This window comes from Macrotis lagotis, chromosome 1 (assembly GCF_037893015.1).
Source record: "Macrotis lagotis isolate mMagLag1 chromosome 1, bilby.v1.9.chrom.fasta, whole genome shotgun sequence".
In the NCBI taxonomy this organism is placed as follows: domain Eukaryota; kingdom Metazoa; phylum Chordata; class Mammalia; order Peramelemorphia; family Peramelidae; genus Macrotis; species Macrotis lagotis.
Window position 1 is genome coordinate 122,590,779 of NC_133658.1, and position 72,089 is coordinate 122,662,867.

A 72,089-nucleotide genomic window follows, 5' to 3' on the forward strand; every position below is an offset into this window, starting at 1 on the left:
CAGGGGAATAGCCAAAGAGAAAGTTGCCCGGCTTATGAGTAAATAAAGAAATTCTACTCTGAGGGTGGTGTTTTCTAGATTCAGTAAATCAAAAGGCAAGACCTAGGGAAATGGGGAACTTTAAAACTTATCTGATAAAGAGACTAGTATTAAACAAAAAATTTGATCTTCAAATACAGGATTTAAGAGACACATAAAAAGGTATACAAAAATAAAAAGAAAGGTTAGTCAATAAGAGTAAACTGTTTACTTCATGGGAAAATGATACTTGTAACTCTTGAGAACTGCATTTCTATTAAGACAGTTGAAAGGAGTAAATTTTCCCAGGGTATGGGTATAAATTCACTATGTGATGATACGTGTAACTCTTAAGAATTATATATCTATCAGAAGAGTTGAAAGGAGTATGCTTAGAGGGTATGAAAATAAGTTGATAATAATGTGATATTAAAAAATAATTAAGACATTAAAAAAGGATTATACTGAGAGAAGGGGAGGTAGAAGAAGGTAAATCACCACAAAGGAAATTTTATAGTAAAGGGAGAAAAAAGGGAAGATGTGAGCACTGATTGAATCTTACTCTCAACAGATTAGACTCAAGGAGGGAATAACACACATTCCCAAAGGGGGTTAGAAATTTATCTTATCCTAAAATAGGAGGGGAAAGGGAAAAGAAAGGGGAAGGAGGGGCTGATAGAAGGGAAGGCAGATTAAGAGAGCTAGGGTAAAAAGCAACATACTGGTGAAGAGAGAGTGAAAGAAGAGGAAAAAGTATAAATGGGGAAAACTAAGATAACAGGGAAATATAGATTTAATAATCATAATGGTGAATGTGAATGGGATGAACTCTCCCATAAAATAGAAGTGGATAGCAGAGTGGATTAAAAACCAGAATCTTTTAATTTGTTGTTTATAAGAAGCACATTTGATTTAGAAAGATACAGAGTAAAGGTAAAAGGTTGGAGCAGAATATAAGCAAAAATAGATCTAATCTAAAGAGATAAGGAAGAAAACTACAACTTGCTAAAAGGTATCTTAGATAATGAAGTAATATTAATACTAAGTATAAATGCAGCAAGTGGTAAAACATCCATATTTCTTAAAGGAGAAGCTAAATGAATTATAGGAAGAAATGTAATAATAATAATAATAATAATAATAATAATAATAATAATAATAATAATAATAATTGTCCTTCATTTTTGAAGACCAAGACATCAGGGAGGTGATGCCATGAATAGCACATGAATTGGATTTGAGTGAGGGGGTACTGTGCTAAGTCACCAGACTCACTTTCCCCTACAGAGTCATCTGGGTCCAGTGACCAGATATGATTCAGGACGACTGGAGATGGCCCTGGATGCAAGGCAATCAGGGTTAAGTGACTTGCCCAGGGTCACACAGCTAGTAAGTGTCAGAGGCTGGATTCAAACTCCCATTCTCCTGATTCCAAAGCCAGTGCTCACTCTATCCTCTGTGCCATCTAGCAGCCATAGAAAGAATTAGATAATAAACTATACTAGTAGGGAAACTCAATCTCCCTTTCTCAGAATTAGATAAATCTAACCACAAAATAAAGAAGAAAGAAGTAAAGGAGGTGAATAAAATCTTAGAAAAATTTGACATGCTAGACTTCTAGAGAAAATTGAATAGAGTTAGAAAGGAATGTACCTTTATTTCAGCAGGCTACATGACACCAACCTAAAAATTGACCATGTATTCAGACATAAAAACCTCACAATAAAATTCCAAAAGGCAGAAATATTAAAGGTATCTTTCTCAGATCATGATACAACAAATATTATATGTAACAAAGGACCATGAAAAGACAGACTAAAAATTGGAAACCAAATAACTTAATCCTAAAGAATGAATGAGTCAAACCACAAATCACAGAAACAATCAATAACTTCATCCAAGAGAATAACAACATACCAAAATTTATTGGATGCAGTCAAAGCAATCCTTAGGGTAAATTTTATATCTCCAAATGCAAACATGAATAAAGTAGAGAAAAAAAAGAGGAAATTAATGAATTGAGTGGGCATGAAACTAAAAAAGCTAGAAAAAGAACAAATTTAAAATTTCCAATTAAATACCAAATTAGAAATCATGAAAATCAGAAGTTAGATTAATAAAATTGAAAGCAATAAAGTTGCTGAATTAGTAAATGAAACTAAGTTGGTTTTATGAAAAACCAACAAAATAGATAACTTTTGGTTAATTTGATTTTTAAAAAAAGAAAACCAAAATACCAGTATCAAAAATGAAAAAGGTGAACTCATCTGCAATGAAGAGGAAATTAAAAAAATAATTCAGAATTATTTTGCTCAATTATGTATTAATAAATCTGACAATCTAAGTGAAATGGATGAATATTTACAAAATACAAATTTCCCAGAAGAAGAAATAAAATATTTAAATAACCGCTTTTCAGAAAAAAGAAATTGAACATGTCATTAATGCACTCCCTAAGGTAAAAATCTCTGGAGTCAGATGAATTCGCAATTGATTTCTAACAAACATTTAAAGAACAATTAATTACAATACTATATAAACTACTTGGAAAAAATAATCAAAGAAGTGAATTCCCTTTATGACACAGGCAAAGCCAAAACTGAGAAAGAAAATTATGGACCAATTTTTCTAAAGAATATTAAGGCAAAAAACTTTAAATAAAATACTAGCAAAGAGATTACAGAAGATTATTACCAAGATAATACACTATGACTAGGAATTTTAAAAAATATTTTATTTTGCCAGCTACATGCAATGGTAGTTTTCATCACTCATTCTTTTGCAAAATTTTGAGTTTTGCATTTTTCTCCCCCTCTCCCTTCCCTCCCTCCTCCCCCAACAGAAAGAAATCTAATAGAAGTCATACATATATAACCATGCTAACCATAGATCTATATTTCCCAGTCACCAATAAAGTGAAACAAGGATGTGTCCTTGCTCCCAAACTTTTTAGCATAATATTTTTAGCTATGTTATCAAATACCTTCACTGAAGATGAACATGGCCTCAAGGTTAGCTACTGCCCTAATGGCAAATTCTTCAAATTGAAAAGGCTACACACCAAATCCAAGGTGCAGGGAATGACTATGCACTCAATGCAGCCTCTGAAGCTGAGATTCGACAAGGTATGGCTCGATTCTCTACTATTTTTGCTAATTTTGGTCTAACAATGAACACCAAGAAAACAACAGGTGCTTCATCAGCCAGCACCACACCATCCATATGTGGAACCACAGTAAATGGAGACATTTTGAGTATTGTGGACAAGTTCACTTACTTTGGCAGTGTCCTTTCCAGGGAGGTACACATTGATAATGAGGTTGACACTCACATTGCCTAGCTAGCTCAGTATTTCAGAGGTTCCAAAATCAAATGTGGTAGAGAAGAGGTATTAGACTAACTACCCAAATTGAAGGGGTTTGGGTTTTTTTTTTTTAGTTGTTTTAGTTTTTGCAAGGCAATGGGGTTAAGTAGTTTGCCCAAGGACACACAGCTAGGTAATCATTAAGTGTCTGAGGCCTGATTTGAACTCAGGTACTCCTGATTCCAGGGCCATAGCTTTATCCACTGCACCACCTAGCTGCCCCTCAAATTGAAGGTTTGCGGAGCCATTGCAATCTGCCTGTGAAACCTGGACAGTCTACCAGCACCATGTTAGGAAACTAAGTTGCTTCCATTTAAATTGTCTTAGGAAGATTCTGAAGATCACCTGGAAGAAGATATCAGACAATGAGGTCCTTTCTCAAGCTAAACTGTCAAGCATTCCAACATTACTACAGAGAGTGCAACTACGATGGGCTGGACAAATTGTGAGAATGCCACATGTATGCTTACCCAAAAAACTATTTTATGGAGAACTTACACAGAGCAAGCATTCACAAGGGCATCAGAAGAAGTGATATTAAGACACCCTGAAAGGTCTCATTGAAGAACTTTAGAACTGAGTGTACAGGGGGCAGCTAGGTGGCGCAGTGGATAGAGCACCAGCCCTGGAGTCAGGAGTTCAAATCTGACCTCAGACACTTAATGATTACCTAGCTGTGTGGCCTTGGGCAAGTCACTTAAACCCATTGCATTGCAGAATTGAGTGTACAGCATGGGAGACACTAGTACAGAACCTCCCAGCATGTTATGTCCTCATCAGTGAAGGTGCTGCACACTATGAGGAAGGCAGAATTGAAGCAGCTCATAGGAACCATGACATTTGTTAGTTTAGAGTACCCACCCAAGGTGTTCACCTGGACTATTTATGCCCAAGCTGTGGTAAAACATACTGAACTCTATTGGTCTGATCAGCCACAATTGGACACAGTGTAATTTGTTTCAAACATAGTGATGTCATCTTGATCTTCAATAACAAAAGGCAAGAACCAACCAAATCCAAATTAATCGTGTTGTGAAAGAAGAGTCAAATCCAAATGGAGGAAAAAACATTAGAGGGGAAAAAAAAAAAGATCTAAAACATAAGATAACTGTTAAAAAATGAAGATAGTGAGTTTTAGTCTGCATTTAAACTCCATGGTTCCTTCTCTACATATGGATAGTATTTTCCATCACAAGTCTTTTAGAATTATCTTTGATTACTGTACTGTTGAAAAAAATAAGTCCATCATAGTTAATAATCATCTAATGTTGCTGTTAGTATACATAATATTCTTCTAGTTCTGCTCACTTCACTCAGTATCAGTTCATGAAAGTCTTTCCAAGTTATTCTGAAGTCCCATCCCTCATAGTGTTACATCACATTCTTATATCACAATTTGTAAAGTCATTCCCCAATTGTTGGACTTCTCAATTTCTAATTCTTTGCCACTATGAAAAGAGCTACTATAAAAATTTGTGTACATGTGGATTTTTTATCCTTTTTTGTGATTTCTTTGGGATATATACCTCGTGGTGGTATTGCTGGATCAAAGGGTATACATGGTTTTATTGCCCTTTGGGAGTAATTCTAAAGTGCTCTCCAGAAAGGTTGGATCAGTTCACAATTCCAGCAACAATGCATTGCCCCAGTTTTTCCACATCCCATCTAACATTGATCATTTTCCTTTTTAGTTATGTTGACCAATCAATAGGTGTGAGGTAGTACCTTTGCATTTCTCTAATGGATAATGATTTAGAGCATTTTTATAAGACTATGGATAGTTTTAATTTCTTCATCTGAGAATTGCCTTTTCATTTCCTTTGACCATTTATCAATTGGAGAATGACCTTTATTCTTATAAATTTGACTCAGTTCTCTATGTATTTCAGAAATGAGTCCTTTGTCAGAAACATTAGCTATAAAAAATATTTGCCAATCTAGTGTCTTCCTTTTTTAATCTTGAATTCATTCCTCTTATTTGGGCACTAGGTGTGATTTTTAACAGGAATGCAGGACAGGTTCAATATTAGAAAAACTATCAAAAACTAAAACATCAACATTTGGACAACTATTGACCATATCAATAATAAAACTATCAAAAATCCTATGATTATTTCAATAAATGCTGAAAAAGTTCTTTGACAAAATACAGTGTCCATTCCTATTAAAAAAAAAAAACACTAGGGGCTGCTAGGTGGCGTAGTGGATAAAGCACCGGCCCTGGAGTCAGGAGTACCTGGGTTCAAATCCGGTCTCAGACACTTAATAATTACCTAGCTGTGTGGCCTTGGGCAAGCCACTTAACCCCATTTGCCTTGCAAAAAAAAAAAAAAAAAACACTAGACAGCATAGGAATACATGTTTTTTTCTTAAAATGATAAGCCTAATCTATCAAAAAGGATGGGCAAACATCATAAACAATGGGAATAAGCCTTCTCAACTAGATCTGTGATAAAACAAGGATGCCCATTATCACCAGTATTACTCAGTATTGTACTAGAAATGTCAGTTTTAGCAATAAGAGAAGGAAAAGAAATTAAAGGAATTAGAATAGGCAGTGGGGGAAACTCTTTGCAGTTGATATGATGAGTTTTCTTGGAGAATCCTTGAAAATCCACTGAAAAACCACTTGAAACAACAACTACAGCAAAATTGTAGTACAAAACCTACATAAATAATCAGTATTTCAATACAATATTAACAAAGTCCAATAACAAGAGATAGAAATTGAAATTCCATAAATATAAAATATTTGGAAGTCTACCTTGGGTCAAGACAAACCCAAGGAATCTCTAATTCCAAAATACTTCACACAAATAAAAGTCAGAGCTAAACAACTGGAAAAATATCAGTTGCTCATAAGTAGGCTGATAATATAATAAAAATTATAATTTTACCTAAATTAATCCACTTTCCACTATTTTCTAAATTAATCTACTAATCTAGCAATCAAATATCCAAAAAAAATTTACAGTATTGGAAAAAGTAATTACAAAATTTATCTGAACTTTTGTTGAAAGAACAAAAGATCAAGAATATCAAGGAAATTAATGAAAAAAAAATGCAAAGGTTGGTTAGCCAGATCTAAAACTATATTATAAAGCAGCAGTTATCAAAACTATTTGGTATTGGCTAAGAAATAGAGTGATGGATCAGTGGAATAGATCAGGTTCACAAGTCACAACAGTAAATCTATACTAATCTATCTTCTGGGATATGAACTCACTTTTTTGACAAAAATTAATGGGGGGGGGGGGGCAGCTAAGTGGCAAAGTGGATAAAGCACCCGCCCTGGAGTCAGGAGTACCTGGGTTCAAATCTAGCCTCAGACACTTAATGATGACCTAGCTGGAAAATAGTGTGGCAGAAACTAGGCATAGACTACTATCTCATACCATATATGAAGATGTCAAAATGGGTTCTTTAGACATAAAGGGTGATGTCATAAACCAATTAGAAGAGCAAGAAATTATTAACCTGTCAGATTTATGGAGAAAAGGAAAATGTATGACCAAAGAAGAGATAGAAAAGCAAAATGGATAATTTTAATTACATTAAATTGAAAAGTTTTTATTTTTATATTTTTTTTTGCAAGGCAAATAGGGTTAAGTGGCTTGCCCAAGGCCACACAGCTAGGTCATTATTAAGTGTCTGAGACAGGATTTGAACCCAGGTACTCCTGACTTCAGGGCCGGTGCTTTATCCACTGTGCCACCTAGCTGCCCCTAATTGAAAAGTTTTTTGCACAAAATCAATAAAGCCACAATTAGAAGGAAAGCAGAAAGTTGGAAAACAATTTTTAAGCCAGTGTTTCTGATAAAGGCCTTACTTCTAAAATATATAGAAAACTGAGTCAAATTTCTAAGAATACTAGTCACTCCCCATGATAATGATCAAAAAATATGAACAGACATTTTTCAGATGAAAAAATTAAAGTTGTCTATAGTCTTATGGTAAAATGATCTAAGTCACTATTAATTAGAAAAAATAAATTAAGACAACTGTCACAGCTATCAGATTGGCTAATTTGAAAGAAAAGGGAAATGATAAATGTTGGAGGGGATGTGGGATAACTGAGACAACTAATGCATTGTTGGTAGAATTGTAAACTGATACAACCTTTCTGAAGTGAAATTTGGAACTATGCCCAAAGGGTAATAAAGCTGTTCATACCCTTTGATCCAGCAATACCATTACTAGATCTGTATTCCAAAGAATCATGAAAAAGGGGAAAAAACATGTACAAAAATATTCACAGCAGCTCTCTTTATAATGGCAGAGAATTGGAAATTGAGGGAATTCCCATCAATTGGGGAATGGCCAAACAAGTCGCAACATATGAATATAAAGGAGTATTATGTTCTGTAAGAAATCATGAACATGTGAACTTCAGAAAAACCTGGAAAGACTTACATGAACTGTTATTGAGTGAAGTGAGCAGAACCAGAAGAACATTGGACAACTTAACAGCAACATTGTGCAATGACAACTCTGATGAACTTTGCTTTTCTCAGCCATACAGCAAAGACAATTCTAAAAAAACATCCACATCCAGTGAAATAACTATGGAATCAAGGGGCGGCTAGGTGGCACGGTGGATAAAGCACCTGCCTTGGAGTCAGGAGTACCTGGGTTCAATCCAGTCTTAGACACTTAATAATTACCTAGCTGTATGGCCTTGGGCAAGCCACTTAACCCCATTTGCCTTGAGAAAACCTCAAAAAAATAACCATGGAATCTGAAGGAAGATTAAAACGTGCAATCTTCACCTTTTTAATTTTGTTTGTCACTTTTCTGATAGTTTTTCCCTTTCTGTTCTGCTTCTTCATTCACAGGGTGACTAAGATGGAAATATGTGTATAATCTTATGTGTATAATCTTATCGGATTACTTGCTATCCTAGGGTGGGGGAAGGAAAGGGGTGGGAGAGAGAAATCTTTGCATAAAAGGGAAATTATCTCTACATATAGCTGGAAAATACATAGACAAAAAAGGGAGCAATTTAAATTTCCTTTTTGAAACCACAAATAAAAATGATCTTTCTGTACAATAAACAAAAGAAGGAAAGCAATTTAAAATGCCTTTTTTAATTAAAGCACAAATACAAAGCTCATCTCTCCATGTATCTGGGAAATAAACAATAAAGGCAGGCAATTTAACATGCCTTTTGGAAGCTAGTAATGAAATATTTGAGCAGTTCCACGAAGGTGCCAGTGAAGGAGCGGCTCCCACTGTGTGGCACGGACTCTTGGCACTGGGAGCGTCTTGCAGATCACCCGCAGCTCCAGACCCCAGGACACACGAGGACGAGGAACCGGGGACCAGAGGAAGGCGCAGGTCGGACCCTCCCGCCTCGGACAGGACCCGTTGGGTGGGCGCGGGGCGGCCCCGGCCCCGGCGGCACGCCGCTCTGCAGCCCGCCTCGGGCCCCGCGTGTCCGCGCTTGCTCCCGAGGCCACAGCTAAGGCGAGGGAGGCTTCCTGGGACCCCGGGGCCCTGGCTGTCCTCCCGGCGGCCCCAGGCTCGGGGCTCCCTCGGGAGGATCCCGCCCCGCTTTGTGCGACCCCTCGGCGCTCCGGCCCCGCCCAGCTCCGAGGAGAGCCCGCGGGAGGGCGCCCGGCTCGCTGGCATTCAAAACGGGAGGAGGCTGGCGCGGTGCGCCCGGGGCTGCGATTGGCCGAGGCGCCCGGGCAGAGGGGTGTGAAGGGGGCCGGCTCCCGCCGTTGCATCATCCGCCGCCGGTCGCCGCCCGGGGAAGCCCGAGCTCCGAGCCGTGCCCGGCCCTGCCCGCCCTCCCGCCGACCCCGCGGGCCCAGGCCGCGTGCGCTCCGCGCTTGGCCGCCCGCTCGGACCGCGCCCGGCCGCCGGCCGCGATGGAGAAGGGCAGCGAGACCAACGGCTACCTGGAGGGCACGGAGCCCGCGGCGCAGCCCGGGCCGGCCGGGCCCGGGGCGCGGGGCCGGGCGCGCCGCTGCGGGGGCTTCCTGCGGCGCCACGCGCTGGTGCTGCTGACCGTGTCCGGGGTGCTGGCCGGCGCCGCGCTGGGCGCCGCGCTGCGGGGCCTGGAGCTGAGCCCGGCGCAGGCCGCCTACCTGGCCTTCCCCGGGGAGATGCTGCTCCGCATGCTGCGCATGATCATCCTGCCGCTCGTGGTCTGCAGCCTGGTGTCGGGCGCCGCCAGCCTGGACGCCGGCTCCCTGGGCCGCCTGGGGGGCATCGCCGTCGCCTACTTCCTGCTGACCACGCTGGGCGCCTCGGCGCTGGCCGTGGCCCTGGCCTTCATCATCCGCCCGGGAGCCGGGGCCGGGGCCCTCCTGTCCGGCGCCCTGGGGCTGGGCGGCCCCGAAGCGCCCCCGGTCACCAAGGACACCGTCGATTCCTTCCTCGACCTGGTCAGGTAATCCGAGCCCCCCCCCCCCCCCGGGTCAGTCACAGAAAGTCTCCCATCTCCCCCCACTCGCCCATCTCATTTCTGCAGTGATTAAAAATAGATGGAAATTCAGCCCCCGATCTCTGCCTAATGTTAAACTGTCCCTTAGAAACATCTCCCTGCAGGGCCACTGTTATCCACCCCAAACAAGCGGGGTGGTGGCGCGCCCCCATAGGTCCTCCCAAACCCGGCCCGACCTGCCCCATCCCTTCCCAGGTGGCCTCCAGGTGAAGCTGGTGACACCGGAGGGTGAGGGCTGCCTTGGCCAGGCTGAGACGCGTGCCTTTCCACCGCCTTCCTGGCCACTAAAGCAGCCTGAGGCTACCATGGCCAGAATTTGCACCATCATCTCGTACAGAAAAGCTCCTCTTTGGATTTGAGGCATAGAAGCCTGCTCCCCAACAAATAAGGCTGGGGGCCGCCAAGGATCATGTTTGTACACGAGTGATCTGGTACCTCATCTAGAAAACGAAAGGAGCATCTGTCGACTACCCTGTTCTTAGAAGGGGGAGAGAAGAAATATTGTAACTAGGAGGAGTGGAGTGTAAGTGTCTCAAGGTATTGGAACTTGGGAGGTCCGATGGCCTTTCAGTATTATCTAGTTAGCAAAAGTAGTTAAAATGGGGAGCCCCCAATTTAACAAAACACCGATCACATGCCTAAGTGCTTAAGGGGAAGGCTTGGGATGAGGAGGACAAGATGAAGCAAAACCACATGTAGAAGATGGCACCTACACTATCCTTTGAAAGAAAGCTAGGGATTCTAAAAGATGAAGAGAACTTTTCCAGACTGCGGAGACACTCGCAGGGTGTAAAGATACAGAAAAGTCAGGAAAGAAATGTGTGTACCAGCCACTGTTCATTGGAACAGAGAAAGTACAGGAGAGGAAGAGGAAGTCATAAGAAGTGATGAAAGGGGGGGGGGGGCAGCTGGGTGGCATAGTGGATAGAGCACCAGCCCTGGAGTCAGGACAACCTGAATTCAAATCCAGCCTCAAACACTTAATAATCACCTAGCTGTGTGACCTTGGGCAAGCCACTTAACCCCATTGCCTTGCAAAAACTTGAAGGAAAAAAAAAGTGATGAAAGGTAGACAGCAGCTAGTTATAGAGGATTGAATTGCCACACTAAGGATGTTATTCTAGAGGCACTAGGAACCATTAAAGATTTTCCAGTGGAGTGGAGGTTACAGTGGTCAAATCTGTGTTTTAAAACTATCACTTTCACAACTATGTAGGTCTGGATTAGAGAGGGAAAAACTGGAGTCAGAAAGATCAATTCAGCAGCTGTTGAAATAGTTCAAGAGAGAATCTATAGGGCCTTGAACTAGGGTGATGTCCTCTTTCCTCCTGTATTCTGGATAAGACCCAGCAGAGATCTAAAGATGTGTGTGTTGGGGGGGATATTCTGGCCCTTCACTATAAAGAAAGTGAATAGCTTTAAATGTTAGGAGTTTTTTTAAGTCCCAGTTCACCTTAGCCAATTTATGTATGAGTGCAGCTTTAAAATAGTTGGTTTGTTTAAATCCAAGTGTCAATGGTCCTATCAATTCTTGCCCAGACTAAGGAATCTTAGTATGTCTGTTGTTAGACAACCTTGACTTATGAAAGGGATGCACTGTACAACTCATCAGACCAGAGTTAGAAGAGACCTCCAAGGTAATTCTTAGTCTGACCCTTTGTTTTACAGACGAGGAAACTAAGAGAAAAGGGAAGGGGAAAGATATCTCTTTCCCAATGACCTAAATAAAAGTGTCTCTAAAGGTTTGTCTGAGGGCATGTTTTGTGTTTTTTTTTTTTAGTTTTTGCAAGGCAATGGGGTTAAGTGGCTTGCCCAAGGTACACAGCTAGGTGATTATTAAGTGTCTGAGGCTAGATTTGAACTCAGGTACTCCTGACTCCAGGGCCCATGCTCTATCCACTGCATCACCTAGCCACCCCCCCCCCCCGGACATATTTAAATACCTCTTGTCCCAGGCACATTTTGTCCGGGATGGGGAACTGATTATTCTGAACTGGGAGAATGATGTTCATTCCTGCCTTATTCTTGGTGACCTCATTTGAGGTTTTTTGTGGCAAAGATAATGTCAAAATATGCCATTTCCTTTTTATTTTTCAGATGGGGAAACTGAGTCAAACAGGGTTAAGTGACTTGCCCAGGGTCATACAGCTAGTAAAGTATCTGAGGCTGAATTGGCACTCATGAAGATGTGTTTTTGTGATTCTAAGCTCAGTGTTCTATCCACTGTGCCATCTAGCTTCCCTAGTAACTGAATTTGAGACACCCCCAAAGAAAATTAGAAAATGTTATGCAGGCCTTGAGTATTAGGAGGGGTGAGAGAAAAAGCAAAGGTAGCAGGAGTTCTCTCATTCCAGCTCATCAACCAGATTTTAGGAATTGAGAAACATCCAAAACTCTTAGGTATAGGGATTTATGACACAAAATAATTCACATTCAAGTAGAACTTGGTAGCAGGTGAATCTTTGTTATAAATTCTGTAACTGTGGCTGTCATTGATCTAAGGGAATAATAGTAGATTTCTTTTCTCTTCTTTGTGACAAGGTAATCAAAGTGCAGGTCTAGCTTCAGTGTCATCTCAGGTTGAGCTTACTACAGTTAGTAGTTGTTGCTGGGAAGTTAGAGGCTGGGAAGAGGGCGTCAAAATCTTCTATGTTGTAGCAACACCAGGTGTGGAATAAAGGGCTTATTTTTATGCCATGATCTCACCTAATTGTGGTTTAATAGATTTAAATGTTAGCTTTGTAAGCCCCAACTCACTTTAACCAGTTTATGTACAGGTGAAGCTTTAAAATAATTGGTTTGTTCAAATCCAGTTGTCAGTGGTCCTATGAATCCCTGCCCAGAATGAGCATCTAAGTATGTCTGTTGTAAAATGATCTTGGTTTACCCAAGGGCCACACAGCAGAAATGCAATTTGATCCCAAATCCTTTGACTCTTTCTACTGTACCACAGTGCTTATTTTCTGTTTTTAAGAGGTTTTCCTTTAAAAAAATTTTTATTAATTTTGAGTTTTACTATTTTCCCCCATTCTTGCTTCCCCCCCACCCCCCCCCCCCCCCACAGAAGGCATTCTGTTAGTCTTTACATTGTTTCCATGGTATACATTGATTTCAGTTGAATGTGATGAGAGAGAAATCATATCCTTAAGGAAGAAACATAAAGTATAAGGGATAGCAAAATTACATAATAAGATAACAGGTTTTTTTTTTTTCTAATTTGAAGGTAATAGTCTTTGGTCTTTGTTCAAACTCCACAATTCTTTCTCTGGATACAGAACAGTTTTGTTTTTAAAAAGTTTATAGAGAGGAAATTATTTAGAATTTGGAGACCTAAATATCACAGTGGGTAGAGTGCTGGGCCTTAAATCAGGAAGACTCATCTTCCTGAATTCAGTTATCTGTGTGATCCTGAAAAAGTCACTTAACTCTGTTTGGCTCAGTTTCCTCTTCTGTAAAATGAGCTGAAGAAGTCTCTTTCCCAAGAAAACCCCAAATGGGGTCATGAAGTATCAGACATGACTGAAATGATTGAACAGCAACAACAATTTAGATTTAGTGTAAATACTTATCCAAAAAGGAGAGAAATTCATAGTTTGCAGCATGAATTTCCTTGCCCCAGGTTAGTTGAATTAATTAATGCCTTTCTCCTTTTTCAAAACCACTTTTACATCTGTTACCTCCTTACCTTCCTGTAATGCAGGTAGGACAGGTGGCTGCAGTCCTGTTTTATTGCTGAACAAATGGAGCCAGAGAGATTAAGGGATCTGTCCGTGGTTACACAGCTCTTTGGTAACAGCCAGGACTGAAAAACCAGGTTTCTCACTCCTAGTCTAGTGGTCTCTCTACTAAACTATGCTGCATTGACTGGTCATTTGTTCATGAAGGCAAGAGAAATGAGAATAGAGCCTATATGAGACAGTTTACTCTGCCCCCAATCCTGAGTATTCTCCAAAAATGTAAATCTCCAAACCCCAAATTGTAGGGAAGAAATCAATACAGATCCATTTCCCTTAAAGGGGGAAAAAAGATAAAAAAAGAAATTACATACTTTGCTTCTTTGGATTTAGAGTAGTAACTTCTTGGGTCTGCTTGTCTGAGTATATTACATGAATTTGAGGTTTCATCAGTTAAGTTTGGAGGTAACTCATTTGAGTCATCCTTGCTTATCAGGTGTTTGGTATCAGTTATAGCAAAATAAACTAGCCTTCTAGGAGCTGGAGTTCTGTTCCAGGGGACTCTTCTGGAGTTCAGGGAGGAGCGAACACATAGAAGAGTTAGTACAAAACTTGTGCAAAGTAAATGCAGAGTAATATAGAGAACAGAGACGAGCCCTAGTCACAGGGGGAATCAGGAAAGGCTTCCTGAGATGAACCTTCCATGAGTTAGTGATTCTAAAAGAGACGAGAGTAGAGGTGAATATCCCAAACATGTGAGGCAGCCTTTTCAAAGGCCTGGAGCTGAGAGAAAGAATAGCATAAGGGAATACTTATTGTAACATATGTTGAGGGAATAATCTCTAGTGTGGTCTATAAGGAAAATGGCACGTAAGCAACTTTGGTTGGAAGAATATGGGAAGGGGGAAATCATCTCCTGCCTGGTTCTGAGCTTTTTCATTGACTGTTGTTCTGATGGGGGGGGCGGTGTGTTTTATATTGATGGGGCAAATCAACATATCTATCACTTATGTTTTTCTAAGGGTATATTTGTGCAGATATCATAATTCTTATAGGGACTTAGATGTATGATTTCATTGATAAAAGGTACTCCCTGAAGAGGAAAGTCAGCCCCTTCCTTTTAATGTGTCCTTTTGGAGACTTGAAAAGATAAGTGACTTGTCCTGAGCCACTGTGTATTAAAGGTTAGACTCAAACTCAAGTGTTCCAGCCTTTGAAGCTAGCTTTTTACCCAAAATGCTGTCTCCTCTGTTTATTTAGGATGCCTATTCAAATACTGCTGTTAGATCAAAGCAAAGTAGTTGACGAGAAAACAAAGGAAAAAAGCATTGAATTCTGAGCCACGTGGAAATGTTTTCTTGAAACTCAGTATTTATTCACTCAAAGAAATACTGCCTTGCATGACCGGTTTGTGTCTGACTTTAGACGTGTCCTTTGACAATTTAGGAATCTAGGGTTTCCTTGCCAAACTGCAGTCAGATGAGACAGAGGTTAGGTTGAACAAGATACTCCTTTATTCTTTTAGGTGCATACATACACCAAAACCTCACTTTACCTGTCAACTTCTTATCTTAGAACTCACCTAGAAATGGGAATAATGAGAATGATTGCTTCCCCTTCCATAGCGCTTTACAGTTTATGGATGTCTTCCTTTTGAACAAGGTAGAGCAAGTATTGTTCATCCCCATTTGATGTAGCAGTCATGGTAAATGACTCCAAATCTCATACCAAAAAAATAGGTATTTTTCCTTGAAAGAAAGTGGCCTAGTCTCAGTCAGGCCCTGTTTAGCCTTTATTTTCCACATAATTCTAACAAGTTATATGACTTTCCAGCGCAGAGACCTATTGGATTTGGACACCTGAGGATCCGAAGATCCAAGGTGAAAGTTACGGCAAGTTAAATAACAGCAAATTATGGCTAACAGCAAGGGAGGAATTGAGGGAGAGAAATGATCAGACACAAGAACTCAAAGATCTGGAACTCTTGGGCATATTTCTGAGATCATTTGGTATAATGAGGCAAATAACTACTAAGGGACACTGTAGTTATGTACAGCATAGGCCAAGAATTAATTTTTCAGAGTAATGACCCTGAATCATCACGAAAAGGATAAATCACGTTCTGAGCTCAGTTTAAGGCAGACTGGGAAAGAGGGCATACATTTTTGAGAGATATTCATAAAATAGTTTTTAAAATATTGAAATTGTTTTGTTACTTATACAAAAAAGCTTTAGTTAACTGGAAAATTCATGTATATAGAATTCTTGAGTCCTCAGAAATTATAAATGGAGCACCATTATTGGAATATTTTGTTTTCATTGTTTAAGTAGGATTAAAAATGAATGTAAAAGAGATCAATTGGAAAAAGACAAGGAATCCTGACTCTAAGGAACAAGATGGGGAAGGGGAGGTATGTGTCGGGGAAGACAGGCAAAACAGCAGCTAAAACTGATGCAGCCTATGAGTGAGTCATTAACCACGGGGGTGGAGCAGGAATAGTTTGCTTGGAAAACAAGAATGAAGTTTTAACAAATTGTTGAAAAATGAGAAAATACAAAAAAAAAGAAAAAGAAAAATGAGAAAGTGAAGAGATCTTCACAACCTCTTCCTTTGACATCCAGATTTTTTCTCAGATTTAAAAGTGGTTAAACCCGGTTAAGTAGCAATCTCTTTTTGGGCTTAACTTTTACTCATTTGGAGAATGGGAGGAATTGGTCGAAGATCTTTGAGGCCCCTTCCAATGCCCAGATACCAAGTGACTGTAATCGATGTGAGATCATTTCTGCTTCTGAACTTGCCTTTTTGATCTGTGTCCATTGTGTCAGTTTGAATGAAAAAGAAAACATTATTAATATAAACATATTATCATGCAGAGCCCACTTTTTACAAGAGAGTCTAGTAGGTATGGGAGGAGAGTTCTCCTCCCTTTGAGTAAACAGTGCAGTCTTGTAGTATGTCAGTATTGGCTTCTAGTATTCCCTGAGTTTTTTCTCTTCATTTCTCAGAATTTTATAAACACCAAGGGTAGTACAGTGAATCATAACAGGAAGTATCATCGACCACTCCCAGGGCCTCAGTTTACTCACAAACTACGTGTAATTTGTTTGAGGAAGGGAATGAAGGCTTAAAGAATGTAACAGAGATTTTCTAAACAAAATATAATAATACATGATCACAAAGATGAACTCTAGAAAAAGTGTTTTATGAAGTTTTTCTTTTCTAAATATTGACCTTCCTCGATTTTTTTTGTCTTTAATTCCTGGAGGTAGAATCAGGTGTAATTATTAAGTCCCAATGGCTATTGAGACCTCAGATATTATAGGATTTCTTTTTTCTTAAAGGAACTTAAGAATATAGCTTGTTATTGACTGTTCTCAGTGTCAGTTTCCCTCTAGGGAAAATATCCTGAAGATTTCAGGGAAGTGAGAGCCACTCTTTTCTCAGGAAAGAAATAATATTATTATGATTTAATTGAAAGGGTAATCAATGAACTACAGAATAAATAGACAAAAAATGGACAAAAAATAAAGAGCATTTTAGAATCAGAAGACCTAAGGTTCTTGGGTCTGACTCTACAACTAGTTGATTGTTTGAATTTGAGCATGTCCCTTAACTTCTGTTGTTTCATCTATAAAATGGGAATAATTATATGTACCATCTCCCTCAAAGGGTTACCATAAGGAAATTACTTAGGTTTGTGGTTCATCTATCCATCTGTCAGCAGGCATGTGTCATATTAAAAAAAAATGGCACCTGAGTTGAGTTTTCCAGGACATCATGAATTCTCAGAGACGGAATTGAGAGAGGAGGGCATTCTAGACCTGAGGGCCATCCAGGACTGTGGCAAGGAGATAAGAGATGGGAGACCAGGATGGCTAAGTAAAGAAGATAATGACACGTAGGTTCTGACTCCTAGCTTTCTACTGAATGCCTTCCAGAAGGTTGGCTGATTCTTTGGTTAGGGCTGCCTCTATTCCACATCTATGTTTTGTAACATACACTGAATTCTTAAATCACAGCATAGTACCATTGCAGATCCTCTGCCAGTTCTTTAGATAACTAAATGGAAAAACATCACATACAGTGGTAATCAAGGTAGTAAAGAAAAAAGAATCTTACAAATAGTCATGTGGCCTCCCTCACGACCAGGAACATTCCCCAGGCAAAAACCACCTAGCTCTTCAAGTTATATAGAAAACCAACATGTTTTTGTTTTTTAACAATAGGTACTGAGGATAATAAATATTTACATGTATTTCATACAGCACTATATCCTGTCTTGGGTCACCTTTGAAATTTTCAGCTAATTCAGTAAAAGATCTTTTGAACATTAAAAAAAGATTTTTTTTTTTGGCAAAGGTAAACAGCCCTGGATCATAAAAATACAGCTTAGGAAAAGTTAAATAGTTGTACATTCCTGTCCTATATAACAAGGAAATGGCTAGTCAAATTACAGTAGGCCCCAGACAATGAGACTTGGCTTAAAACACCAAACAGCCACCAGACATAAAAGCTGAAAGTTTCAGGAATCTTGAAATTGCTCTGTGAGCAGTTCAAATGAAGTGTTCAAACTAAACAGTTTGTTAAAAAGTTAAACATCACAGACAACATTTTTGCTTTTTTCCCCCCATTACATCTCTACTTTGGTTCCTCTAGCTCTTTCAGTCTTTGTTGAATTTCAACTCATTTCAGGTAGCTCTGTTTTTGTGAGCATGGGAAGTGAGCTCAGGTACTTTATCTGCTAGACCTGTTTTGGTGTATTTTTTTTTTTGAGAGGGAGGCCCAGCCACAAAAAAGAATCCTATTCTTTCATGCCTAAAGAGAGTGCATAGATCTTCTGTTCTAATTCTCCCCCTCTCCCCCTCCCCCTTTTATAGATTTGGGAAACTGAGCCTCAAGGAGGTTAGATCTACTCAAAGTCATAAACTGGATGATCTAGATAAGGTCTCTTTAAAAACTCATTTCAGATGGAGTGTTAACATGATTTTTATTTGGGACCTGTGAATTTATCTGCATCTGGATTTCCTTCTACCTATGCAGACCCCCAGTTTACCTGTAATTTAGAAATTCCCTGGGGGCAGTAAAAGATTCAGTCCCTTGAATGTCTCAGAACCAGACAGGATTCCTGACTCCAAAGCAGGACTCTTTCACCACAATGCCAAGCCACCTATCACTTGGTGGGGTGCTGCTTGGTAATCAGGTAGGTATCAATGGTCAGCAGTTCATAAAATGACTCTAGTTACTACCACTTTCAGACAGACAAACGAATTATTTCTAAGGTCAGCTGGGGGAGATCTAGGTCAAGCAGAGAGCTCTTCTGAGTCCTTTAAATTGGTAACTGAAAAGGACCCTTCTCCAAGGATCTGCTACCTAGGTGATAGACCCCTAAGTGTTTGTTATCTACTATGTTTTTGCTCCTGCTAAGGTTTTAGGTCCCCAGTAGACCTAAGATCAACACCCAACAAAATATCCAGCACAAATAAGGGGGTTGGTAATTGTTTTTATTTGAATTAGGTTGGGCACCTTGTTTTCTTCTACAGTGGGCATAGCCCTCCTTCTTCGAAGATCTAGGAGTTTCTGTTTCAGAAAGGAAGCAGGTGAGAGATAAAGATAGCAATAACTATCATGACTAGCATTTTAAGGGTTTTTTTTTTTTTTTTTAGGTTTTTGCAAGGCAAATGGGGTTAAGTGGCTTGCCCAAGGCCACACAGCTAGGTAATTATTGAGTGTCTGAGACCAGATTTGAACCCAGGTACTCCTGACTCCAGGGCTGGTGCTTTATCCACTGCGCCACCTAGCTCCCCCAGCATTTTAAGTTTTGCAAGATTTGCTTTATATGTTATCTCATTTGATTCTCAAATAACCCAATGAGTTAGGTGCTATTGTTCCCTTTTTTTACAGATGAAGAAGGTTAACTGATTTGCCTTGGATAACAATCAATTAAATGTCTAAGACTACATTTGAACTGGGTTTTCCTCCAAGGCCAGTTCTCCATTTCCTTGTTATATAGGATAGGAATGTACAACTATTTAACTTTTCCTAAGGTATATTTTTTTTATGATCCAGGGCTGTTTACCTTTGCCAAAAAAAAAAAAAAAATCTTTTTTAATGTTCAAAAGATCTTTACTGAATTAGCTTAAAATTTCAAAGGTGACCCAGGACAGGATATAGTGCTGTATGAAATACATGTATATATTTATTATCCACATAGGTCTCCCTCCAGTCGGAAAAGAGTGTTAAGGCACTAGAATTGGGAGATTGAGAAAGGCTTCTTGTTGACGGTAGGATTTTATATGGAACTTAAAGGAAGCCAAGGAGATCAGTAGCTGGGAGCAGAAGAGGAAGAATATCCCAAGCATGGAATCAGCCAGGAGAATGCTTGGAGCTGAGAAATGGAGGTTCTTGTTTGTGGAACAGCCAGGAAGCCAGTGTCATTGAATCAAAAAATACATATTGGGGAATGAGTTATATGAAGACTGGAAAGATAGGAGAGGGGGGGGCTGGGCTAAAAAAGGTCTTTCAGTGCCAAACTGCATTTTGTATTTGCTCCTAGAGGTAATCAGAAATGACTAGAAATTATTAGATGGGCAGTGCTGGTGGTGACATGAGTGGGACAGTGCTTAGGGAGAACTATAAAAAGACTGAAAATTGTATAAACTGCATATAACAGTTAGTCTTACTATTTTATAGTCCACATCATGGGTGGCACAAAAAGAGATAAATTCTAATCATTGAAAGGTAAATTTTAAAGAAATAGCAATGGTCTTCTATAAATAAAACTGTGTTACAAAATACATCCATCATCAGTTAATTTTTTTGCAGGCAAGAAGGGTTCATTTGATCAACTCTTACTTTAGGGTGCCAGACCTACTCAGAAACCTAAATCTAAATCCCATGTTTTCCAAATGAGCAGATGACTTCTGGGAGATGAAATGAGTTGCCCTTGAAGCAAAGTAAATCCTGATTTATTTGGAATAAATTTAATTGGGCAAATATTTGCCCTTCTTGCCTCGTCTTCTGTTTGCTCTTCTTCACTGTCAATGGTAGGCCACTCACAGGCTGTTTATGATTTCTTAGAATGGCTTAATATGCTTAACATCTGGTCTAGAACAAGGTTCTAGAGAGATCTTTTTGTGTTGTGGACCCCTTGGGCAATCTGGTGAAACCTTGGAACCCCTTATCAGAATCATGGTTTTAAAAATACATAAACTGCATAAATGAAATATATGGGATTATAAAAGAAACATAAAAGGAAAAGTTATATTGAAATAGTTATTAAAATATTTTGGAAACAATTTAATAGACCCCAGGTTAATAAGCCCTAGGTAAAAGTTGTCAGTTATCAGAATAACAGATGACTCCATCTTTCTCTAATAAATTATAATGCCCATAACCAAATAATAATGACTATTAAAGCTTAAAACCATACTGACACTTTTTTTTGGGGGGGGGACCTTGTAAAGGTGTTTTAGATATTTAGAAGAATGTTGATGGATCAGGACTCAAGTTCCACCCATCATCCTAAGGGGGAATAGACTGAAGCTCCAGAGCTAGAGAGAAATCCCTGTCCAGTGGGGACTCTCTTTGGAGATGCCCAGAGTTCTAAGCCAGCCCACACTTAAATAGAAACCATTTTACCATTTTAGTCAAGTATTTTTTAATAGGCTAAGCATTGCACTCAGCTCTCGAGATACAGAAATACAAAGTGCCATCTGTGCCCTACATAAATTTACATTCTGTGAGAGGAGACGTGTGTGTGTGTGTGTGTGTGTGTGTGTGTGTGTGTGTGTGTGTGGATGTGTGTGTAAGGCAAATGAATTCAAAGTTTTGAAAGGGCATATAGAAGCTTTTGCTCAAAATACCTATAATGAAATCAGCTCATTCTCCTTTTAGATAACTAATTTGTTAGGAAATTTTTCCTTAAGTACCTCCCATCCATTCCTCGTTCCTGTTTCTGTCGTCTGGGGCCAAAGCTCCCATGCATAAGATGGCTCTTTACATGCTTGAAGGCAGCCCCTAGGGGTTCATATACCCCAAGTTTGGGACTTCTCTAGGCTTGGATCTCCCTTAGAACCCAGAGGATGCTTAGGGTGAAGGGACTGAGATGGAATTTTATCACATCCTGGGATGTCTTTCAGAACTAGGCAGCCCCACAAGGTGACATCCCATTAGGCACTCCCCTGCTGTCTGTCTCTCCTGCCCCAACACTGATACTCTGCCAATTCTCAGCTCTTTGCCCTGACCAGCTTTGGACTCTGCCCACCTCTGTTTTTGTTTGAACTTTAGTTCTTGTCTTTTCCTATTTGCATTTGTGACTGTCCTGGGATAGCTGACCCTGCACACCTTTGAACCCCATTCTGTCTACTCCCAGAGGTCCTGTTCATTCCCCTTCTTTATCTGACCCTGAGTAACTTTGGTCAGTTTTATCTGCTACTCTGTAAAAAAGAACTTGGCTCTGCTAGGGATCGCCTTTTGTCTATGCACCTGTGTTGGGGCTGGCCCCAAGTGAACAGAGTAGAACCCCATTCAGTATTACCCACCTTTGAAGCCTTGTCTGTCTAAGGCTCATGATAGGCAATGAGCCAAATCACAGAATAATGTGAGAATAGTAGGAGATTATCCAGGGTTCTTTGTTATACTGCTTCATTCATTATTTCTAAGCCTGGCCTTCTGGGGTCACAAGGGACCTATTAGTAAGTATGTGGGGGAGAGGGAGAGGGAGAGGGAGAGAGAGAGAGAGAGGAGAGGGGAGGGGAGGGGAGGGGAGGGGAGGGGAGGGGAGGGGAGGGGAGGGGAGGAGAGGAGAGGAGAGGAGAGGAGAGGAGAAGAGGAAGGGGAAGGTTGCCTAATCTTGAATGCTATCAGGGACTCATTATCAGCCCTGCATGCTTCTGTCTGGAAAAGGAAAGTTTTCTTAGCTGGCCCCACCAGTCTGGAGCGTGCCAGAGAGGTAGCCAGGATGTAAACATGAGTCAACTTCACCAGCCCAGAGCATTCTCTCATGACATGGTTTTTTAACACCAGCCTAGGACATTCCACCAAGAGTCAGCCAAGGGCTAATAATCTCCATGTGCTGCTGTTTATGCCTCCCTGCCCAGACACATATAAAAGCCTGGAACACTCTGCCCTGAGATCTTCCTTGTCCTCTCCCCTTCCCACCCAAAGCTAGTCTAGGACATTGCATCAGGAGTTAACCAGGTCCTAATAATCTCCATAAGATGTCCTTCCCTCCACCATGGGTGGTCCAGTATATTCCACTCCTCAGCCATCGCCACTTCAGAACCTTCCATCATGAGGTTCCTACCCATATCCCACCAGCAGAGAACATTATACCTAAAGATAACCCCCCACTTCACTCCTCTAGCCCAGGACATTCCACCATGAAGTTCCTGCCTTTCCCTTACCAGTCCAGGTCATTCCAAATCATCCAAGAGAGAATTTCCTTGAGGCCACCTTGATGGTTGTCACCTGTACAGTGACTAGAAAGGTTTACACTTATATAAACCAAATAAAGGAAGCTTAACTGGGATCAACCTGTACTGTAAGAGAAGACTAGGCCCCCACCCACCTCCTCACTGCCCTCCAACCTACCCACCAGCCAGCAAGCCCAGCCTCTTACCACCTTGCCCCTGGCTCCCCCCAGCCAAAATTAAGTCAATATGTACTGGACCTGACTCTAGGCTGCCTTTCCTGCTTAAGGCCTCAGCCCTCCACCACGAATGCAGGACAGTCTTCTTATTCCCAAAATTCATTCTGTTGACAAACAGCCACCTGGCCTACCAGTCTGAGTCCTGACCCCTCTCTAGGGTGAGAAAGTCCATTCAACATCATCCAAGTACAAACCTTGTACAAAATGGTTGCTCTCAGAGAAGGCGGTGAGTTTATGGTCATCTGCTCCCCAAATAAAGGTTGCCTAAAGGGAAGCCCCTCCCTCTACACCTATTCTCCATCTGCTTCATCCATTATTTCTAAGCCTGGCCTCCCTTTGTCCTTGCTTTGTCCTCCCTTCCCTTTATGTTCTCTTGAAGCCTGATTTCCTTGTAATTTTATTGCCCCTTACCATTATATTGCAGTTCAAGAAACCTGACTTTCCCCAGATGATCGTATCCCTCATGTTTAAGAAGCACTGAGCTATGAGGAAAAATAGGCACCTTCCTTGGTCCTCCCACCAGTATCAATCAATAACCTCTTACCCTTTGAGTTCATTCCTTCCAGATAAGAATAAGAGCATAATAATATTGATAACACAATCTCATTATAAAACACAATGCTAATTTATTGTCATAAATATGTATTTGTTTCACATCATAAATACATTTGTACTTAATACAATGTGTTTCCATAATGATGGGCACTTCATAAAGACAGATTTCAATGCTTGTTGAAGACTTTTTAGGAGAGTTTTGTTGTCATTCAGTCATTTCACTTGTACCCAACTCTTCCTCTTTGGGGTTTTCTTGGCAAAGATACTGGAGTGGTTTGTCGTTTCCTTTTCCAACTCATTTCACAGATGTGTCTTGGTCAGGGTCACACAGCTAATAAGTGTCTGAGTTGAAGATGAGTCTTTCTGATCTCAGGATCGCATTCTTCTGCTTCACCACCTAGCTGTCCTTGGGGAGTCTCTATTTACAGATATATTTCTATTTCTTAAAAGTTTTATAGAATATTTATCAATATAATATGCTTTTTTTCTCTTTTACAGAAATCTGTTTCCATCTAATCTTGTAGTAGCTGCTTTCCGCACGGTAAGAATACTTTTTAAAATGAAATATAAATTGTTAAAAACTTTAAAAAAAAAATTGAAACCTTGAAGAAAGCATGCCAATAAGCAGTAAATGCTTCTCTGCTTGTCCCTGGAGGGTTTGCCCACCTTTGTCCTTGGACTGATTTGAAAATTGTGACCTGTATTAGATTATAGACAGATAGACCAAAAGATATGACAGTTATTTTCAAGTTAAAGAAAGACCAGAATTTAAGAATATCTCAGAAGATCAAACTGAGTTCATTAGCACAATGCATTCTTTTTTTTGCCCAAAGCAAACATTTTTATTTGAAAGTAATGCTTATAATTTTTATAACTTATAATTATATGTTTATAACTATTTGTAGTAATTATGCTTATAATTATTACAATGGGCAGTTAGAATTATTTGTATTTAAAGTATATTTTTCACGGAGAGTAGAAATTATAGTAAATTACAGTAAGAAAAAAATTTTTAAATGTCATCAGTTGATTCAACCAGTTTTTCTAGTGTTAAGGATTGTTTGTTTATAAAATCAGGAGATCATTTGTAAAAAGTGTGATGCTGAGCCTGTATATGGCTTAGGTGTAGAATGCTAGATGGAAAAATGGAAGGTTTGCAGAACCTTTCCATGTCTCTCATGTCACTCAAATTTAACAATATTTCAGAATCTCTTAAACCTCAGGAAGCTAAAATTGTTGTTAGTGGCATATAGCAGCTGGCCTAATGCTATCTCAAAGTTACTTTTGCATCTTTGAATGGCACCCAAGATAGACTCTCTCTTATTCTAAATCCCACTTTTCAATAAATATTATTATAATAAGACTCTAAGGGAAAGATATATTCCCAAGCCACAGATTGGGCAGAAATTAGGGAATACCAGGGCAGCTAGGTGGTGCACTTGGGGGGGGGGGGGCTAGGTGGTTCAGTGGTTAGAGCACCAACCTTGGAGTCAGGAGGACCTGAGTTCAAATCTTCCCTAATACTTGCTTAGCAGTGTGACTTTGGGCAACTCACTTAACCCTATTACCTTAAAAATTAAAAAAAAAAGAAATTGGTGAATACTTATATTTCATTTAGGGCATCTAGGTGGCACAGTGGGTAGAGCATTAGGGCTGAGGTCAGGAAGACTCATCTCAGACGCTAGCTGTGTGTCCTTGGCCAAGTCACTTCACCCTGAAAATAAGCTGGAGAAGGAAATGGCCAACACCACAATATCTTTGCCAAGAAATGGGGGTCAGACAGGACTGAAAATGACTAAACAGCAATAATCACAGCATTTCAGAAAAATGTGGCAATCAGAAGGAATATGCTACTGCTAATCTACCTACCCAGTATGGAAAAAGGAAAGACAAATGGTAAATCAGAACATCAAAATAATGTAAAATTCCTGGACTTAAGTCAGAGGTGAAATGAATGTTGAAAATATAGTCAGGAGTCCATGGTTTTAAGCCACAGCAGATTAATAGAATTAATTAATAGAATCTATTAATAGAATTAAAAGAATTAATCATAGCTAAATTCTAATATATTTTAATGAAAATATAATATGCAACTCAATGACATGAAATTTTTCAAAAGCCTCCTTCTTGAATCTATTTGTGCCATAAAATATAAGAAGCTTTTCACCCTATATTTCACCCTATATATATATATATATATATATATATATATATATATATATATATATATATCCCTGCCCCTTCCCCTGAATATTTCTTGGTCTACTTAGAAAAGGGATCATGTCTAAGCTTCCCTCTTTTCCCTTTTGCAACTTTTGTCTCATTTTCAAAAGCATGGCTTGGGCTAGCACACGTGGGTCAGGAACTTTCCTCTTATGACAGCTTGGATGATGAGCAGAAGGGCTACAAGGAAATCATGAAGCTGTTATAGCTACACATTCATGTGTTAGTTCTTTTGTGAGAATTGTAACCAATGAACTGAGGCTTGTTTTTTTCTCTTGCTTATAGTATGCAACGGACTATAAGAGAGTCATCCATAACACCACGCTTGAAAACATCACTTCAGAAAAGGTAATGACAGCTATGGTCACTCACTTGCTCTGGAAAATATTTGTCATTTTGCCAAAGTTTCCTCTTGTCACATTTTCCCTGCACTGTTGAACAGTCTAAGGTTTTCAAAGATTGTATTTGGCTGAAAGGTTGTAACTTTAGGATTCTATTTGGTCATGGATGCATATAGTGAATAAAGGCCAGAGTCTGGTTGGGGAACTGGGGAGGGAATGGGGAGGAAGAATTGTCTGACCAAGCTTATTTCCAATTCTTAAGACAAAGCAAAAGCTTATTTAGAAGTACAATGATACTTGTTCTTTTGGCTTCATTGTATTTTAAGTTCAGCCAATATCAAAGCATTGTACAATCCCAAGGCAGAGGAATTTTTTAAATTCACTAAACCACACAAATAACTGTACTTTGGAAGTTATTTCTGCTTTGCTTCCCAAGTTTATTACATGTATTTCCAAAATTGACTCTCATATTCTTCGGGTTAAGTTTGATGAATCCTTGTGAATGTAAAACCGTTCAGAGAGTGTAACAGGAATAATAATAGTAATTATTAACATTTATATAATACTTACAGGTTTGTAAAGCATTTTACACATTTTATTTGCTCCTCACAATGACCTTATGGCTGAAGGGAAAGAAGTTAAGTAACTTGGCCAGATCACACAGTGTTAAGGATGGTTTTGATCTCAGGTTTTCATGATTCTAATCTGGCATTCTATTTACTTTGATCCCTAATTGTCCAAGAACAAACACAACTGACAGATACTCACTTTTTCAGAGAATATAATACTTGAAAACCCATTACAGTTTTAAGGTAGTTCAAGAAAGATTCAGATCCTTACTCTCATAGATGCAGGCTATATGACCCTGAGGGGCCAAACTAGATGGCTCAGTAAATAGAGCACCTGGCCCAGAGTCAGGAAGACCTGAGTTCAACTCCAGCCTTAGATACTGACTACATGACCCTGGGTAAGTCACTTCACTCTGTGTGCCTCATGTCCTCATCTGTAAAATGAGCTGGAGAAGAAATTGGCAAAACACTCCAGTTTCTTTCCCAAGAAAATGCCAAATGGGGTCACAAATAGATCCAACTAAAATGACTGAAAACAACAAATGTGACCCTGAGCAAAACATCAATCCTCAGTGCTTTAGACCTGGGGTGTCAGGTAACCTCAACCAGATTAAAATATAATTAGGAAATATTTAACAAAAAATAAAAATGGCAATAAAACATGGATAATATTATATTTTAAAATTAAGTCAATATGTAACCTACAGGGGTCCTCATATATGGTTTCTTCTTTTTAAGTATTACAGTAAGTATTTTAAGCATTAAAATTTTAAAAATATTAAGTATTTAAGCATTAGACTTTTAAATATTAAATTTATATTTAAAATTTTTAAGTATTAAACATAAAGTATGAAAGTTAAATATTAAATATCAGCATTTTAATTTTTAAAATTTTGAATCTTAAGTATTTTAAATGACCTCTTAAAGTATTTTAATTATTAAAATTTTAAAAGTATTAAGTATTTTAAGTATTAAAGTTAAGTATTTTAAGTACGAAAAATTAAAAAAAATATTTAAGTATGAAGTTTTTAAGTATTCAACTTAAGTGCTGGGCATTTCATTCAATCCAACAAGGGAATAGGCTTGCAGAGCCCTTTTTTTTCAAAATATTAATTAATTAATTAATTAATTAATTAATATTTTTTTTGCAAGGGTTAAGTGATTTTGCCCAGGTTCACACAGCTAGGAAGTTATTAAGTATCTGAGATCGTATTTCAACTGGGGTCCTTCTGATTCCAGGGCTGGTGCTCTATCCACTATGCTACCTAGCTGCCCTGTAGAACCCTTTTTAAAGCAGAGGCTGAGTAATCATCTGTCAGGGATATTGCACAGGAAATTCTTACAATGAGTGGAAGGTGAAGCAAGGTGGTCTGGCAGAGCCCTTTTAACTCTGCCCTTTGCTGTCAAGTTTTTTCACTTTTTTGTAGTCAATCAGCTGAAGATGGACAAAAACCTAGGGATGATCTAGTCCAGCCCATTTATCTCCCAGATGAGAAAACCAGGACCCAAAGAAGCTACCTGAGCCATTCAGTGTGACAGAGGCAGTAAACAGGAGAGCCGGAATTGACCCAAGGGTTCTGATTCTAATGCCAGCTCCTTCCTCTCTACCATTCGTTCTCCCAGTCAAGGCCTCCCCATGACTTTTTAACCAATGCACCGGGTAAAAGACTACACCTGTTGGCTAATTAGCAGCTTTAACTAATCCCTCATGAACTTCCTAGGAGAAAAACAACTCCTTCTCCAGCAAAAACTACATTAGATTCTTCCAAGGCAAAAGTTTGGCCCTGGAATTGAGGTAAAATAAGCCCCAGAGGCAGCTGTTGCCTTCAGACCATTTGAGGACTACTACTAAGTGACTGCTTCAGTTCATAGGCCTAATTTAGTTTTATATGTTTCTCCCATTCAAAAAATATACTTTATGTGTTTCCACAAACTCAGAGATGGTCAAACCTAATTTCCTCATTTTACAGATGAGGTTAAATGATTTGCCCAGGGTCATACAGCTAATAAGTAAATACCTGAGGCAGAATTTGAACTCAGAACTTTCTGACTCAATCCTATACTTCATTGAACTGCTGTGTTGACTAACCTGGTATCTAAAACGTAATAAACTCAGATTAGTCTATAAAATGATAGGATTAAGCTAAATAATTTTAATAATTCTATGCATATCTTGAGTAGCTGGATACTAAAATGGTGACTTAGAATCATTTTAAAATTGTGACATCCTAGCCCTATTGGATTAGGGTCATCTCTACCCCAAATTCAAGTGCTAAGTGACATTTACATTTTTCTGAAATGGAAGTAAGATAAAATGCATTCTCTTTTCCCAGATTTTCATGATAACCTGGGGGACTAGAACAACCCTAGGGGTGTCAACAATCCAGGACTCATGTTTCCTGGTTTAAGGATTATTGGCTTGGAAACAAAGAATGCAAATTAAAAGAAAACCTCCATTTTAAATTTCATTCCTTGAAATCTTCTCATAAAGCAGAAGAAGAAAATAAATCAGTTATAGAACACAACTCAAAAATTTGCATTGCCATTAGATGAATACAGTCAAGCAATATAATTAGCAAGCTTTTTTTTTCTTTTTCTGGGTACCAGTGGTTACAATGCTTTTTGTTAAACCTTTACTACAAATGATGCACATGAAATCTGCAGAAAATCTGAACACAGCATAAAAACAGATGACTAGCAAAACTGAAAACCATACTTTTTGTTCACTTTCTAGGGAATTCTATTAATATTCAATTTAACAAATATTTTTGAATACCTTTTATTTATTTAGTACAGGTTAAATGTCCCTTCCCCAATAAGAAGGTAAGCTTTTTTGAAGTCTATTGTTTTCCATTTTTTTCTCTCTCCCTGTCACTTAGCACGATTCCTAGTACATAATAGGTGCTTAATAAATGATTGTTGAATTGAACAATGAATGAATGAAAAAGTTGATTAAATACTACTGTCTATAAAGCTATGGAAACACAAGTAGGAAAAAAAGAATCTGTGTTCTTAAGAAGCTTCTATTTCTAATGGGGAATATAAGCCATTTGTTCTAGGATTAGAATTATGGATCTTGTTTCTCTCCCTGTATGTTACTTTTAATCACAAAACTTTTTTAGGCTTCTTCACCTGATTATCTCTTATCAGGAATCTGGCTAAAGAGAACCCCAGAGAAGAAGCACTGAAGTCAGGAGACCTGAGCTAATTTTAGCTTTGTCACTAATTAGACCTGTGATCTTGTGTAGGTTACTTTGAGTAGGTAGGGAGTTGAACTCAATATTTAATTCCCCTTCTAACAAAAATCCTATAATTATATGAGTTGGAGATCCAATTTCCTGTGTTAGATTTGGTATTAATAGTATTTGGACATTAGATTTGATGTTAATTGATTCTTTCTCATCAACCAAAGTAACATAAATTAACAAACAAGAATCAAACTGGTCAATCAGTTATATTGCTCAGGTAGAATCTGGCTACTGTATACCAATGTTCTATCCCACAGGGTTCAGAATTTCTTTCTGATCCACTCTTCTAATGCCAAAGACTATGAATACTAAGAGAAATATTGTCATTTATTTATTTATTCATTTATTTTTAAGTTTTTTTACAAGGCAATGGGGTTAAGTGGCTTGCCCAAGGCCACACAGCTAGGTAATTACTAAGTGTCTGAGGTCACATTTGAACTCAGGTACTCTTGACTCCAGGACTGGTGCTCTAACCACTGTGCAACCTAGACACCCCCTATCGTCTTTTATTTTCAAAGAGTACTAATAACATCTCGGTGTGATGTTTTGACTTGCACATCAATTGGATTTAAGTAAGGCAGAATTGAAAAGTCATCAGCCTCCAATATAGAAGTCAAAAGTGATAGAGAGATATGAATTGGGGAAAATGCAGATAATTCTTCTCATAAAGCAACTCTTCTCTGAAAACAAAGCTAGGGAAAAAATGGATTTATAGAGTGATTAGGTAATAATACTGGGATAGGGATGGGACTAGAACTTTGATTTTTTGGGGATGAGGAATTCTTATCGAGAAACTTTGTCTACTGTTCTGGTCAGTGATTTCTGAGCAACTTTGAGTCTCAGAATTGCTTAGCACAGTGATACCAAACTGAAATACAAATAGAGTAGAGCTCAACCAAGAGATTTGCTAGTTGTGTAACCCTGGGCAAGTACTTAACCCTATTTATCTCAGTTTCCTCAAAAATGAGTTGGAGAAGGAAATGAAAAACAGCTTGGCATCTCTACCAAGAAAACCCAAAATGAAGTCTTGAAGAATTGGACACTACTTAAAAATGACTCAACAACACAATAGCATCACCTCACAGGATTGATGTGAAAATCAAAATCAATACTATTTGTAAAAAAAGAGATTTGGACAGTACCTGCACCTAAAAGAGGTTTAATTAAGCACTTATTTCCTTCTCTGCTTTCTTCCTTTTCATGTTCTTCTTCTTTCTCCTACTTTATTTGTACTATTCATTTACCATGACCACCAATTTAAAGAGGTTGCTTTGAACAGTTCTATCTGCATTCTCTGTCTCTCTCCTTTACATGCCTACAGTCATTTATTTTTCCCATCAAAAGCCTTCTCTCTCTCTCTCTCTCTCTCTCTCTCTCTCTCTCTCTCTCTCTGCAATAGGACTTACCATTTTGTCTGTGGTGGTATTTCATGTGACTGGTCTCCAGCCAGAACTTCCAATTCATTATTTCCACTCAGCTCACTCACTTTTCTTTTTCTGTCTCTTGAACTTCCTCTTCTTTTTTTCAGGTCCTTTTAGAGAGGAAGATGAAATAAAACTGACTCTTTCTTCTTCCCCATTTCAGTGTTTCAGTCTGGCCCGAAAACCCCACAGGGCAGGTTTAGATATCTCCTATTTTCTCACACAAGGATGTATCTCCTCAGTCCCTGCAGGTCCCCTATGGCACAGAGATCGAAGGGATGAATATTTTGGGCTTAGTTCTCTTTGCCCTGGTCTTGGGAGTGGCCTTGAAGAAGCTAGGCTCAGAAGGAGAAGAACTGATCCGTTTCTTCAATGCCTTCAATGAGGCAACAATGGTGATAGTGTCTTGGATTATGTGGTAAGTGAACTTCCTCCTCATATCTATCCCCCAGGTGCATCCTGCCCTTCACTGAGAGAAGAATGTAGAATCAGACTCTGAATCAGACATTCAGGCCATGTAACCGTAGGTTCCATCTATGACTTTGGAACCAAGGAATCTTTCATAAGAGGGTATAGAGACACTATGGTACAGGGGGAGGAGTCCATCTCCAAAATAAGATTTGGGTTCATATCTTATCTGTGAAACATTCTGCCCAAGTTGGTGTGACCTTAAGCAAATGACAACCTCATTTAATCTTAGTTTCCTCATCTATCAAATGAAGGGGTTAGGCAAGATGACCTTCAACTGTTTCAGCTTATAGAACTGTGACCCCATAATCTTATTACTGGTCCCTCTTGTCTTCAAAAGTACCCCGTGTGACAAAACCAAATTGCTCCTCATTTCTCATTTATTATATCAATAGTCCAGCTACTGATAATAGGTATGGCCTTTTCATTGATAATTCTAACTAAAGCTATCTTGAATCTGTTTATTTTTTTTAAAGAAATTTTATTTATTTATTTTGAGTTTTATAATTTTGTCCTTATTCTTGCTTCCCTCCCCGCCCCCCCACAGAAGGCAGTCCGTTAATCTTTACATTGTTTCCATGGTATACATTATTCTAAGTTGAATGTGATGACAGAGAAATCATATCCTTAAGGAAGAAAAGTAAAGTATAAGAGATAGCAAAATTACATAATAAGACAATGTTTTTTTTTTTTTTCCTAAATTGAAGGTAATAGTTTTGGTCTTTGTTCAAACTCCACAATTCTTTTTCTGGATATAGATGGTATTCTCCATCGCACATAGCCCAAAATTGTCCCTGATTGTTGCACTGATGGAATGAGCAAGTATGGCTAGGTTGATAATCACCCCTATGTTGCTGTTAGGGTGTACAGTGCTTTTCTGGTTCTGCTCATCTCGATCAGCATCAGTTCATGCAAATCCTTCCAGGCTTCCCTGAATTCCCATCCCTCCTGGTTTCTAATAGAGCAGTAGTGTTCCATGACATACATATACCTCAGTTTGTTAAGCCATTCTCCAATTGAAAGACATTCACTTAAGTTCCAATTCTTTGCCACCACAAACAGGACTGCTATGAATATTTTTGTACAAGTAATGTTTTTACCCTTTTTCTTAGTCTCTTCAGAGTATAGACCCAGTAGTGGTATTGCTGGATCAAAGGGTATGCACATTTTTGTTGCCCTTTGGCATAATTCCAAATTGCTGTCCAGAAAGGTTGGATGAGTTCACAGCTCCACCACCAATGCATTAATATCCCAGATTTCCCACATCCCTTCCAACATTGATCATTGTCCTTTCTGGTCATATTGGCCAGTCTGAGAGGTATGAGGTGGTACCTCAGAGATGCTTTAATTTGCATTTCTCTAATAAATAATGAACGTTTATATTTTCAGTCTGTACCATCACTTGGGAGCAGTGAGTTTTATAAGCTTGCTATTTATTGTATAAAGCAGTTTGGCCTTAAAACTGACTGGTTCAAGATTCCAGGAATTAAGGGAACCAACCACATCTATGTGTGCCCTATTTGTATATCTGCATAATTTTTAAAGTTTTGATTATTTAGTGTAAAGGATTTTCACACTGAAAGGACTTGATTCTTTTTTATTCACTAAAAAAATAATTAAAAACTATTTCCTTCTTGGAAAGGTTAGAAAGGATTTTAACTTAACTCTCAATTTAAAAAAAATTCTGACTTTAACAAATTCAGAAAAATAGATACTAGGACAAGAAAAGAGATTAATATGCTAAATTTATAATCTCTATTACATACATATAGTCTATTACATTTTGAGTATATGATTAAATTTAATATGCTACTTTGACTTGACTCAAACAGGTTCCCCCAAAACAACCTCATTTTTATTAATGTCGGCAAGACCTTGAACCTTAAAAAAAAAAATAAAAATACCACACACTGATTTTTGGTCCCAAAGACCAGGACAATTTTCTTGTGTGTTAACCAATTTATTTGTGTGTTAACTGTCAGTCATAACATCCGGGGCTTATCCTGGGGCATGCCTTTCATCCACAAAACACTTTCTTCCTTGTTAACCCTTAAAAGATTCCCAACCCTTCCCCTTTTCATAGAGATTCTTGGAAAGGAAATGTTTTAGTTACTATTTTATAGATAAAGGAAAGATGCTTAGAAGCTGATGGAACTTCTAAGAATGGGTAGGAAGGAAAGGAAAGCCCACAGGATCCCATGATTATTTTTCCCAACTTGAAACATCCTGTGTTGGTTTTTATTTTAACCCATATAAACATTTAAGCTTTGTATCACTGGTGTTTGGGAAAAGATCTGAAGCTTTTTGAAAAAGAAAAATCTAGTAGGGTTTTCAAATCACATTACCAGTTTGGTTAGTGGTCTGGTATCCTCCCCAGGGTAGTATCCTGGGGCAGTCCTTGTCAAGAAGGCAATGTCCTATTAAGCCCTTTTATCTATAACATACAGTTTGCACAGTCATTCATTCTTTTAAGTGGATGAGTTGATGATGCTTAGCCAGGCAAGTCCCCAGGCCCAGCTTGATATTATTTACTTCAAAAAAAAACTCTACATATAACAATTTATTTTTGTTTATTTACTTTTAGGTTTTTGCAAGGCAAACGGGATTAAGTGGCTTGCCCAAGGCCACACAGCTAGATAATTATTAAGTGTCTGAGACCAGATTTGAACCCAGGTACAACTGACTCCAGGGCCAGTGGTTTATCCACTACGCCACCTAGCCGCCCCTTACATATAACAATTTAAAATATCCTGCACAACTGATCCAAAAAGTACCTTGACCTATTCTAGGAAAGAGCTTAATCAGTTTTGTTATCAATTCCTTTCTATTCTACCCATCTCCTCTTCCCCAATTACTTAAAAAAAAAACCCAAAGGTCCCTGTTCATTTTCTGTAATAAGTAAAACAATTGAAATTATATTCTTTCAGGGCAGCTAGGTGGCACAGTGGATAGAGCACCATCCCTGGAGTCAAGAGGACCTGAGTTCAAATCCTGCCCCAGACATTTAATAATTGCCTAGCTGTATGACCTTGGGCAAGTCATTTAGCCCCATTGCCTTAAATTAAAAAAAAAGAAATTATATTGTTTCTAGTCCAGGTTTTAAGATTCATTGACTTTCCCTAACCTAACCCTCCTTGTCATCTTCTCTACCTTAGGAATATAGTATAATTTTAAATACATGTGCCCACCAAAATAAGAAGACATAAAATCAGATTCTTACAGCAGAAAAAATCAGAAAACCTTTCCAAAAGATATAGATTTGTGTCAGTTTTGAATCCCAGCAATCTTATCAGTTAGTTGTTAATTCATTGTATTTATCAATAGGCAATAGAAGATACTTTTAACCAAGGTTACAAAACAATCAGAAGCTGAAATAGCTTCCAGGATCTGCTCTCACACTTCATCCCACTTTGGAAAGGTATTTTGAGTTCCATTCTTTATGAAGAGATGGGTCATATCACCTAAGGAAGAAGCTAAGATTCTATATGGGTGAACTGCCATTTATGACCTTGTATCAATCAATGAATAAAATTTTTTCTTTGTTTTATTGGTCTATAAAAGACGACAAAGAATCTCTGATCCTCTCCTACTTCATTATGGATATTTTTCTTTGCTTTTATTTACCAGCAGGGAAAGTCAGTAGTGTTTCAGTAACTTCATGTAAGTCACAAAGCAAACAGCAGTACAGCAAACTTTAAGTTCAGAAACTAGAATCTGACCTCATATGTCATCCTTCTGGTAGGTAATTGGATTAAATCCTATCCTTTAGGACAACAAAAGTGACAAAGGCTAGATTACCTAGACTACTACTAGTTAATTGTGACATTGGACCAATAAGTAAATCAAACTCTTCCTCAGTCTCCTGGCCTATAAGATGGGGGAAATACTACCAGTCCTAGCTGGGGGGGGGGGGGGGGGTGTTGAAAACCCTCTGATTCCTACAACAGAAAGACATTACATACATAGATAGTTCTAATCCAAAAGGTCCAATTCCTTTTCCAAAGAGTCTTTTATATTTATCTTATAGGTATGTTCCTGTGGGTATTATGTTCCTTGTTGGAAGTAAGATTGTAGAAATGAAAGACATTGTCACCTTGGTGACTAGTCTGGGGAAGTACATCTTTGCATCAATTCTGGGCCACATCATCCATGGAGGGATTGTTCTGCCGCTCATTTATTTTGTTTTCACACGGAAAAACCCATTCCAATTTCTTCTTGGACTCCTCACACCTTTTGCAACAGCCTTTGCAACTTGCTCCAGGTGAGTAGCCTCCAGGTACCATTGTTAGCTAATGCAACTAAAAACTGAATAAGTGTTTATGTCCCCATCTTTTCTCCAAAAGGACCTAATCCCTCAAACATCCATGTATGTGAAGAACAGAGATGGAGAAAGTTACATAAATTCTAGAGCCATAAAGTGGTTAAATTGGTCTTCTCACTTTTAATCATTGATTACATTACCACTAGTTGGACTGTATATCTGAATATATTCATTCAATTCACTAAATATCTGTTAAGCCCCATATACCAAGGATTGGTCAAAAATTCTCTGATGTAAAGACAGAAACAAAACAGCCTCCGCCTTTGAGGAGGTTGTATTCTGTCTTCTCCTGGGATATGACATACACAAATAAATACAAAGTATATCTAAAGGAATACAAACTTGTTGAGAGAGAGAGAGAGATTTTCACTAACGATTAGAGATAGGTAAGGTGGTAAGGTAGAACAGGGTTCAGGAAAGGCCTCTATGCATTTCATGGGCCATTGCCTGGAATTCTCTCTGTCCTCATTTCTACCTCCTAGTTTCCCTGGTTTTCTTCAGTTCTACAAGAAGCCATTACCAGTCCCTTTTATGCTAGTGCCCTCTCTTTATTGATTATCCCTAATTTATGCTGTATCTATTTATTTTGTACCTAGTTGTATTCCTGCTGTCTCTCTCATTAGATTGTAAGATCCTTGAGGGCAAGGAGGGACTTTTGGTTTTCTTTGTAACCCAAGAGCTTAGCACCTAACAAATAGTAGGCGCTTAATTAATACTTGTGACTTAGACTGCCTTTTGCAGAAGGTAGCAAAGTGAGCTGTGCTTGGGAAAGAAATTGGTAACTCTAGGAGGTATAGATGGAAAGAGGGAAATGTATTCAAGACATTAGCATCAAATTCCCTTCTCACCATTTACATCTAGAGGGAGCAGACAGAAGCAATCTGGAATAACCTACTTGTGTTACCCAAAATAGCAGTACACCTACATTAAAGCCAATAAAAACTTGACCTGTGTAAAGTAAGCAGATTAACTCAGTAAGGAAGGATATTCTGGGCCAGTGATTGAGATATGCTCAGGAGGTGGGCTTTGTGTCCCAGAGGGAAGAACTAAGAAATGGAAAGTCATTGCAGGAAATAGATTTCACCTCAAACATTTATTAAATAATCATGATATACCAAACCCTGGAGATACAAGAAAGGCAAAAGAGATAGTACCTGCTTTCACATAGCTTCCAGTTTGATGTGGGACAGCATGCAAACAGCTGTTTACATCTAAAATAGATATAGGATAATATGGAGTTGACAGAGGGAAGACACTAATGTTAATTAAGGAGGGTTTAGGAATAGCTTCTTATAAAAAGTGAGAACTTAATTAGTACTTAAAGGAAGCCAGGAAGCAGAGATGGGAAGGGAAAGAGCTCCAGGCATGGGAGAGAGCCAGTGAAAATACCCAGAACTGGAAGGTGTTGTGTCTCATGTAAGGAACAATAAAGAGATCAGCAGCAGTGGTGACCTCTATGTAAGAAAAGTTCTTTTTTAACAATTAGAGGCATTCAGAAGTAAAATGTACTCTTCTAGGAAGTAGCAGCTTCCTTTTTCAAAGAATAAGACAGGGTTAGAGAGGCAGGGATATTATAGAAAGAATTATTGTTCAGGTATGGATTAGAGGAGATGACCATTTAGCTCCCATGAAACTTAATTCTCTGAGATACAAATTTAGGAAATAAGACAAAAAGATTATAGTAGGATATTTAGTGCCTATCTAAAATAATAGTATTAAATAGTACCAAAGGATTACTTAGTCTTTGTTTAAACTCCACAGTTTTTTCTCAGGATTCAAAATTGTCCCTGATTGTTGCATTGATGGAATGAGCAAGTCCATCAAGATTGATGTTGAGTTACTATTAGGTGTACAATATTTTTCTGGTTCTGCTCATCTCACTCAGCATCAGTTTGTGCAAATCCTTCCATGCTTCCCTGAATTCCCATCCCTCCTGGTTTCTAATAGAACAATAGTGTTCCATGACATACATATACCACAGTTTGTTAAACCATTCCCCAATTGAAGGACATTCACTTAATTTCCAATTCTTTGCCACCACAAACAGGGTTGCTATGAATATTTTTGTACAAGTAATGTTTTTACCCTTTTTCATCATCTCTTCAGGGTATAGACCCAGTCCGACTCCTCATTTTTAAAAGAAACCCTTGAATAAATATGTAAGGACATGTGAAATAGTTTGCCCATTGACCATGTCTAATAAATATAAGTCTTAGTCATCATGCTCTGAATCTGTCTCCTCTCTCTTATCATCTGGAGTTATGGTTGACCATTATAATTAATCAGAATTCTTAAGTTTTTCAAAGTTATTTGTCTTTATAATATTGTTATTGTATAAATTATTCTCCTGGTTTTACTCATCTCACTGCATCATTTTATACAAGGTTCTTTCTAGCTTTCTCTGAAACTTTTCAAATATATTTATATTTTTAGGAAGAAAAAAGATGGAAAGTAAATCTGTTGTACACTAAAGAGACCCACAGAGATTCTGAATTGAACTTGATTGGACAAGCTATTCATCTTTCTTTCTTTTGTTCATTTCTAGCTCAGCAACCCTCCCATCCATGATCAAGTGCATTGAAGAAAATAATGGCGTAGACAAGAGGATCAGTAGGTTCATCCTTCCCATTGGGGCCACCGTGAACATGGATGGGGCAGCCATTTTCCAGTGTGTGGCGACTGTCTTCATTGCCCAGCTTAATAATGTGGACCTGAATGCAGGACAGATCTTCACTATCCTGTAAGTGACCATCTTCTCTGAAGCTGGGTCAGAATTTTAGAGATTCTCTGGTAAACATCTTTCAAAAATGTTTCGAATATGAAAGAATTCATGAGTAAACCAAAAAAAAAAGACTTTTTCCGATCCATATGTTGATTGAAAAGGCTGACATCATCTTTCTGAGTGAGGCTCAGTTGTAACATAGAAATAATAATAATAAATCCACTCTTTGAAAACAGTAACACATGGGGGTTAAGGTTTAACAGTCATTCACTGGGGAGGGCAGAGTGTGCCTCCCCTAAAGAAAACTCCTCAAGTGTCCTCATCCATTCCCCCTCCAAGGTCATTGGCTCAAAGGTAGACTCCGGTTCAGCAACTGCAACCACATTTATTTTTATTTCACACAGACGAGCATCTGACAGGAGTGAGAGTGTGGTTATTAGAGGGTGGTAAGGAGAAAGGGAAGTGCAATACACAGGGGAAGAGGGTCAGCCCGGGTGACCCCTCAGGTGGAGCATGGAGGGTTAGTTCATCTGCACATGCAAATAGATAGGAGGGCCAGCTCTAGCTACCGGCTATCATGAAACTTGAATTTGTTGTCTGTTAAGGCCACAGTCCATAAGCAACTACACATTAATATTATCATATCACATACTTCATCCAATGATCCCACAGTGCAGACGGTGGGATCAGGTGATCTCTGCATGGTTCTTTCATCTTTAAGGGCTATGAGTTGGAGAAAAGAGAGAGAGAGAGAGAGAGGAGGAATTTTTTCAGATAATGTCCAATATTGGTGAATAATCATTGAGTAGATCAATGGAAAAAGTCGAGCAGAACATACTTAGAGCAGCTAGCTGGTATGTTGGGTCTAGTGTGAGGAAGACCCAAATTCAAATCTAGCCTCAGATACTTAATAGCTGTGTGACCCAGGGTAAGTCACTTAAACTGTCTGCCTCAATTACCTCAACTGTAAAATGAGAATAAGAGCACCTCTCTCCCAAAGATATGAGGATCAAGTGAGAGAATAATTGTAAAGCACTTATTAGCACAGTGAAGGTATTACATAAATGTTAGTAATTATTACTATAATTAGTTTGGGTCCCAACAGTTTGTTAAGAAGCTGGTGGTGTGATTCTTAGAGCACGCTCTGCTGCCTAGGGCCATTTTGCATTCTTTGACTCCCTTAGCCAAGGAATCCCTCCGCAAGTGGCCAGACTCCCCGTTCTTGGTAGGTTAAGTGCCGACTTAGCCAGATTAATTTGAAACTGACCTGGTCAGTTTCCAGGTCTTGAAGTCTTTCCAGCAAAGGTAAAAGCTGCCAGTTTTCCCTCTGTTCAGAAAACCTTTGAGGACTCAGCCTTGAGCTGGGGGTCAATATATGGTTAATAATTAGGCAGATTCTCAAAGGCCATGCCAACAAGGCACAAGCCCTAGCACACCCTAACAAGCAGGAAAGCTGTCAAACACAAGTCTGGCAACAGACTACAAGCCTGCTGTCCAAGGAAAAAGACAAGTTCAGAGATGCTGGTATGATAATAGCCAGTGCTTTAAGGTTTGAAAGACACTTTTTTTTAACATTATTGTTCTTACATTTGATTCTCACAGTGATCCTGTGAGGTAGATGCTGTTATTTTACAGATGAGGAAGTTGAGGCAAACAGAAGTTAAATGACCTGCCCAGGGTCACATAGATAATAAGTATCTAAGGCAGGATTTGAACTCAGATCTAATTGACTCCAAAGCCCATCACCAGATGGGCTGCTTCAGGGTATATCCTGCCACCACAAGCATCCTCATTCATATGGTAAGGTGTTGAGAAGTTGTGTGAACAGCATTAATACCGGGGGGTTCCCACTTTGACCAAATCATGAATTCAGATAATAATAGTCAATAATAATAAAAATAATGTTCAAGTGATAATAAAAGCTGTTGTGATAGTATCCATTCCACTTGCTGCTGAATGAAAGTGAGCATGTTGCCCTCCCACAGGGTGACCGCCACGGCCGCCAGCGTTGGAGCCGCAGGAGTGCCAGCAGGAGGCGTTCTCACCATTGCCATCATCCTTGAAGCCATTGGGCTGCCCACTCATGATCTCTCCTTGATCCTGGCAGTGGACTGGATTGTGTAGGTACCCACTCTCTGGGCTGTGTAAAATGGGAGACAAGCCCTAATGTGAATCACAGGACCAGTGTTCAAACTCACCTTTGCCACCTAATACCCACATAACCTTAAAAAATTCTCTTTATATCCCTGAACCTCAGTTTCTTCATTTGTAAAATGAGAATATTGGCTCATATGTTATCTGAGACCTTCCAGTTCTAGGTTCATTTCTTTGATACCCTCTTTTATGGAGCAAGTACTCTCTTGTCCTAGGCTCAGAGAGGGATACAGAGAAAGGTAAGTCATGGCTGCTTCCTTGTAGCCTAGCTGAGAGATAAGGCATCTGCATCAGAAAAGTCAAATAAATGAAACAAGACAAATGATCATACCTATTAAGTTTTATATAGTCCTTTTAAGCTCACAAAGTAGTTTGCATATATTAAAGCCTCCCAACAACTCTATGAAGTCATTATTACAAATATTATTATCTTTCTTTTACAGATGAAAAGCAATATGGCAGGTAGAGTCTGAACCCTCTCCTAAAACCAAATGATAATTCTCAAGGGGTCATTCACCATAGACTTGAAATACTTGAAGAAGTCAGTCAGGGGCAGCTAGGTGGTGTAGTGGATAAAGCACCGGCCCTGGAGTCAGGAGTACCTGGGTTCAAATCCAGTCTCAGACACTTAATAGTTACCTAGCTGTGTGGCCTTGGGCAAGCCACTTAACCCCGTTTGCCTTGCAAAAAGAAAGAAGTCAGTCAGACTCTAAATGTGGCCCCATAACCCAAAAATCAAGAATAACTGCAGAGTGAATGGCCTGGACTGGAAGTCATGAAGCTTAAGTTTGAATCTTACTTTGATCACTTTACTTACTGACTGTGGGACTTTAAGGAAATTATTTAACATCTTAAGGTCTGAGTTTCCTCATCTGAAAAATCACAGGGACTGGACAAATGGATCTTTTAGGTTCCTTCCAGTGCCAGCATTTTCTGGGGAAGGCTAATGTTTCAGTAAGAGCTAGAGTCCATCCCAAGGAACAAAGGCTTAGGGAAAGTCCAGGCCATTGGATGGTACCTACCACCCACTAGAAAGAAAGGTGATATTTCCAAGGAAAGAACCTTTCTCCAGGTGGCTCCTTCTTTTGCAATCTACTGACACTCAGGAGAGAGATTTCCAAAGGGGAAGAAAACACCATGGTGGATGAGACCAGACCAAACCATAATTTAGATCTGCTAACCCTAGCAACATGGAAGTTGGGAAGACTTACTAATAACTGACATTTATAAACATAAAACCTCAAGACATAAAGTACTCTAAGGTTAGAGTTCAGGTGTTAGGTTGGGGTTAGGGTTAGGGTTCATGTTAGAATTAGGGTTTGGGATTTGAGGTTAGGGTTTGAGTTAGGGTTAGGAATAAGGTTCAAATTAGAAGTGGGGTTCAGGATGGAGTTAACGTCATACACAGTCAAAGACTATATAACAAAAGTGGTTTTGTCCATTTTACATTCGAGCAAGCTAAGGCATAGAGATGGCAAGCCAACCTCCACCTACCCCTTTCACCTAAGTTCCAAAATTGGGAATAGGACTTGGATCAATCAGAAAACATTTCTCAAGCACCTACTATGCAACAGGCTTTCTTTAGTCCAAAAGTCTTAAAGAGCTTACAGTACAATGTGGGGAGACCACAGATGTACAAAGCAAGCTACATCCAGGGTAGTAGGAAATAATTATCAGAGAGAAAGCATTAGAATTAACTTGTTTGAGAAACATTTCCTATTTAAAGGAAGTCAGGGCAGTCACTAGGTACAGCTAAGTAGAGAGAGTAAATTTTAAAAGAATTGTTTTCCAGCTTTTTGCTTTCCTTCCAATCTTAGCTACATTTGGTTTTGTTTGTGCAAAACTTTTGAAATTTAATATAATCAAAATTATCCATTTTGTATCTCGTAATGCTGGGAGAGTATACTGTGAGTTTGGTATCCTAAAATTCTATCTCCAGGGCTCAGTGAGTGGAACTGACTTCCCCCCTCCCCTTTTGATACTCCTAGCTGCCTCTGACCTTCTTTAAATGCTAAATTTATCTAGACACTTGAAGACATTGCTTCGTCTTTTAGAAAGAATCCAGTCTCTTTTACTTGACAGGATTTACCTAGGGCTGAAGAAGACCTATATAGCCAATGCTTGAAATTACCATCTCTTGTCCATAGGTAGGACTCTTAAAGGGAATAGGCGATATCCCAGACTGGTTTCTCTTTTTTTCCCTCTTCTTTAAAGGATTTCTCCTTTCTCCTGCACTAAAGAAATAACTGTTTCAGAGGTAGCTAGTTAGGAAACAATTTACTGTAAAACTGACAATAAGATAAGGCCCCAAGGAAAGGCAGCAGACAAAAAAAAAAGTCACACAAGCTCCCCGGGAAAAGACAATATCAGTTACCATCTAGGAGCCAGAATAGAAAACTAGATGAGGACTGAGGCCCAAGTTCTAATCCTACCTCAGACATTATACTCATGGTTGGACCTGGGTCACATCCCTTGGATTTTTCCAGTTTTATTTCCTTTATCTGTAAAATGAGGTCATTGGATCTAGCAGTCATTGAGGTTTCTTCCTTCTCTTCCATCCATAATTCTGTGATCCCTCTTTTTATCTTTGTGCAGCAGGGATATCATTCTCTTCTATTTCTACAAAAACTTTTTAAAAAATTAGTCTTTCAGTTTCTTGCATCTATAAAATGGGGTTACATAAATCCCTTGCCAACCTCAGAGGTTATGTGAGGCTCTTGTCTATGAAAAGCCAGTTTTTGCAGCCAAGAACTATTTGAGGGCTAGTTACTATTAACAGATTCAGTGAGAAGATCCACTGGAATCAGGAGACATCATACTCTTAGTTTATGTTGTCCTAAAATATAACTTCTCCCTAATTATTGAATCATAGATTTAAAGATAGATGAGTCTTTAAAACTATCTAATTCCTTCATTTTAAAGATGAAGAAATTAGGATTCAAGTGGTAACATGTCTTGTGGTCACAGATAGTAAATAGCAGAACTAAGGTTCAAACCAGAGCTTCTCACTCTAAAGCCAGCATTGGTTATATTTTGTGTGTGTATGTAAATACATACAAACATATGTATGCATATATATGTATATATAATATATATTTTTGTTATGTATAATATTTTTATACTACATATTTTATTTTTATATTATTATATGATATTTTATAATGTTGTATATATTGTAACCAGTAGTTCTAAATACAGAAACAGGGAATGTTCCACTCTTTGTTATACATTCAGGATTAACATGAGCATGGCTTTTCTTTTTTGGACATCCACAGGGACCGTACCACCACTGTAGTGAATGTGGAAGGGGATGCCTTGGGTGCTGGTATACTCCATTACCTGAATGAGAAGGCAACAAAGAAGATGGACCATGAACTCAGTGAGGTGAAAGTAGAGGCAGTCCCCAACTGCAAGTCCGAGGATGAGACCTCCCCTCTGGTGACCCACCGAAACCCAGCCCCACCTCCAGCTAGTGTCCCTGAGTTAGAATCCAAGGAGTCAGTCCTGTGAGCCATGGAGAAATCTCCTGTTGGGCCCATCAGAGGTGGTCTGCCAGTGTGTTGGCTGTATCCCTTCTGAACCAAGCACTTCTTGGACCTTTGTGCCTCCTGAGGGATGCTTTGGGACAACATCCTAGGTGATTTGTATTACTTAGCATGTGTCTTGGGGCTTCCCAGTGGGACCCATTTATCTTGAACCGGAACAAACACTTCCATGTTTCTCTCTGTTCATGTACAGATAATGCTCTGTGTATGTATGTAAGTGTGCATCTATGCTCTTGTGTGTGCATACATGTGAATATCCATTTCTAAATATAATTCCCTAAGACCTACCACCAGCACATTGCTTAAAGCTCAGAAGAAAAAGAGCAAATACGTTTTCCCCTAAAATCTAGTTAGGTATGTGTGAAAGGCTGCCTTTCAACAAATCTTCCAGGTTAATGGAGGTGGAGAGGAAGCATATTGGTAGGGGATCCCCAATATTGCCTAATAAGTGGAAGCAAAAAAAAAAACAAAATTGACTTCTCCCTTGTCTGTCTCCCACCTCTTCTTCCAACATACCCAGCAAATGGAATTAATAAGCCAAGAGCATTCCAGAGTTGTTCGGAGAGGTTGTACCCTAAGAGGAATGCATGTGACTTCTGTACCCATAGTCTCATACTGTGCCAAATTAGAGCCTACCAATTGGGCTTCAGCATAGCTCATATGCCAATCAGTGACAAGGGAACTCTAGTCTTCTAGGGAGACTGAGGTAGGCTCCTTTCTAGCCCAGAGTCCTGACTAGCTTGATCCACCTGCTCTCACCCTCAAAACCTGTCAAAGCCAATCATTTCCCTGAGGTTGGCAAGCTAGAATTTTGGCAGTGCTACAGTTGTTATGTGTTGTAATTAATTCTGGTCCACTAGAAGGTCACGAGATCACACTCTGTGGTGCTATAGCCATGGTGTAATGTCAGCTGTCTCATTTAGCGTGTGTGTGTGTGTGTGTGTGTGTGTGAGAGAGAGAGAGAGAGAAAGAGAGAGAGAGAGAGAGAGAGAGAGAGAGAGAATTGTGAATTTCATCATATTTTAATTCTGCTACTCCATTCCCTAGAGTGACACATTGCCAAAAGGGTATCACCAGGACCAAGGAAGGGCACATTATCCCAGGTTCCCTAGTTTTGATTGTGCTGGATGTTATGGGAAGAATCTAATGTACTTTAAAAGGAAATGATGGGAAAATAATCAGAAACTGAACCACATGCTCTGCATTCCTCCAGTGACATATTGGCTTCATCTGAATCAAACTTTGTGAGAGGTTTTGGTGCATTGAGCAAAGAAGGCAAAATAATCCTATTAAAAAGAAGGAGACCACAGATCTTCTTCTGACATTGGTACTTCATCCTTCTGTGTCCTTGGGCAAGTCACTGGGCCTCACTCTCCTCCTCTCCTTCCCCAGTTTGTAATATGGGGAGAATACCTGTCTTTTACCTACCTCACAAGGATTGGTGAGGCCAGATGAATTAATCTAAGAAAAGCTCACTGAGTTCTTTTAAAGGAAATATCTGGGAGGTATTTTTATTTAATGGCCAAGTAATAATTTTGTCCAAACAGATATCAATCATACTCATTTAGACTGATTTTTATAAGCAGAGCTTTGTTTCATGTTTGTATGAGTGTAAACACAAACCCCCATTGTGTTGTGTGAAATTTTGTGTGTGTGAGGTCAAATCTATTGCTAGATTGTCTTAAACATGCCATGCTTCCTCTCCTTTAATCATTATCATTTTCCCTCCTTTGGTTGCTCATCATTGGGGTGGATGAAAGGGCAGTTTTGTGATACCTGCCTTTGCCCAAACTCACAGTGAAGGGCAGCAGTTCCCAAGCTTGGGCTCAGCTGCATTGGTTCCCAGCCCAAGTTGGTCCACATCCAGCCCCAACTCTCTCCCTGTTCTGCTCACTTCTCCTCAAATCCCAGGGGAGGGGCGAGCCCCCACAAAGATGCACTCTATCCCTGCCACATAGTAGGCACTTAATAAATGTTTATTGATTGATTGAAAGGGGTAGAGGGGAGACTGATGGGTCACGAGGAAGCCCTCCCTCCTCCTCCTCCTCCTCTTTGTATATGTGTGTACTATGGATCTGTTCCCAGGCAGGAGGCAAGGAAGAAACCTAGGAACAGGGAAAGGTGACAAAAAAGTCTGTTTCTTCATTCTCTAGAGAAAATTCCTCTTGTCTAGCTCCCTAGAAGCCAGCTTAGCTAAACAGTACTCTTGAAGTTTGGTGACAGCCAATGGAAAAATAAACAGAGGTCAATGAGAAGGGCAAGCAAGGTGCAGGCATGTTTTTGTCTCTCTTAGACACATGGAAGCTTGTGTCCTAAATCAAAGGGGGGAAATACTCTAGTGGTTTTTAAACAATTAAATCTTCCCTTCCTGTTTCCCACTCCTCTTGCCTCAAAAAATTTGTTATGTGCACACTGATGGTTTGCTTTTTGTTTTAGTTAACCAATGAAAAATAGTTTCTATCAATTAAGCTCTTCCTTACTTGGACTTTGGCCTAAATTGTCACAGAAATGAATAGCCAGATGTCCTGATTTGTTCCCCACTTTCTCCCTTCATTCACTTATTCAGCCAAAGGCAATTATGAAATGTTATAAAATGAGCTATAGAAGGAAGGACAGCAGAGTTGAGAAAACAAAATATAATCACATAATATGACTGAACTTAACCCTAGAAGCTTGGCGGGGGGAGAACAGAATTCAAATTAATCTATTCATTTAATCAACCCCCTTTGACATATTGAAAGGAATGATAATTGACAATTTCTTTTTGCCTTTGTCTGGCCCAAGCCTGCCAGGAGGTTTTTTGTTTTGTTTTGTAGGAGTAAGACATCTTCCTTAATGCCCATGACAGGGTCTTCCAATTTTTCCTGATATTTTTTGTAAATGATGATCATCTTTAACAACTCTTTCTTGTATGCATGTGAGTGTGTGTGTGTGTCACTTGCCTTAAAATAGAGCACAGTCTTTGCCAACAAAATACATGATTTCTACTGGTCTCTGCTGCTTCTTTATCCTTCTCTATTTCATTTATCCTAACAGGCCAAGTTTAATATGGCTTATCACCAAAAGGAAGACCCATTAATCATCTTTTTGAGTGCCTTTGATGAGCCTACATTGGGATTTTTAATGCTCTCCTATGCCAATGAATAGCATAATGTAGTATTAGGGTGAAATCATAGCTCTTAGTCTGACAATACCAGCTGAGTAACCAGAAGGAAGTCACATAAACTCTCAGTCCCTTAAGACTTAAGTGGAAGAGTGTGGCCAGTTGCATCCTAAAGTTGGAAGTTCTCCAAACCAATGACTTGAGTTTGGACCTCTCCATAGAAGAGCTTATTATTCAGTACTATACCACTATGTAATGGAATAGTGTAAGCAAAGTTTAGGAAGGGTAGCTAGTGAGATAGGCAGACAGTGTAATGGATACAATAGAGTTAGACCTCCTCTTCCTGAGTTCAAATATGACCTCAGATACTTAATAGATATGTGACCCAGGCCAAGTCATGTAACCCTGTTTGCCTTGCTTTCCCTATATGTAAAATGAGCTCGAGAAGGAAATGGCAAACCACTCTGGTTTCTTTGTCAAAAAAAAAAACCCCAAATGGAGTCACAAAGAATCAGACATGATGAAAACAAAGCTATTGTGACATAATAAATTCAAGATGTAATAACTAATTTGCTGCCAGTAAATCATGGATTTCCTTCTTTTAAAAATTTAGACAACAAAACAATTTTAGATTGCCATTGACACTAGCGTGAATCTCCAGATTAACTTTCTGTATTGATTGGTAGGTTGAGTCATCTCATCACAACTCCAATTAGAGCTAAAGATTTGGGATGGAAAAAAAATGACCAACTCCAAAATGGTAGTGTACACATTCCTATCATCATTCTATGGGCAAAACCACAATACAACTTAACAATCTGTATGATGATAAAAATAACCTACAAGTAATGAAATTAGTCTACAAATTTACTGCAGAAGATCCGAGGACTGGATTTCAAGTGACATAGCTATGGATTTGGTTAATGTGTAATAATCACTTGATCTACATTTTGGTCTCTTCAATTGACACTGGAGTTGGCCCTGTTTTCAGTCAAAGTACAACTGAAAAGAGAAGCCCACATTCGTAAAGGGACAAAAGTGGCCTCTCGATTTATGATATTTTGAGGAGCAGCATCACTCATCATTATAATGGTGTTCAGTATTTATTTCAAACTTGAGTCTTTCAGGAAAAGAAAGCACCAAAGGATTCAAACTCATGGGGATGACTTAATTTAGAGAACCAAGCTCTCCTCACTGGCATCTTCTATAACAAATGCAAATGATGCTGGTAATGTTGAATTAACATTTGACATCCTTAAATTAATTTGATCATCATGGGGCCATGTATGTCCAGTGAATAGATTCATCCAAATAAGTTACCTGAGATGTTAAGAAAAGGAATAGCAATTTTAACTTCCTTTTCTACTCCAATCTTTGCAAGTGTGCCAGGAGGTTTTGGTACCAAATAGACAAGAAGAACCAAGATGTTACTCTTTGTATTTATGAAAAGTGTTTCTTTGCTATCCCTTGTCTACTTAAAAATGTTTTTTGAGCACCTATTAAAAATCCAGTCTCTCTGCCAAACTTCATCTTAACCTCAGCTTTGCCTATTTTGAAATGCTCAGAGTTAACATTAATATGATCTGGGGCCTTCTAACTTGGATTAATTTAAATCAGATTTTTTATTGTTATTTTATTCTTTCCAATTACATACAAAGATAGTTTTCAACATTTATCTTTTTTGTAAACTTTTGAGTTCCAGTTTTCTACCACCCTCCCTTCTTTTCCCCCTTCCTCATAGCAGTGAGCAATCTGATACAGGTTGTACATATAGAATTGTGTTTAACATGTTTCCACATTAGTCATGCTGTGAAAGAAGAATTAGAACTAAAGGGGAAAAATCATGAGAAAGAAAGAAAAAACATAAAAGAAGTTTTAAAAAGTGAATATAGTATGCTTTGCTCTGCAATCAGATTCCATAGTTTTCCTCTAGATGTAGATAGCATTTTCTATCACCAGTCTTTTAGAATTGTCCTTGATCCCTGAACTGCTGAGAGGATCTGAGTCCATCATAGTTGATCAGCTCACAGTGTTGCTGGTTCTGCTTACTTCATTCAGCATCAGTTCATGCAAGTCTTTCCAGTAAGCCAGATGTTAAAGATGACCTGTTTCACCAAATGGATATCATCAGTCAGTGCATAGTAGAAAATGGCAGAGGGGAAGTATCTCAAGGACAAGTTTTAACTATTGGCTGATTGCTGGGCCCAGTCCAAGGCTATGGTTCACTGGTTGCAAATTACTAAATCCAAACATCTATGGTAACCTCTGCCCTTATGTAACTTAGTCCATCAAAGGGCACAGATAAAGGCAGCCCAAACAGCAGCAAAGCTTTGCCAGAGGTAGATATCAAACTTGGAAGAAAAACATATGACATACTTGAAGCATTTCTGGTACTTCATCCTGGTCTTGGCCAATATAAAGCACTCACCTTTAAAAGTTTTACAAAGGGAATGCCCAGGAAACTTCCAAAAATATAAAAACGTCCAGCTGCTTGTCATGAGCAATTCTCCTAATTAGGTTGTAAACCTCTAAAGCAAGGACTGTCTTCTTTGATGCATGACAAGTGTTTAAAACAACATTGGTAACACCAGAAATAAATTATAATAGCTAATTCAGAATGCATGTTTAATGGGTTGTATGCTGTCTTTAACAGGGATGGGACTAATCAGTCTATCAAACAGTGGGAAGTAAACTATTGAAGCAGCTTGGAGTGGTACCTGAGATAGTTCTGGGCCATGCATTCTGACCCACTCTGACCCCCTTATTTGGGTAAAATGTAAATTATTGAAAGCAATGGATCAAAGATGCAAATTGAATAGAATTTCCTGCCCTATGAAGGCCCACTCTGACTCTCTTATTTGGGTAAGATATAATTTATTCAAAGGATAGAATAAACAGTAGATCAAAGATGCAGATTGAATAAAGTTTCCTGCCCTATGAAGATTTCCAGATGGAAGCAGCACATACCTAACCTCCGCCAGATCTGAAAAGATACCCACCATCTTTCCAGGTTCACAAAGTAGTAAAAAAGAGTTCCTAAAAGCTCCATTTCTGGGTGGTGCATATACCACTCCATGAGGTACCTGAGAACCCACCAGCTATGGTGATAGCTGTCATTTCCTAGTGCTGCATTGGAATTTCCAACTTCATCAACATATCTTTCTCTTTTTTTTTGCTTTTAAATGATGGAGACCAATGAACTTACTCTTCAAATTCTTAAGCAATTTGACAAATTGGTACCCTTTCAAATTGAGCTAAGTAAACTCAAATTATAGAAAGAAGTACTTGACAGAGTGGGTAATAAACTTAATAAACCTCACCACCAAGAGGTAATTCTGGTGAAAATGCATATGGATTCCCACAAGACTAGGGCAGATTTGGTATGACAGAACCATGCCTTCCTATTTATTGGCAATTACCTTGGGGCTGCTCCTGGTGACAAAACACTGAATGGAATGGCAGTGATCTGAACCCAGTAATTCAATTTCTTTGTTGTGTGCTTATTCATTGAAACCTCTGTCTCTCTCTTCCTTTATCCCTTTGTCCTCTGATTGATTTCTTCTTCCTTTCCCTTCTCTACTCATGCCTGAGGCTAGTTAATGACCCCCTTGGTCAGATGATGGAAAGAAGACTGGATTTGTAGTTTGGAAGGACCTAGATTGAAATCCCTCCTTCTGCCCTTCCCAGTTGATGCTTTTTTCTCAAATCAATAAAGCTCCCAGGTCCTTCTCAATTTCCTCATCTATAACAAGGATGAAATTTAATAATGCTTGTGAAACCCTTAAAAGCACCACATTAATGTTGGTCCCCTAGAATCCTTAGCTCTCTTCAAACCCCAGAAGTTTCTTGCTCCCCCACCTCAGCCCCTAGACTTTGAGTATACTGTGCCTCTTGAAATTACTTGATTATATACAAGTTTTAGACTCCCAATGGAATGTAAGCTGTTTTGAGGGTAAATCGAGTGTAGATCTGGTTTTTTTTTTTTGTTTTTGTCTTTGTCTCCACACAGTGCCTAGCTTTGAGTAGGTACTCAACAAATATTTTGAATTGAACTGCATTAAACTGAATTGGTGACTAAGTCTAAAGAGATTACTGATTGTGTAAAAAGTACAAATTTTGGACCTCTAGAGCCTGTAAAATTGTGGTTTAATGCTCACATTTACAGTATTGGATTTGATCCAATTTTTAAAAATAAGTCCACATTTGAAGTTTAGGCTCCCTTATAGAATTCTAAAATTACAGAGCTGAGGGGCAGCTAGGTAGTGCAGTGGATAGAGCACCAGCCCTGGAGTCAGGAGTACCTGAGTTCAGATCTGGCCTCAGACACTTAATAACTACCTAGCTGTATAGCCTTGGATAAGCCATTTAACCCCATTTGCCTTTCAAAAACCTAAACAAAAAAATCACAAAGCTGAAAGGTAAGTTATCCCTGCTGTGCTCCAGGCCCTGGTGACTTAAAATGTCAGAATCGGCCAACTTAAATAATCAGCATACAAATTAATCACAATGCAGTCTGAAAGTTTTCCAAACAGTCCTGAATCAGTTTGCATCCTGTTGAAGTCATTAATGCTTCCCCACTTGCCAGTGTTTGTATCCTTTTTCACTTAGGGAGACTGACAGAGGAAGACACATCTGAACAATCTGGCCTGCTCAGCCAGTCTGTTCTTCCACAATATGGGAGGATGGCAATTCCAAACTCTAGCCCTGATAATATTTTGACAGCTGCTTAGGAGGAATTGGGCTTTCTTGCTCACACAGACCTCAGTCCATGCCTCCCTCCCCGCCTTGGAGGAACGCTGCCAACAAGCTCCAGAATAAGATACAAGCCAACAATCCCTCTTAGGTCCAAGCATTATCTCCCTTGGCTTTAGTTTCTGCCTCTTAGCAAGCTGAGAGTATAGTATTCTTCAGCTCTGGTCCACTGAGAGAATCTGTAATAACTACAGAGGCAAAGCTGACCCTAAGAAACTATTTAAATGACTTAGAAAGAAAACTGCTCTCCAGGCTGACTTTGGGCTTATAAATATAGTCAAAGCAAAGATAGTGAGCATAAAGATTATCTCTTTTTGTTTTGTAGTTGTTTGGGTTTGATTTGTGTTTTTTTTTCCTTCAATTTAGAGTTGGAGAGTTACCTACTCAATGAAAAGTTAAGTGATTTGTCCAAGCTCATACAGAATAGTCCAATCACAAGCACTTATTAAGAGTGGGGCTAATCACTAAATACAAATAAAAAAGTCTCTGACCTTAAGGAGTTCCCCATTCTAATGGGGAAAGATGTCAACAGGAAGAGAGTTCATGTATGGGGGGCATAACAGTAAAATCCAGAGAATGAGGATGACTGGGTTCTTCCAATGGAGATCCTGGAAGGAATTCACCAAAGGGAGAAAGGGACCAGAAGAGTGGAGGGATGGTGGCAAAATCTAGAGAGTGAAGGATGGTTGGCTTGGACCCTTCCTGAAAATGAAGGTTCCAGGAGGAACTGGTCAATAGAAGAAGGAGGCCACAGGTGTGGTGGAAGAAGGCAAATGAATATATGGTACATGCAAGGCCTGAACTCAAGTCTTCCTGACTCCAAAACCAATTACTTGTTCCACTATTCCTTGCCACTTTAATTTTCTGTTATATAGCCCTAAGAAAAAAAAACAAAAGCAATCCATACTATGTCTGAAGGTCTTTTGATTTCTTAATTGTAAACATAGTAAGTTTGCGAACAAGTCATACAGATTTCTGAATTCAATAGGCAACCTAGACCCGGATTTTTTAGGTTGACTTGTCTACAAATTGAATTAGCACTATTTTCTGGATCTGGAAATCAACCTACACTACTAGCATGTCAAAAATCTGATTGGGTGTGGGAATTCTTTTTACCAACATAGACTGTAACTTGTTCATATTGGTCAAAGGTTACAAAGCTGAAAAATTCAATTAATTAGAACTCAGGTAATCAGAACCTTCCACTAAAATTTTTCCATATCACATGTAGACTGAACCCAGCAACATAGTATCCTAGGAGCAATAATTAGCTTTCACAGTTAGAATTATCTGCCATTTTCTTTTAGGAAAAAGAAAAATCATAATTAAATGAACTCCTTCCCAGGATTTTTAAAAATTATTATCTAATTTTCCATCAAAAATCCTCAGCTTAATATAGATTCTGCCCAATTTTTCTACCCCATATGCAGGTATGGTCTAATAAGATACAAACTATATTTGGAAGGATGACTCCCTCCCTGACTCACCAAGTGAATACAATTCAGTAAACATTTATTAATTCAGCATATAATATGTTCCAGGCATGCCAAGTCCTGAAGATATACAAAAAAGCACGAAAAATGGGAGATTCAGGCAAGCTGCCTCCATGGGGCTTTCATTCTAATGGGGAAAGACAAACTAATAAAATAAAGGGGTGCTGGAAGAGAGCTGGGAGGGAGGGGCTGTGTCTGGGCAGTATGGTTTGGAATTGAAAGAAAAGAAACAAGGCAGAAGCTTGCCTCCAGTCTTGAAAGGTGCAAACTCTCCTATCAGAGCCCAGGTCATTCTGGAAGAAGAAACTAAAGCCCCAGTGGGGAAGAAGTAGATTTGATGATCTGGTTTGGAGCACCATGTTATGTAGAAGTTGTGCCTAAATTCCCATTTGTCAAGGGACAAGTTAAATTCACATTTAACTTGACAATTTAATTTTGGATTTTTCAACAAAGGTTGAAACATCGTAGGATCTATGGTTTATGAGTTAACCAGAAAATTCAATTAGCCATGATTCACACATGCATACACACACACACACACACACACACACACACACACACCTGCCATTTCCTGGGCATTCACTGTATTTTACAACCACAAGAGGAGTTAAAAAACAATACAATGAGAGCTATTAGATCTCCTGACCCTGGAGATGTGCATTTAGTTAAATAACTGAACCTAAACTTGAAGCACCCATGATAATCCTTGAGGTCTTGGAGTTAGTCAGAGGTTGTTGTGTGCTCAATTCCATACAACCCATCATGACCCCATCTGGGGTGTTCTTGGCAATGATACCACAGTAGTTTGCCATTTCCTTCTCCAGCCGATCCATTTTATCAGGCAATCGATCAGAGGTTAAGTGATTTGCCCAGAGGTTAAGTGATTTGCCCAGGATCACACAGTTGGTAAGGGTGTGAGGCCAGTTTTGAACTTAGGTCTTCCTGACTTCAGGCTTCCTCTATACCATCTAATTACCTCTAAGAGGACTGAATTACATCAGAGTTATGTAGTTTTCACACCACTCCTAAGTACAGCTTAAACCAGATTGAGATGTAGTTCCTACTTGAAGTTAATGTATTGACATATAAATAAAAAGAATATTATATAAATGTGTACTTTTCTAAGTCAATATGGTCCCACATATAAAAGACTTAGAGGCCACCATTTCTATTTGAATTTGATACCACTGGATTAAATAACCTCTAAGGGCTCTTCCCTCTCTTCTAATATTTATATGTAGGAATATACATATTCCTATATATATCCTCTTTTCCTATATTCATGCATATATATATATCCTTTATATCCTATGATATATCTGATAAATATGGTCTCACTACTTTGTCTTACATATAGTAGATACTTTTGTCAAATTGAATTTAAATCCCCTTTCATAGGAAAACTAAAAAATACTGTAGTTGATATCAAGAGGAGCATCCTCAGTCCACCTTGCCAATCAGAATTCAATAGAAACCAGCATTGAGTATAGTATTAGCCATGCCCCTGAAACATTTTCACAAAAAAAAAAATATAAGATGCAAAGATCCAGCCACAAACTTTCAAGAACATGAAGCTACTCAGGATTCTCTCCATTAAACTTCCCTGAAAGTTCTTGGGAAAATGTGACTTCACAAGAAAGGAGCTCTCCCTGAGATGTTTTGATGATTCACTCCATTCAACCCAAGTTTTAAAATGGAATAATACATACCTCGGTGCTGTGAACTTGAATTGATTTTGGTGACTTCTTTTTCTCTCAGGGAGGTCATAAGCATATGGGAGAGTCTCTCTGTGTAGCAAGGGGCAAATTGGATTCCCCCAATCTACTTGATGAAGAATATGAACTGCATTCAGAAAGGGATAACCACCATGAAGCTGGACATGTATTCTAAAAGCATATTCCCTTTGCTAGAATTATGTAGTAATGGATTGATCTTTGATGGGAGGGCAGGGGGAAGGAGGGCTGTCTCTGAGATGAATAGCCCCTGAGAGTCAGAAGAAGATTCTAATCATTCTATAAACTGTACTATAATGCCAAACCTGAACTGTCAGACTAATCTATCCGGCCAGGAGGTCTGGACCTTGTAAATTGTTTGGCTGGGGCAGATCCTAGACAAATGCAAAAGTGAAATAACCCTTTCACAAGCCACAGCCCTATAAAAGGTTTTTGTTTTCTAGGAAAATGTGATGAGTACAATGAGCCACCTGAATGTTTTCAGACTGTATTTGTCTATGCATGCCTTTGCATTCTTTGGTAGTTCAAACATTTTCTGTGGTGGAAAAAATAGTTTACTGTCCTATATCTGATATTCATATTGCACCTTGAGTACCTTTTCTAGAAGGGGATCCCCACTTTGGGGAAATCCCAGCCAGGAAACACACCTAAGCTTTGTTTTAGAGATTTTCTCAAGAGTGGAGGCAGAGCCAAAGATTGAAAATACCTGGTCTCTTTTTTGGGGGGGATCAGACCCTCCCCTAGGATAAAACCAGGTCAGTGTGAGCCTAGATTCACTTTTGAGAACTGGAGTTGGGGTGAGGAGGTCCTCATTTGTGGGGCTATATACCAATATGGCTTTAATCCCTTGGATCCAATGATTTGGTTACTGTGGACCTGAAAAGCCCCTGTTGGTGTAAATCCTTAAACCTCAGGGAGAAGCACTCACTTAGCCCATTGACTAGAGCTTTTTATCTGTATAACCAGGTAGGGAGGAACCAGGGTTTCAAACAATGAGAAGCCAAACTGAGGTACACTTCCAGGATCTCTGACAAAATATACTAAATGTAACTCTTTCTTCTGCGGTTGCCTTCATAAGATTCTCCCATAGCAAATCTCCTATTACCCTGAGGTTTTCAGAAGCAGCTATTAATCACTTGTCATCCTGTTTCATGTGGAAAGACACTAGGTTATAGCTCCAGGCATACATTTCTTAAACTTTAAGCCATAGATTTCTTACTTTAGGTTATTTGCCCAAACATACAAATGTCCATGTAAGAATTACATCTAATTTTGTTGAACTTGGAGGGGATTTTCTTTTGTACATCACAGAATCCCAAGATTTTCAAGTTGGAAGGGACCAAAGCTGATATCAAATCCAGTCCAAACTAGAGAATAATCCCCACCATAACATATTCATCTTGCTATATAAATAGCAGCTATTGCTATTACTGGATGACCAGGATAGGCCACACTCCAAGTAGTCTTTTTTATTTTTATGTTTTTGTAAGGCAATGGGGTTAAGTAGCTTGCCCAAGGCCACACAGCTAGGTAATTATTAAGTGTCTGAGGCCACATTTGAACTCAGGTCCCTGATTCCAGGGTCAGTGCTCTATCCACTGCGCCACCTAGCTGCCCCCCAAGTAGACTTTAAAAAAAAATAGGACATACTCTGTAAATAGACATACAAAGGTAGCAGCAAAGTAGCTTAGGGAAGGAGTACAACCTCTAGTAACAAAGAAGAGGGGAGATTATAGATTCAAGAGAGAACTAGTCCTGGCAAAAAGAGAACAGTGACCCCATCTATCTATCTATCTGAGACATTTTGTCTAAGAATAGGGAGGCAGCCACTTGGAGAGGAAGGAGGACATCAAGACTCCGCATAAGACATAGGGTGCTTTGGCACAACTTTTCTCTACCTTCTTACCTCACTACCATGGTATTCTAAGTTGGACCAGCCCTCCCCAATGGAGCTATATTTTTGTTAAAGTGTTTAGAATATTGTATAGCCTTTTAAATTTTACTATGTCATCTTAGAAAATTCCCTTGCAATGAGTTAATTTTATCTCCTTGCTGACTATGAAAGGTAAGCATTGTTGTTGGAGCTCATGAGTTAACCTACAGAGTACCCTTTGAACTCAAGATAGCAGTTATCCTTCAAGAGGAAGTACTAGAGTGTAGCTCCTAGCTGGAGTTCTATAATAATACAAAAAAGAAAGGAGACAGAATAGTTCCAAGGGAGAGAGGCAGAAATAGTTTCATTGAATAGATCATATAAAAGTCTGACTTCCAGAATTTTCAGGGAAAAATTGTAAGTATTTCCAAGGGCAAGTCTGGGCTCCAATGGAGATAACGTCAAAGAACATGGAACTGATAATTCACAAAGGAGTTGCAAATAATAAATTAATACTTAATAACAATTTATTGTTGTTCAGACATTTCAGTCAGCTCTTGATGACCTCATTTTGGTGAGCTTTCTTGGCAAAAATACTAGAGTAGTTTGCCATTTCCTTCTACAGCTCATTTTACAGATGAGGAAACTGAGGCAAACAGGGTTAAGTGACTTGGCCAGAACCACAGAACTGGGAAATGTCTGAGGCCAGATTTGAACTTAATAGCTTAATAATAATAGCCAGCATTTATTATAGTATTTTAAGGTATCTTAAGGTTTACCATGCCCTTTCTGTATATATTATCTCTCTCAATCCTCACAACAACCCCTTGAGGAAGGTAATAGTAAAATCCCTATTTTTATAGATGAGAAAATTGATAACTAGGAGTTAAGTGATTTACCCAAGTTCACAGAGAAAGGATTTGAATTCAGGAATCAGGGATATAAAATAAGAAACATAGAAGACAGCCAATAAATCTGTGTTGGGTGAATGAATAAAAGAATAGTAACAAATATTGTTGTTTATTCTTTGTTCTCAAAGAGGACTATGACACTGGGAAGGTGATGTCATGATATGCAAGTGAATTAGATTTAACTGAGGGAGGGCTGTGCTAAATCACCAGTCTCACTTTCTCCTCTGGAGCCAAACTGGGTCCAGTGAGTAGATATGGATCAGGACAACTAGAGTTGGCCCCAGATGCAGTGGAAGACCATGGCTCTTCCTATGCTAAGGTCTTACCCAGGTCTCAGTTCAAATGTAAATCCTTTGCCAGTAGGGATAGGTTTTTTTTTTCTTTGTTAGCTAGTAGGTGCATAGCAAGTATTTCAGAATTCCTCCCCTATTAGATTGTAGGCTTCTTGAGAACAGGGAAGATTTTTGTCTTTATTTGTATCATCGACTCAACCCAGTGTTGACATATGTGTATCCATGAATACTATTGTTCTATTAGAAACCAGGAGGGATGGGAATTCAGGGAAGCCTGGAAGGATTTGCATGAACTGATGCTGAGCAAGATGAGCAGAACCAGAACATTATACACCCTAACAGCAACACAGGGTAATGATCAACTTTAATGGACTTGCTCATTCCATCAGTGCAACAATCAGGCACAATTTTGGGGTATCTGCGATGGAGAATACCATCTGTATCCAGAGAAAGAATTGTGGAGTTTGAACAAAGACCAAAGACTACTACCTTTAATTTAGGGGGAAAAAAAACCATTATCTTATTATATAATCTTGCTATCTCTTATACTTTATGTTTCTTCCTTAAGGATATGATTTCTCTCTCTTCACATTCAACTTAGATCAGTGTATACCATGGAAACAATGTAAAGATTAAAAGATTGCCTTCTGTGGGGGCTGAGGGGAGGGAAGCAAGATTGGGGGAAAATTGTAAAACAAAATAAATAAAATCTTTCTAAAAAAAACAATATGTATCCATGGCTCCTATAACTGACCTCTGAGCTCAAATAGTAATATACCTAATTTCTTTTTCTATTTGCTGAAATAAAACAATGAAATAGTTGAAGATAGCTAGAATGTAGCCCTATATCTAATCTTCCAGATTAACATGTCCAGTTCCTTTGGCTGGATCCCTTTTCAACTAAGGTAGTCAGTCACCACCCTCTCTTCATCCAATCACTGTGCTTCTCAAAATGTGGTGCTCTGAAATAAACACAAAGCTTTTGATGATCCTAGAGCAATAAGAGCAAAAGTGAGCATGGGGTAAGGAGACTTCTATCTCCTCTATGCAATAATATGTGACAAAAAAATGTTTACAGATGAAAAGTGTATTAAAGAACAATTATTTTCCAATTCATATATTCAGAGCTAGAAAAGACTTTAGAACCCAACTTTCTTATTTTACAAATTAGGGAAGTGAGGCCCAAAGAGGGAAAATAAGTTCAAAGGGGGAGTAAATGGTAAATCTCTACTCTGAGTCCAGGTCCTCTCAAACTATTCTGCCATACCCTCTCGCTATAGCAAAACTAAGGTTAAAATTGAGTTTACACACACACACACACACATGTACATATGCACGCACACATGCACACACAGAAAAAAAAATCACTGTCCTTTGGGACAGCAAAGAAGTTGAAACAAACTAAATTTTCACCAATAAAGAATGGCTAGGAAAAAAATGGTTATATGCATACAATTGACTTTCTATATAATAAGAAATCACAAGAAATGAAGACTAAGAAACATTGGAAAATGAGTATTAAATGATATGGTGGGGAGGCTAGGTGGCGTAGTGGATAAAGCACTGGCCTTGGAGTCAGGAGTACCTGGGTTCAAATCTGGTCTCAGACACTTAATAATTACCTAGCTGTGTGGCCTTGGGAAAGCCACTTAACTCCATTTGCCTTGCAAAAAAAGCCTTAAAAATGATATGGTGTGAAATAAGTAGAACATTATAAACAAAGAATACAAAAATATAATTTTTTTTTAAAAAAAATGATAAAGATGCTGAACTCTAGGGAAAAATGGTATTGCTTTTCTAGCAGAAAAGATGGAGACCACTAGAGGAGAATATTTTATAAATTATCAAGATAAAGTCACTATCTTGGATATTTTTGTGTAACTGCATTTTTTTGGTATAAGAGGGTAAAATGCAAAGGGTGAGAGAGAAGACTTTTTTCCCAGAATTACTATGATGAAATAGTGCAAAGCATTATAAGGGAAAAAAAAGTCTTTTCTAATTGCTCCCTAAAATTCATTTACCAGTGCATTGGCCTAGGCTTTGCAGAACCCTCCATCATTTCCAGTCCTGAAGTGACTATGCCACTCTCCAATATTTTTCAGGGACACATATTAATAACAGCTAAGCAATCGAGCAAATTTTAGATTTCTTTCAAAACAAGTGGATCCTGTCTGTCTCCTTTTCTTACTGAGAGAAATTAATATTTTACTAGTGTATTAATAACCAGTTTTTAAATTGGTATTCAGGCTTTTTCCCTCCATTTCCTCATGAAAACCCATCTCCTGTAAAATGTCAGTCTCTGAAGGACATAACTGATGGAGGAATATTTAATAGCACCAACCCTCAAGGAAAGTAACAGACAACAGAATTCAGTTCCAGGCCAAAAGACCGGATTCCTGATAAGGAAATATCCTTCTGTTAGAGATGTCATCATGGATGACAGGAATAGAAAGACCATAAGTTATTACTTTGGTTTATGATAATTTCTTTTGCATAAATATAATTCTTTGTTACAAGGAAAGGATCTATGGGGAAGAGGATATTTTGAAAATGACAATGATGTTTAAAAATAAAAAGCAAAAAGTTCAAGTAAGACAAATTAAAATTATAAGTTATCTTGTATTTGACTTTGAGTATAGTCACATCCTTCACATGTCTCTTTTTATTTTCTAATAGATTATCCTCTCATGTTAAAAAGCCTCCCCTAATGACTTTTTACTAACATGCATGAGCAGAAACAATTCATATAATCCTCCAGACCAGCTCTACTTTCATTGCAGACCTCACCAGGAAACCTACAGCATTTGTTTGGCTGCTAAATTCACAAGTCTCAGATGAGAAGCACCAAAGGACCAGCAGCTCAATCTGACATGCCAAAAAGAACTGTTTTAATCTGAGATCTGCAGAGCAATTAATGGAGCAGAGACGCCTCCTTGTGGCCATCTGTGAAGTATTATCTTTCTATACCCTTTTCTATTCTTTTCCTTTACATTAGTAAACCATAGGATTTAGAATTGGAAGGGACATTAGAGAGTATCTCTCTAAAGTTCCTAACATTTTTAGTATCGTAGGCCCCTTGGGTAATCAGACAAATTTTATGAATCCCTTGTAAGAGCAATGTTTTTAAAAGCATAAAATAAAATACATAGGATTATAAAAGAAGCAAATTAAGCTGAAATACTATATTTTATAGATAGATAGATAGATAGATAGATAGATAGATAGATAGATGATAGATAGATAGATAGATAGACAGACTAAGAATCCTTGATCTAACCACAAGAAATAAGGAACTTGAGACAATGTTAGTAATCCTTGAAGACCACAGCTGTGAGATAACAAGGACAAAGGTCTCTCCATGATTCTCTTGCCCCTCTGTTGTTTTGCAATACTGTTGGCTCAGTATCTCAGGATGTCTTCATTCTCCTACTTTTGTGTTTGCCCAAGAAGCAACTCATCCTAAGATAACAGGATATATAGCATAACTGTAAAGATAAGGAAGTATGCCAAGAATTTGGACAAACAACTTTATGATCTTTTTGTATGGTTGGCTCCTGCTGATTAACTCACAAGTTTGTATGTTTGTGCTGTCCACGGGCATTGGTAAGATATATAGAGGTTAAGGATACTCAATAAAGTAGTCTTTTGTTCCCACGAAAAGAGGGTCGTGCCTTATGTCCTTTCACTGTAGTTGAGAACAAGTTCTTTGCTGGTCAAAGAACTCAAGGTAGTTGGCGCACCATTTCATTTCAAGACCAAGATACCTATAAGTGAGTCAGGAATCAAACCCAAGTTCATCAACTTTTTTCATTGACTTTTCAAGATTGTTTCAGATTTGTCTATATCTAGTTCTGGGAATAGAGTTAGAACAAATGGTTGGAGTCTCTTGGTTGAAATAGCACTTTCAGTAACAGTTGATATATTATTCATTTATTCATCCATACATCTATTTATTCTATTATTTTTAAATGACCTCTATATGTGTTGCAAGTCAAAGATATAAATAAAAGGGATAATATTCTTTTTTTCTTACTCATTATTTTACAACATTAGGTCACATATATAATTTTGAGATTTGAAAAGTAATTTACATGCCTTATTTTATTTTCAGGACAACCATGAGATAGGTATTATTTCCCCCATGTTACAAATTAGGAAATTTGAGGCTCAGCAAGGTTAAGTACTCTTCCCAGGATCACATAAATGGTAAATGTATGAAATGGTGCTTGAATTCAGACCTTCCTGACTTTGAGTCTTTTGCTATATATTTGTAAGTGTCTGAGGTCGGATTTGAACTCAGAGCCTCCTGACTCCAGGGCCAGTGCTCTAACCACTGCACTACCTAGCTGCCTACCATGGTGCTTTCTTGACAAAGCTATTGGAGTAGTTTGCCCTTTCTGGCTGTACAAGTTGCAATCCCTCCCTCCCTCAGAGAACCAAACTAAAGGAGAAAACAAGAATAAGCAAATTACTATAACCAAAAGTAAAATGTGGATGATCTAGGCCAGGAAGTAATTTAAGAGTTCAGAAGAAGAAATCATAAATCATCACAAATATACACCTATTTCTGGGTTTGAGGTAGTGTACGTAAAGCACTAGAAAAACTCAAAATATTATATAAATGTGACATGTTATTGTAAAATAATGAGTAGAAAAATTTTCTTTGTAGATTATTACAAGTGAATTAAACAGATTTCCTTAGAATTCAATAAAAGCAAACTTCTTCACAAATTGCACAAGGGGAATTCAAACCAAAAAGAAGAGTTTAGTCTAGGACTCTTGGTCTCAGGACTGGCAAAAAAATTCATCCACTCCCTCAACATACAGGTCATTCAATCTACATTTATGAAGAACCTTCTATAAATCCAAGGCACAATGCAAGATTCTGAGGAATCAAGTGAACAAATAAGCTCTCTGCCTTTAATGAACTTAATCATCTACTAGGCTTCCAGGCCTCAAAATATAAAGCAAAAGTCATCAAAACTATCTGGGTTTGGTTTAAAAAAAAATAGAATAGCTCAACAGAACTAAACAAGGGAGAATCAGAAAAAATGGAACTCAATAATTCAATGTCTGATAAACTGGAAAAGATAAATTTTTTAGGAAAGAAGTCCTTATCTAATTAAAAAACTACTGGGAAAACTGGAAAGTAATCTGAAAGAAATTAATCTTAAATTAATAGATTATACCATATTCCAAAATACCTTACATATAGACACATGATTTAAAGTCTAAAAAAATCCTACTGTAAAAAACTTCTAATAGAAACAAATAATATACTTCTTACAGTATGAATAGGAAATATATTCTTAACTAAACGAGGGATAGAGGCAATTATAGTAGATAAATTAGATTATTTTGATTACAAGAAATTGAGAAGTTTCTGTGCAAAATTAACGCACCAAGGATAAGAAGAGAAATGGTCAAGTGGGAAAAAAATCTTTCTTTTCAATTTCTCTAAGATTTAATATCTAAGATGCACAATTAATAGTCATATATACATTTAGTGTCATTATATAAAACATGTTATTATATACATATTACATGCATGTATGTAGAAGTCCTTCAGCAATAGTCATGGATTTGAAGAAACAATTCTCAATAGAACCATAAACTATTAGCAGCTATATGATAGAATGCTCCAAAACATCAACAAGAGAACAAAACAATCCTGAAATTTCATCTGCAAATTGGCATAGATGAGAATAGTCAATGTCAGAGGGATTATTGGTGGAATGGGAGTCAATAAGGTCATTTTGGAAAATACATCTTGTCTCTAAGGCATTTTTCTATTAACTGCTACTACTAATCCCATTTTTTAATTGAAGAAACTGAGATAAAGGTTAAATGATTTGCTGAAGAGCACACAGTTCATACAGATCTGGAGACAAATTTGAACTCAGGTTTTCCTGACTCCAGGTCTGTGTACCATTTAGCTACCACTTACATATATTATCTCATTTCTTGCTCATATCTCATGTTATTACCATGGTTATTCCTACCCCCTATGTTACAGATGTGGAAACTAGAATATTAATTAAGTAATCTATACATTGTCACACAACTATATCAGAGGTAAGATTTGATATAAGGTCTTTCCTAGTATTAAAAATAGCCTGAACACAATAACTACAATAATATAAATGGAAAAAACTTCAAAAAAAAGCAAAAGCAAAACTAACTATGTAACCTATATCAGATTACTTGCTATCCTGGTTGTGGGAGGTAGAAGGAAGGGTGAGAGGAAGAAAACTTTACTAAAAAGAATGTTGAAAATTATCTTTACATATAACTGGAAAAATAACTTTTTTTTAGGTTTTTGCAAGGCAAATGAGGTTAAGTGGCTTGCCCTAGGTCACACAGCTAATTATTAAATGTCTGGGGCTGGATTTGAACTCAGGTACTCCTGACCCCAGGGCCAGTACTCTATCCACTGCGCCACCTAGTCACCCCATTAATAAAAATTTTTAAAAATTAAAAAGCAAATGCAACAAAATTACAAAGTTCATGTAGGATTTTAGTAGATGTAAGAAAAAATTCTCAATCTACCCCTTTATAAAGGTGCAAGGTCCACAGGTGCTACACATTGCCCAAGTTTTCAGACTTTTTCAAAATATTGATCATTTGTGTTGTTTTTTTTTTTCCCCTCTCAAAAATGCTATTCTCTGGGAGAGGAAGAGGGAAGGATAACTGAGATAACTATAATGATGTAAGAAGACTTAAATACAAATTTATTTTAAAAAATAAATCTAGTCTAAATAAACATACAAAATAATGATAAAACCTTAAATGTGTCATCGATTTTAATAAAACTGAACCAAACTCATTTTATGAAACCATAAAATTCAGATAGTCTGAATTTTATGGCCTCAGATAATCATACATATATTTTCAAAATAAGAAGATTCAAGCAAGAAGATTTACCAGAAATCCCAATGTGAAGAGGTACATTTGCCTTATTTGGAAAGATAAGACTCATGATTGGAGAACAGTTTTTAAAGAATATATTGTATTTAGAAAGAACAGAGTGGGTCAAAGACAGAGTAGTCTTGTATACAAAAAGTTATTATAACTATAGCAGAAATTGCTCTTGCAAAACTACATATCTGTAATAGGTTTTGTTTTTCCTTGCTTTCTCAGGTGTGGAAGGGGAAAATTTGGAACTAAAAAAAGAATACAAACTATCCTTTTTTAAGTAATTGAAATTTTTTTAAAAGGCTATGCTCATTTTTTAGTAAATCTAGGAGTAAGAAGGGGTGGATCATATGTATGAGGATCAAAAGAGAGAGACAGAATTAACTTTGTCAGCAGAATGTGCTACAGATCATATGTTCAGAAAGAGGAAATAAATGAAAAAAGAAGGAAACAGATCATAAGCCTTGCACTAAAGTAAGTCATACTGGTAATGGGGTATTTTGAGTATCCAGACAGCAAAAATCTTGCATGGTCAAAATAAATGCTGCTCATGGGTTCTCAAATTGCCTTAATGATCATTTCTAAAATATAGAAGAACCAATCGAGGGAGGTCCTGTTTGGAGACATGACCTATATTTGACAGAGACAGGTTCTTCATGATCACTGTTTTCTTTTTCTTTTGTCAGAGATCAAAGTCAAACTTGCTACCCATAGCTTGCAGAATCTATTATCTTCCCTCTTTCAAAAGTCAGGATGAAGCTACTATTCTTTAATCCTGTAGCAATTCTATCATTTTCCACAATCTTTCAGTAATCCATGACTGGTTCAGTAATCCCATCAGTCAATTCATCTCAGGGTAAAGACCTCTGGAACTTATCAAAGTCAGCTAGATGCTTTTTTCTTTTATTATTATTATTATTAGCTTTCCTATTATGGCTATTTTCACCTGCCTATTGGTCAATATTGTCTTTTTCCTTTCAAGTCCAGAGATTATTCTTCTTAATGAGGAGAATAAGAATAAAATGAGTTAAATATTTCTGCCTTCTCTTGCTCTTTCGTTATTCCACATACCTCAGAAATGATTATATCACTCCTTTGATTCTTCTATTTTCTCCTATAGTTTTTAATCCACTTTATTTGTTGTTTACCAATCAATAAGTATTTTATTAAAGTTTATACTAGACACCAGACATTGTGATAAATATTGGGTATAAAAAGAAAGAAGATTAAAAACCCTGTCTCTCTCCTCAAAGAGTTTACAGTTTTATAAGAATGAAAAGATAAATAACTTAATACCCACCAGAGAACATGCTGAATAGACAGAAGGTGATCTCAGAAGGAAGAAATTAGCAGAAGAGAAAGAGATCAGGAAAAGCTTCTCGCAGAAGGTAGGATTTGGTTCCTGGACTTCCTCACATGAGACTTGGTGGGAGTTTTAATGACTTTAATGTTCAATAAAAGTCAATGGTGCAATGTTGAACAATCAATCAACAGACACTGATTAAGCACCCACTATTTGTCAGTCATGGTAATAGGCACAAATACTACAAATACAATAAAAGAAGCAGTCTCTACCCACAAAGTGTTTATATGCTAGAGACAGTAACTAAAGGTGAGTCTATTTCACCAAAATAAAATTAATGCCAATTTTTAGATTGCATTAAAAAAGGTATAGTATCCAGGATGATGGTGCTTATGGTGGTGATGGACTCAATGTAAATTGGTAAGCTGGAGAGCAACCAGAGGAGTGCAACTTGGATGATGAAGAACCCCTAAAAAACCAGTTTAATTGGAGGAGCAGGGCAACTCCTCTGCATGTGCCAGACAAGTCAAGCCATTCCACTTTGACCATCACCTCACCCAGGACCCCAGGGAATCAGTTCAGGACTCTTTACCCAAGAATCTTGAACCAAGAATCTTGAAAATATCAATGTTTCTAGTCCAGTGCACACAGTCTGTGGGTGCTGGCTGAAGGAATTGGGGATGTTTAACCCAGAAAAGAAAAGAATCAAAGAGCTGTTTCAAGGAAAGGGGATTAGTCCTCTTCTGCTTAACTCCCAAAGGCAAATATAGGAGGAATACATAAAACCTGCAAAGAGGATTATTTAGATTTCATTTCCAGGGAGATTCCATATCCAAAACTACTCAGAGCCTAAGGGCTTAAATAAACAATAACTTTTCTAAAAATGTACTGTTAACCCCAGGTAAAAGTCCAATGGGAGATTCTGTGGGGTCTTTTGAGCTTCCTACTTAAAGCAGAAGTACTTACCCTTGATAGATTGCTTGACCAAAGGGCCCACATCTGGTCTTTACATCTGGGGACAAAGTTCATGCAGACTATGATCTAGGTCTCTTTCGCAATATTCCCTCTCTGCCTCACAATGTCCTGGCTTATAACAGCCTAATTCAAATTGTCCTGGGGTCTATAACATCATCCTGACCCAATACAGTTTGATAGAAAGAAATGCTTCCTTATGGTAATAGTTGTTTAAAGTTGGACTGCCTTGCCTTAGAATACAAGTTCCCCCTTACTTTGTTGGGAGAACCTTTTGTTTGATATGCTATAGAGGGGATTCATGTTCAGGTATAGGTAAGATTAGATGGTACCTGAGATGCTTTCAAAACCTGAGATTCTTGAACATATGCTCTTTTGAGTATATTATAATACTAACTTGCTTGGGTCTCCTTTTATCTTGTTTCCTTTTAAATTTTTATTAGATTTTTTTAAAAAATCTTATTTATTTAAGGCAATGGGGTTAAGTGACTTGCCCAAGGTTACACAGCTAGGCAATTATTAAGTGAAGGCCAAATTTGAACTCAGGTATTACTGACTCCAGGGCCAGTGTTCTGTCCACTGCGCCACCTAGCTGCCCCTGTTTCCTTTTTATGAAATATTTTGTTGTTTGATCGTTTTTCAGTTATGCCCAACTCTTCCTTTGGGGCTATCTTGGCAAAGATATTAGAGTGGTTTCCCATTTCCTTCTCCAGATCATTTTACAGATGAAGAAACTGAAGCAAATAGGGTTAAGTGACTTGACCAGGGTCACAAAATTTTAACTCAGAAAGATGAATCTTCTTGATTCCCAGCCCATCTAGCTGCCCTGGGTGAAGTTTACCCTTTTGGATACTAGTCATGGTTCCCATTTTACAAAGTTTCAATGATACCAGTGAAATCAAAATTGTTTCTGCAGCTGGATCTCTAGTTTATTATGTTTGACAACTATACCTTGTGCATTTGTCTAAAGACTTTAGGTCTTAGATTTTATTGCCAGCTTCTTTTTTGGATGTTGTGTTCTGTGAATTTCTACTGCTAGGAGAGGCAACATAGAGTACTGGACTTGGAATCAGAAAAAATTGGGTTCAAATCCTACCTCAGGCATTTACCAGCTATATCACCCTAATTAAATCACTTCACCTCCCCATGCCTCAGTTTCTTCATCTGAAAAATGAGCATGTTGAATATAATGACCTCTAAGGTCCTTTCCAGTTCTAAATCTATCATCCGATTTTTCTTCTTATAGTAAAACTATTATCTATAGTATCTTAGTAGAGATACCTAGATAATTTTCTCCTTTCCCCTTCTTTTTCAGTTTAAAGCTCTTTCAATTAGATTTGCAAGACTACAGGAAAATATATTGTTACCAGCTCTCTTGAGTTTACTCCATTGTTGTGCAAGAATTCATCATTCTTATATTTAAGAAAGTGGCCCCAAAATCCAGATGCTTCCTTCTTAATCAGCAGTTCACTTAACAAATCTGACTTTATCTTTTAAAGTCCTTGCTTTCAATGAGCAGAAGTGCTAAAAAAAAAAATACCACCTGTGTTCTCCAGGACTTCAGAATCCTTGGCAATGCTTTTATAATCCATTTGGCAGAATTATTTGTGCCCCTGTAACTCACCAAAAGTGAAGAGTAACCATCAAGTTGGATGAGTCTGGGGATATTCTTCATCTTGACATGAAGACATACTAATCTCCCCAAAAGCAGTATGTCTCAGCAAGAGGTGATCAACAACCGTTATTCAGCTCTTCTAATCTTTTCTCAGTTATCTCTCATTCCATGGCACCTGTGGGACCTGCATCATCATTCTTTGGTGGATAAACAAAGTGCATAAATAAATCTCTGTGGATACAGCCCCTGTTCTATGAGAAAAGCTTCATAGCTATAACTTAATATTGATTGGACCTTCTTCCCTATGTCCTCTGTCACCTTCTTTCACCCTCCAGTTTCCTAGTTCAGAGCACAATTCCCCACTGCTTCTTTGAGTCTTTTTTCCCCTACACTTTTTCTATTCACCAACTGCCACAAGGCTGGCAAGTCAGTCAAAATGAGGGAGCAGATCACTCGTTTCATAAATGCCAGACAAGTCAAAACCCCATTTGAGCGACCATCTCCCCTAGGATACTGGTAGAGTCAGTCCAGGACTTTGAACACAGAAATCTTGGAAATATCAATTCTTCCAATCTAGTGCCCACAATCAATATTATCCTATTATCCTATTATTCAATATTACCCCTATGAAAAGCAAGCTAGCACTTATACCTGCAGGTTCTACAGGCACCAGAAACCAGAAATGAACATTCTTGTCACTTATGTCTTTGGCACTGGTTCAAAATTTAAAAAAAAAAACATGATTTTATCAATGGAAATGACATTTTAGAAGAGTCAGCTGTTTGTTGGTGAATCCTGAGGACAAGGGGACCTTTCCATCTGACTTGTACCTGAAACCTTCCAGTCTTACCTTCCTGATTAATAGGTGAGCTTGAGATCAAGGGCTAATTTACTGAGTTGGATTGGTTTGTTTTTGTATCCACAGCACTTGGTTAATACATAATAAACACTTAAATGCTTCATTCATTCATTCATTTATTCATTCATTCACTCATTTATGTAGCAAAAGACCTTGTTCTGCTACTTTCCCTAGAGTTAACTAACCTTCAGCCATTACACACTCAGCTCATGATTAAAATTCAGCTAAATGCACTTAAATTTCTCTTATTCTTTCCACAGTGGGAAGAGAACACAGCTGGTTGCCCTCTTTGCTGTAATGATCCTTCATTTACCTGGCACTATTATTAATGGTACCCAAAATTGCAATGCTGTTTGGCTTTATTTCTAGTGGACTGTATAACCAGTCTTAAATTTCCTTTTGTCCTTGAAAGGTAGAGTAAGAGAACTCATCATGTTGGAATAATAGTGACTGAAAAATGAAATTCCTGAATGACTGTTTACTCTTACATTAAAATTATCCAGAATTACTATCCAAATACAGGGAAAATGGAATCACATAACTTATTGCCCATGATGTAATATTTCAAGCAAATATTTATTCCTCAAGAAAAAAATACTAAAACAACCAAGCAAAATTGACAATTTGATCAATAATTTGTCACATTAATTGTAGCTCATTTCACTAATGGTTTTATACACTATAGAGAAGAAATACATGTGAAATAAAAACACTCCTTAGCAGTGAAAGCCTGTGCTTTCATTTCTAAAGTAACAAAATTTACATTTTATCCTTTTCTCTTAAAAGGCTTTATTGCAAACATTTCTTGATAAATGCTAATCCCCACCATTGAAGCCTCCTTCATAACAAAGAAAAACAACTAGGAAAATCAGTCAATATAGTACCCATGTATTCGATGTTTAGTATCTGTAATTCCCTACCTTTCTGCCAAAAGTAGGGATGTGTCTTTTATTACTTGTTCTCCAGAACCAAGATTTACCTTACTGTAGTCATTGTAATTAGTTCATCTTGTTCTGCTTACTTCTCTGAATTAATTTATTCAAATCTTTCCATGTTTCTCTGAACTTTTTATATTCATCATTTCTTATTTTCTTGTATTCAGTCAAGTACAACTTTTTGTGATACCTTTTGGGGTTTTCTTGGCAAAGATACTAAAATGGTTTACCATTTCCTTCTCCAGCCTGTTTTATAAGTGAGGAAACTGAGGCAAATAGGGTTAAATTACTTGCCCAGGGCCACATAGCTAGTAAGTATCTGAAGCTGGATTTGAATCCAGGTCTTCCTGACTCTGGAATCAGCCCATTATCCACTACACCACCTAGCTTCTTGGGTGAGGCATATAGTTGTCAATAAATGGGTCAATGGATTGCCTCGGTTTATGCCAAAGACCCAGAATTGAAGTAGTTCAAAAGAAATGTGAAAATTTAGAGGCATTTCTACTCCAATGTTCATGTGAATTATTTGTGTCTGATCTACATTAGTTTTTTGAGCTTGTATTGGTCTGATCAGCCATAGTCGAACACACTGTATTTTGACACCCCTT

General features: G+C 38.2%; 1 protein-coding gene across 1 annotated transcript; it reads left to right on the forward strand.

The window, feature by feature from the left end:
- The first annotated feature begins 9,231 nt into the window (after window positions 1-9,231).
- Window positions 9,232-45,758, forward strand: SLC1A4 (solute carrier family 1 member 4). The gene is made up of 8 exons (XM_074207283.1): window positions 9,232-9,779; window positions 24,211-24,253; window positions 26,221-26,283; window positions 31,757-31,932; window positions 36,010-36,243; window positions 38,849-39,043; window positions 41,011-41,145; window positions 44,455-45,758. Exons 1-8 carry the CDS (start codon window positions 9,256-9,258, stop codon window positions 44,687-44,689), a joined length of 1,605 nt encoding a protein of 534 aa, XP_074063384.1. The 5' UTR covers window positions 9,232-9,255; the 3' UTR covers window positions 44,690-45,758.
- The last annotated feature ends 26,331 nt before the right edge of the window (window positions 45,759-72,089 follow it).

Coding starts and splice junctions, on each gene's coding strand:
- SLC1A4 (XM_074207283.1), top strand. CDS start 9,256: ATGGAGAAGGGCAGCGAGACCAACGGCTACCTGGAGGGCACGGAGCCC. Junction 9,780..24,210: donor TCCTTCCTCGACCTGGTCAG/GTAATCCGAGCC, acceptor TCTCTTTTACAG/AAATCTGTTTCCATCTAATC. Junction 24,254..26,220: donor TAGTAGCTGCTTTCCGCACG/GTAAGAATACTT, acceptor TCTTGCTTATAG/TATGCAACGGACTATAAGAG.